Consider the following 52,519-nt stretch of genomic DNA (forward strand, 5'->3'; position numbering starts at 1 on the left):
TGGTATGTGCATCGATGCATAAAATGCATTCGATGTTCAATTTATTCATTGGTGCATCGATGTATAGATTGGTGCATCGGTGCATTGATTGGTGCATCGGTGCATCACTTTGAAAAATTGATTTTAAGCTTTATTTTGGTTCAAAATACTTTGTGAAAATTGTTTAAAAAAATAGTTTAAGTATAAAACACAATTTTACACATTTAGTAAGGTTTGAAATTGATCTTGAAAGACTTTGAGTAATATTTTGATATTCGAGTAATTAAATCGAATATACTTAGAAAATCATTTGTAAAATCTTAAAATTCATTTATACTTAATTTGTTATATCGAAAACATCAAAATGTTTTCAACAACTAACCATTATACAACCTTAGGTGTAACAACTTTTAAAGCTCTATGTGGGGTACTGTTGAACCTATTTTGATATAACAAATTTTAAAGGCAAAATATTTTGGACTAAATTAAATTTATACAAAGTTTTCAAAAATAATTCAAAGTCCATAAAACTTGAATTTTAACATAAAACAAATTTCTAAACTTGATGTATCGATATTGTTCTTTGCAGTATAAATACCACATGAACAATATCGATATTATTCTTATGGTATCGATATCCATGGTAAGGGAAGTATCAATACTCCCATGGCAATACTTATACTGCCTGTTGTTTTTCAATGTGATCAGATTCCAGAATGCAAATTTGGTATCAATACTATGTAAGTATTGATACCCTAAACACTAGAATCGATATTCCCTTTCCAAAGATCATAAACAGTTAGTTTTTATTAGAGCAATACCGATACTCCCAGCCTGAGTATCGATACTCCTGTGTCTGGACAGTTTTATTTTGCATTTTTTAAGTCCCCAATGGCTATAAACGTCTTCAAACTCATTCCAACATATAAAATGAAGTTAAAGACACTTAAAGAAGGTTACAACACCTATCCAAGCAATCCACATCAAGAGAAAAGCTCTTTCAATATTATTTTCCTTTTCTTTTGTAAATAGAGTGTTTTTGTGAGCTTAATTATGTAAACACCTTCCTTTGAGAGGTTTCTTGTTTACATTATCTTTATCCTTTTGTAAAAAAGGTTTGGTTCTTGTTTAGCCATTGAAAACTAGGGAGTTTTAAAAGGTTACTCTAAGCCTAAAAAAAGAAAGAACAAATTAGTGAATTTGTTAGAAAATCCTTAGTATGGAGCTAAGATAGTGGATGTAGACTTTATTCAGGAAGTCAAACCACTATAAATAGTTGTACATATTTCCTATCCTTACTCTCCATACTCCCAAAATTTTTATTTGGTCAATTCACCCCTCTTAACATATTTCGGTTGATCTTTTTAGTCTCATAATTCCCAACAAGTACAAATCCCCAATGACGACATGGACAAACGACACTATGGTACATTCGGTTCAATAAGTGATGGCAGAGAGAGAGAGCAATTGCAAAGGTAGCTAAAAGAAAATTTGATAAGAGCACAAAATCAGATAAAACGAATGCAGACAAAAGAAGAAGTGACAGAGAATTTAAAGAAGGGGAGGGGCGTACTTGAAAGTACAACCATACAAACAATCTTCATTTACCTTGAGAAAAAAACTTGAAATTTGCTTCTAGATATTATGGCCCTTATAAGTTGAAAAATTGGATTGGATTAGTGGCTTATGAATTGAAATTACCTACACATTCAAAAATTCATCCTATTTTTCATGTTAGCTTGTTGAAAGGAAAAGTGAGAAAGAAGTGATTACCTTGAGGGATCCACCGGAGATGAGTGAATACAAACAATATCCTGTCATTGTTCAAAATAAGAGAATGGTGAAACGACATAACAATGTCGTTACTCAATTGCTAATTCAATGGTCAAATTTGGGAAAGAAAAAAGCCATTTGGAAGATTTTTCTGTTCCAAAGTCACAGTTTCAGACTTTAATCCTTAGGGACAAGGATTAGGTGAAGAAGGGGGGGATGTTATGGCTCTCAATGGAAATGGGGAAATTAGGGATGGCATATGCCGATTTAGGGATTTCAAACGAAAAAGAGGGATGTGCTAATTTGATTTCAGTTAGAACCAAATTACAAGACACGCTTGGGCTGAAATTAGAGCAGACAGACCATGTAAAGAAAGAGAAAGAGGTTGAAGTTATCAGGAGAAAGGGAACTGGATGTAGGCTTGGGAAGGATTGATCTAGTTGGAGTAGTATTGCCAGCTGTAAAAAAATAATATTGTTAGAATTTTGTGCGAGCTGCATATATATGAAGGGGAATGTAATATGCATCCTATCTGGCATTTGAATGAATTTTCTTCTTCTTCATTCTACTTTCTCAACTTCTTAAATCCCTAATTTCTTTAATTTTTAAGTTTGTTCATAACACTCTTACCCTTAAAAAAGTCCCACAACCCATTCTAATTAACACCATTGCCCTTAAAAAAACTTCAAAAAAAATTCACGTCAAATATAAAAGCATAGAGGTGGTCATTATCCCCACTTTCCCTCGAACTAGAACCATGCATGCCACTTGTTCAAAAGTTTCAAGTTCTAGAATCGTCCATGTTCATTTCAATAGCAAGTAAAAAGAAAAGATTGTTCTCTAAGAAACACGAAAAATGAATAACACAACATTGAATACCTTCAAATGGTTTTCGTACTTTTCTTGAATTAACTGAATTTTCTTCTTCACCAACACATTTGAACTTAATGTCGAATCTATTTTCTCAAAAGTTATCTTGCTTGAACTGCTCGAAGACAACTTTATTAATAGTATCATCTTTCTCTTCTTCACCTTCTTTCCTTCTACTTGTCAATGGATTTTCTTTCATTTGGTGACAATAATGATAAAAAAGGTCTTGATTTCTCCTACCAAAATATGGTTATCGTAATAAATTTGATATAATCAATGAGATTTAAAAAATACATTTTCTGGGAAATCCAAATGGAGAAAAGAAAATGAGAGGGGATACATGAACAGTTTTGGGAACGCTAGAACATGTGGGCAGCTTTTGATTTAGAAAGTCTGATAATGACGATAGCTAGTTCGAAGTTTTGGGACTCAAATATTCTTTTGCTTCCTTAAAACTAATTTCATATTCAATTTTTCCCAAAACGAATAAGGGAAAAATTAATCTAAAACTGTCTATATATATATATATATATATATATATATATATATATATATATATATATATATATATATATAAGAGATAGGATTGGTTTTGAGTTTGCTTACGGGTGGGAAAAACGTGAGAGAATGATGAAGCAATAAAGTATTGTCCGAAAACCCTTGATGGAGATTGTTTTGATTTCATTTTTTTTTCAACCTTTTTTTCTTTGCTTCTTCTTCTTTCTTTCCCATATTTAATTGCTTGGTTTTTTTTTTAATTTGATCTCTCGTGGTTGTGGTTAGTAAATTATCTCATGTTCTTTTTCTGGAGGGATTATAATAAGAAAACCGGGAGGGATTGTAATAAAAAGAAGAATGGGATGAAACCATAGGAAGAAGAATAAACCAGAGCTAAAAAAATAAAGGTAGGGTTACGAGTTGAATCGAGAGGAATGGGATGAAACTAGAGTTCCTGAGTGTTGTTGAAGACAGTAAAAGAGTTGATGGAAGGAGAAATGGGGAAACAAGTGAGCAAAAAAAAATAAAGAAAGAAGAAGAAATGAACACGTGGAAGCAGTGATTTTTTTTTTTTATTTTTTAACTTCCATGTAATATTTCTGTTAATAGGTTAACAGATATTAAAGACTGAGGGATTTATACCGAACGAATCGATAACATTAGAGATCAAATGCATTTAATTAATAAACCAATGACCAAAGTCTATAAGACTGGAAATAAATGGGACTATTGGCATAGTTTACCCCCTAGTTTATTGAATGAAAATTATTTGTATTGGGCCAAGTGGTTTAGAAGCAATTTCATAGCAAATGAAATATCATCAAATACTATAATAGATAGGAGCAAGGACATTCATAGGATTTTATGTTAAAGATGCGAATTTAAGAAGTTATATTAAAAAAATGAGAAGACATGAAATAATAAAATTTTAACGGGTGTGAAACTAAAACATCAATAAAAATATAAAATTAAATTTTAGAATTTAGAAGGAAATTCTTTGCGAGCCAATTTTATTATACTACACTGAAATATCACCTGAAAATTGATTTTGTTTTTAGTCCTGAATACAAAAAGGAAGAAAAACACTTGATGAACAAGCAAGGATCCCAAATTAATTTAACGGAGCTGGAAAATACTATTTGAGGCAACCAACTATGTTATTAATCTAAAGGAGCAGTGTTGTGTTTTTTTCTTTTAAAGGCGATATAGCTTGTTAAGATATCGTGGTTCTTCTGAAAAGCGCATATCCCTCCGGTGCGCTTGAGGTAAGGGTTTGTTCTCAGTCCTCACTCATATCCTGGCTTGCGAATGCTAATTCTCTGAACTTCTTCATGTCGGCTTGGTATGAACTTTTGCTATAATCTGTTGTTCCTCCAAACGCATACACTGTGCTATGTCCTGGCTTTACTCCTTCGTTCAGGTCATCTAATGAAGAGTTCCCTTCCAGAGTACGCATTATCTGCTTTCCATAATACATTCGTTATAACAATTTTGATTCAAACTCGAAAATCCGACACCAGAGTATAAATTAAGAAGAGAAAGAAGGAAGTCTTGGGGATCATTGGGAAAACCTGACTCATTTTGGGGCGCTTCCGAGCTGAATGTCTGATGCTGGCGGCAGCGCAGGCCGCCATGCGTTTCATTTCTTCATGGTTGTAGTTATTATCCAAACGTGGATCCACCAGTGGACTGAGGTCGCCGTCCTCCAGTCCGCGAGTCAAATGAGGCCGAGCCTGATTCAGAGGAAAAACACTAACAGTAACGCATCATTTCTGTATGAATCTTGAGGTTTTGGCAACTGAACATCGAATTTACAAACCCAATCTACTAAGCTATCGTCCATTGCGTTTGTCGGATCCAAAGGTTGCTTTCCGGTTATGAGTTCTAATAGCATGACTCCAAATGAATAAACATCGGATTTCTCTGTCAGTTTGCCGCTCGATGCATATTCTGGAGCCAAGTACCTATACAAGGAAAAAAAACCATGTGTGATAAGCCGTTTGATCTAAAATTTCTCAAATATTTTACACTTATTTACTGTTACCCGAATGTTCTCATCACACGAGTTGAGACATGGGTGTGGTTATCTTCAGACAGCTTAGCCAATCCAAAATCAGCCACCTGCATAAAAATGTGCAAACGTTTGACTGTGAAGGAATGTGTATTAAAACAGTGGTTCTATTTTAAGAGAGAGTCTACCTTAGCTTCAAAGTTGTAGTCGAGCAGAATATTAGCTGATTTAATATCACGATGAATAATGCGAGGATGACCTGAAGAATTGAAAAGCCTTAGAGAAAGATTGAATGAAAAACGATAGAAGGGAAGAGGGAGACTTTAGATTCCTCACAGTCTTCATGAAGATAAGCAAGCCCTTTAGCAGAACCTAATGCAATTCGAAGTCTAGTCGGAAAATCCATAACCGGGCGATCATTTCCTGCGATTGTTGTGGGGAGGGTCAACTTCTAACGAAGATACTTAAGCTTTAAGGATAATCAATGAATAATCATGCGAAATTGATAATTTACCGTGGAGGTGGTATTCCAAGGTTTTATTTGGAAGAAACTCATACACCAACATGCGTTGTTGTCTTGCAATGCAGTATCCAACTAGGACACGAGGTACCGATGATGGACACGGCTAATTATTTCGACTTCGGCCTGGAATTCTCTTTCGCCTTGCCCGCTACCAGTTTTTAAACTCTTGACTGCAATCTCCTTGCCACTTGGTAACACACCTTTGTGCACGAACCCGAACCCACCTTGGCCGAGCAGATTGGCCTGAGAGAATCCGTCAGTAGCTGCTGAAAGCTCCTCATAAGTGAAAGTTCCAGTATTTATTCCAAGAGTCATACTTGGTGAAGGGGGTGCCAAATTACTATGCGGTGCCGTTGACAGCGAGCTTAGTTCACCGCTCACCATTTGTGGTTGGATTGGGGATGATGAACGCCATCCTCCACCACCACCAGCAGGAGCTGAACCCCATGCACAACTAGAAACAACACTGCCATGTTGTGGGGTTGTTTTGGCACCATATTCTCCCCATAAGCGTTGCATCGTGCCTTTATAATACGGATCATCGCCACCGGCTGCATAATAACTCATGACCCATGCAAACTTTATCAGTCACTTAAATCGTAAAATTGATATAAGGGTAAACTACATATTTAGTCATCCATCTATTCATGCAACTCCATTTTGTCACCCAATTATTTCTTTTAAAATCATACATAATGTTAGATTTTAGTTTCATTTTGATCATCAATATTTAAAAGTTAAATAGATTTGTTGATGTAGCTATTTTTCAATGATGATGTGACTATTAGCTTATTACTTTACGATGACATATTAATATTACCATCAAATTTTTAATATTAGGTGATTAAAACGTGATATTAAATATGATTTTAGAAAATACAATTAATATATTAAAATAAAATTGTGAATAAATAGAGAACTAAGTAGTTTATCATGGATAAATAAAAGAATAGTCCATATTTGTGTCATTTTAATCACCTTTAGGTTCATCATTGAACAGTAATCGGGGATTTCTTTTCCTCTTCTTTCTCTGCCAGCATACTACTAGAACGATGACAAAGATAAAGAGAAATACTCCTGCCGCTATAGCTACACCCACAACGAGATTTGTCTCCGAGTTCTCATTCGACCCACTCTCCGACGTTGAATCGTTAGACGTGGAACTACCACTGCCATTTTTGGTAGGAGTTGAGGAAGAGTTGTCGGTAACATTTTTCACAGGTGGAGGAGGAGGAGGAGGAGGATAAGGTAATGGAGGAGGCGGAGGAGCGTGGAATAGAGGAGTACTGTTAGTATGATTTTTACTAACAGATGTCGGTGGCTTGGGTGGTGGTTGTTTTGGTGGCAGTGGAGAGGATTTCGGTCGCGGTGGTGGCGATAGGATTCTGGGCGGCGGCGGAGGTGGCAATGAACTTTTGGGTGTTGGTGGTGGTGGTGAGCTATCTGGTGCTGGTGGTGATGATGATGGTGAGTTATCATCTGTGGAATTGGATGATGAAGGTGGGTTTGAGGCTGAGCTATCTTGTGTGGAATTGGATGAAGATGGGGAACTCTCAGGGGACGAAACCATTTTGCATTAACTTGGCAGGCACTTCCAACCAAGAACCACCGCCACCCCTCCCGTATTCACCCGGTTGAAAAAGAGAAAACCTGAAGAAAATCATCATATCAAAATCAATGAAATCTTCTACATAATTACAAGCCATTTAAGATCACCTAAACGGTGTCCAATGGCCATGCAAAATGCTTCAAAAAAAAAACACATACTCGTACCTGAACGAAGAAGAAAGAAGATTTATCAAAGGAACAAGAAAGAAATTGGGGAGGGGGGACCCTGTCGTTCCCCAGTGGCTTTTCGTACAGAACAGGTGTCTGTCTTGCTTTTCGTCTCTGCTGTGTATCTTCTCTTTCGATCTCCGTGGAAGCTTGATTTGCTTTCAGTTAATTCTTCCTTTTTAGCCTTTTTACTAGTATTTTTCTTGTATTGATCTGGCCCTATTTTTGGTTGGAAAAACCATGCAGTGTGGGGAAAATAGAATAGAAAATATCAGTTTTTCAACTCAGAAACTTGTTCCACTTCCCTCCTAAATGATCGTTTGTTTTCACACTTGGAACAAAGGATACCTCACACACAGAAAAGAAGAAAAAGTTGATGCACGATTACTGACCCATCATTAGTTACCAAACTCATGAAAACGGTAATGGGGTAACAAAAATATTAATTTAACATGTGGAAAATATTACAACAAAAGAGCAAGCTCGTGTCATGTAAAACATAATTATTTTTTTTTTGGATAAAGTGCACAAATGGTCTCACACTATATGATACTACATTATTAAGCCCCTTAACTATTAAAAGTTAAGGAATTACTTTGTCGAGTCTATCGACTATTAAAAGTTACAAAATGATCACTCGACTATTTATTATTTTTCAAATTAGCCCCTTTTCGTTAAAAAATTAATGATCTTTTGAGTTGGACTTCAACATGAGGTATGATACAAGTTTGAGATTATATATGAGATCAGATTTTATCATATCTCAATTAGTAAGTTAACATACAACTCAGACTATCATCAAATTTTTAACGGAAAAGAACGAGTTTAGAACATAATGAATAGTCAAGTGACAATTTTGTAACTTTTAATAGTCAAAGAACTAAACAAAACAACTCTTTATAATTAGAGGATCATTTTAAAACTTTTAATAGTCCATAGACTTAATAAAATAATATCATATAATCGGAGAAACCATTTGTACACTTTACCCTTATTTTTTATTGTTCACGATGTAACCTAAGCTCGTCATAAAAAGTTTGCCAACTCACCTGAACATCATTGTACGAATAAGATAAATCTCAGTTAATGCTGAATAAATTTCTCTATCGTCGTATTTCTTGTATACAATGTTATCAGGTGTATCACTAATTCATTAATAAGAAGAGAAAAAATGTTAATGATTATTGGATTTATAGTAAAATAAGTTTTGAATTGTTCATATTGAAAGAGCTAATATTCATTTTTAATTTTTTTAAAATTATTATATATTTTAAACATTTTATTATATTTTTTATTGATAATTTATTTTCAACTCCCCTTTAAGATTTTAAAATTTATCCTCTAACGTAAAATCTTACGTTTATCTCTAATATTCCCATGTTAGTATAATAACATCATACTTCCTTTAGATTACTAACTATATTATTGGATTTATAGTTAATTCAATAACAATACCTAAACTATACGGAAGTTGAAAATGAACATGAATAATTTTCTTGATTTTTTTTTGTCTACATCATTTAGGAGATTGTGAAATTTTTTATAATCACCCTATTATATAAAAAAACATTTTTATAAGATAATTTAATTTTCAGCGCTTCATATATATATATATAATGAATTAGCTAATATTTAAGAAGTGGATTTGGTTTTTCTCTACTTGGCTACGCCTTCGACTTTTCCCATCACTTTGTTAAATAGAGACTGCGTGTCGGGATATACAGTAGTTTTAATATAGATTAAGAAAAGATATTATCAAAAATATTATTATCTTTTTAATTGGTAAAACGTTATTTAAAATATTATTTTATTTATCGGAAATATTAATACTGAACGCTACTTAAAGTATTTAACATTTTCAGTAAAGCGCTGCCTAAAATATTATTTTTTTCTACCGAAAATATTAATATTGAGTTCTACCGAAAATTATTTAACGAAAAATAATATTTTCAGAAAAAAAATAATACATTAAATAGTGTTTTACTAAAAATATTAAAAAAATAATAATATTTTTGATAAGATATTTTTTTAATTATATATTAAAGTTGTCATACAGTAACTATATACATGTCGGAGCCAAGAAACGGCGGCTATATTCGTCAGTGATCACCACAACCTAAATTTTTAATCACCGTTGGATTCAAAGTACACCACATGTCACCTTATTTATTAGTAAGTGTGCAATTTGATCATCGTATTTTGAAACGTTATAATAAAGTCACTCAATTAGAAAATCATTTTTTGGATAAATTTACATTTTTTGATCATCGTATTTTGAAACGTTATAATAAAGTCACTCAATTAGAAAATCATTTTTTGGATAAATTTACATTTTGATCACCCACTATGAATAAATTTATATTTTAATCATTAAACTTTCAATTATGAGTAAAATGTTTTTATAAGTTAGTGTAAGATTAATTCCTCATTTTCTTATTTATGGACACAATTTATTTTTTATTTATAGATTCATGAAATATAAAATTATCGTAAAAATTTTGTCCAATAAAAACATAAAGACAATGAAGAATAGATCTTGCACCAATTTGCACACAACTCAAATTTGAGTGATCAAAATATAAGCTTACTCATAAATGAATATTCAAAATTTAAATAAACAATTAGTTTCCATTTGATATTGAATCACATAGTGATATGATTATTACGATTGGTTAATGTGACGACTCGATCGTAACTTTTTTAAATTCAGTGATATAATAGTAAACTTACTAATAATAAAGTGGCTTTCAGTATATTTTTCCCCATACTGTCAGTTGACCCACACAATAATAACCAAAGGCTCTCAGTCATCACAGGCGTCACAGGCGTGTGAGACAGCTCCCGTGACTCGATAAACTGTCTGAGGTAGAGAGAGAGCTTTAAAGCCATCGACTGTTCTTTTTCTTTCTTTCTTTTAATTTGCATACAGATTAAGTCCAAAATCAAACGTAAGAAACTTTCTTCTTTGCGAAGACTTCCATTATCATAGTCCAAGACAAGAGAAAAATGAAAAAGAACAGCTTCTTTATTGGCGAGTTTTGCTTTCCTGATATGAAAGATTTTATTCTTCTTCATCATCTCTTGCTTTTCAGGGTTTTTTGAGTGTTGGATTGTCAGCTAGAGCAAAAAAGTGGCTTCTTTTTTCTCATCGAGACGATCATGTCATCTTGGTCACCTTTAAAGCTTTTTCTGAACCATTGTTTCCTTTTCTCCTTGCTTCTCTATGGTATAGCTGCAAAACTACTATTTTGACCCCTTGAATTCTAACTTGGAGTTGAAGGAAAGAATTCAGTTTATATTACTTCTAAAAGTAAAAGTTGGCTTTTCTGACTGTTGTGCAAGTGAGAGTCACTGTTCTTCTGGTGGCTAAACCATATCTTCTCTGAAGCACTTACTTCTTTTAGACATAAGTATTTGGCTCCGGTTGTTCAAGTTGTGTCTATCAGGTGTTTGTCGTATAGCTTCTTCAAGAATACACATACAGAAAAAGAAGAAGGAACTTCTCTTTCATCATTGTTCTAGGTGAGTTTTCTCTTCCCCTTCCCTCTTAATCTGCTTCCCAGTTTTCATATCTTGTTTTCCTCTTCAAAATCAATATTTTCAAAGAAATTCTTTATGGAAGAAAATCCAAAAGCACACTTGATATTTATTCATCATGATTAAGCCTGCTGATACGTAATATGGACAACTTTTTCTTTTTGGAGGGTGGGTGGGGTACATACAAAAAGCTTGGTTAATAATTTTTTTTTGGTAGGTCTGTCTTATTTGACTGAAGTTTCACGGTAAAGCTACCCTTAGAAATGTTGGCACAACCAATATGGCAAACCCTTTTCATCTTTTTTTTCTTCTGAGAATTATACCATTATGCTAAGTACTTTTCTGTTTCTTTAACCAGGAAACTATCTTTTGTATGGAGACTGAATCTGCCGAAATAGTGGAAGTAGTCGAGACTTTGCCGAATCCTATCTCCTTTAAGGTACAATTCGTGTCTCCTGAGTGTCTGATATTCATCCAACATGAGTATGTTAACTACTGCAATGATCAGTAGGATTCGGATTAATCTAATCAGAGTTTTATGATCAAATCAAGTCGGATTAGATTTGAACATATCGATAATGATTCATACTTGATGGCTGAGCTACGCTAAAATGCTTTACAAAATATGAGAAATCTTCTGCATTTGTATTTGTTCAAGGAAGTAGCATGAATCCTTTATTGTTCTGTCTCAAACCTTGATGACTGTAGGTGCATGGCATGATGTGCACCGAGCTTAGGACGTTTGTTGATAGAATTGTAAAGATATTTCCGGAAATCGAAGAAGCTCGACCGAGATGCTCCGTGGTAATAAAGGCTCTATGCTCATTGAATGGTGTGATCGAGAGAGCAAAGTTACTTCTTCAGTACTGCAGTGAATCCAGCAAACTATACCTGGTATGTTTTTTGTGATTAATTACTTTCGTGATTGTAAAATATACCTTTTGGTTGATTTCTCTGCAATTACTTTCAGGCAATAACGACCGATGCCATAGTCTCGAGATGCCGAAAAATGAAGAATTTGTTTGAACAATGTTTATGCCAAATTCAGGGTATGGTTCCGGTTATGCTGGTTGATGAGGTTTGTCAGATTACATTTCTTATTAATCTTCTATTTGCCCTTCTTTCACCGACAATTTCTTGTATTTTCATTATTCTATTCTCTCAAACAAATAGCCAACATGATGAGTAGCCTTACTGTCAAAAAAATTATTTTAGTTTTTAGATGACTTCCTTTCATGATACCCCTGTTGTGTCTTCAAGCTGATATCGAAATGTTACTGCAGATCTCTCGAATTGTCGATGATCTAGGAGCTGCAAATTTTGTCCCTGATAAATTTGAGGAAGAGGCAGGGAAAGTTGTACGCGAATTACTCCAGCGAGGAGCTGCGGCATTGGATTCAATGGAGCATACCGAAATGAAAGCTCTTCAAACTGCAGCATCAAGACTTCATATTACATCTCCAAAGGCCATCTTGATAGAGAAAAGATCTATAAAGAAGTTGCTCGAAAAAGCCAGTGAAAGTGATCAACAAAAGAAAAAGATCTTGAAATATCTTCTATACCTGTTGAGGAAGTATGCTAACTTGATTATTGGATCGCAAACAGACAACTCTAGTGATCAGAATGAAGGAGCCTTTGCGGTGCATACTCACTCCGCTTATGCCGAATCTCATACCGAGTATGGGCAGTATGATCCTCAAGCGGAAACGTTAAATCGAGCTATAATACCCCCTGAGGAATTTAAGTGTCCCATATCTTCGAGATTGATGTATGATCCTGTTGTCATTGCTTCTGGACAAACATTTGAGAGGACTTGGATCCAGAAATGGTTTGATGATGGTAATGACACATGCCCTAAAACCGAGATGAAACTGGACCATCTTTTGTTGACCCCAAATGTTTCCATGAAGGATCTGATCACAAAATGGTGTAGGAAATATGGAATCACCATTCAGGACCCAAGCATGCAACCAGACGAGCTTTGTTCATTGGAAAATTTCTTCCACTTCCATAGCTAGTTTCGGCAGTTCTATGAATGATCTTCGCTTTCCATTAGACATTAGCAGTATGTCACTTGGATCTTTAGATACTAGTTATACTTCAGATGGATCTCGGAACAGGATTGAAGTTGGCTCGAGTTCAATGCCTGAGCAGACCAGAGAAGATCTTAGGCGATATCAATCTCTCAGAAAAACAAGTGTGAACAATTTGGAGTGTCTTTCTGGCCTTGCCGAGCTTGATCGAGAAACACAATACAAGATGGTTCAAGACATGACAAACCATTTCAAATGTGGTGATCTAGATTGTCTTTCTTTGTCGTCCAAGAATTTCACTGAACCTCTGATTAAGTTTTTGAGCAGTGCTAATGCTTTGCATGATATAAGAGCACAGAGAGCTGTTGCGGATCTAAGATATCTGCATCCGGTGCTCTTATTTCCATGTTAAACATTCTCGATTCGAACATCAAAGATTACCAGGAACAGATACTCAAAATTTTGCGTAATCTGTCCTCAAGCACCAATATTTGTTCCGATTTGGTGTCTTTAGAGTGTTTACCGAAACTTGCTCCATACTTACAAGACACCACACTTGCAAGGCAATGCATTGTCGTGTTAAGAAACTTGTGCAGTAACCAAGAAGCTAGGACTTGGATCGCTCGAACATCAGGCTGCATTGCTTCTATTGCCGCGGTACTCGAGATGGGCAGCCACGAGGACCAAGAGCATGCGGTGGCTATTCTCCTTATGTTGTGCTCACAGAGTATTGAATACTGTCGCTTGGTGATGGATGAGTGTTGTATATTTCCTCTCCTTTTCGATTTATCGGTTAACGGAAGTGAAAAAGGAAAGACAAGTGCAATGGAATTGCTTCGGCTCCTTCGGGATACCAAACATGACAATGGTGATGATGATGAACAACACAAATGCTCTAACTCCAACAACATCAAATCCAAAGATGATAAAGACTATTCCAGAGACAAGAAGTCTCGTAAAACATTGTTTGGAGTGAAATTACCTGCGTTCGCAAGATCCACTGCACCTAAAAAGCAGAAATGAAACTGGGATTTTACTATGTCAATATTATGGTTGGCAAATCTTTACCCGGTGAGATGTTTCTCTTCCAGGGAGAGATTTGCTTTCTGGGATTTGGCAACGCCATCAACATTCTGTATCTGAAAATATAGACAAATTGCTGTTAATTTAGTTTTGATTCTAATTAAGATTCCCAAACAAAATATGTCAGATTGCATGATGCACTGAAAAGCTAAGAATCAACCAGCAAAGTTCGTACAAGAAAAGCTTCCATCCGAATACAAACGCTAGTACCGAAATACAAGAAGCATTACAGGAGAAAGTTGTACATCTCTCACCTACAAGCTACCATTTTACAGGCTGTTTTTCTGATCTGCGATAGAGCTGATGATTCGAATCCGTGGCAACACCAATGATACGGATCTCCAATCATTCACAAGCTGGTTTGGTGTCAAAGCTGCTAAGACAGATTGCAAAGGCTTGGAAAGCGGATAGGGGGTATCGATAATCCATGGTGAAGATGTCCTTGCCAATTTTTCCAAACTGTAAGATTACCTTCTCTTGGTTTTCAGGTGATACATTAGGTGCAGGCTCAACAGCTGCAACAAGCTGGAAATTCTTAACAGAGGCCACCGTCACACGACCCCTGAAATTGTGGCACCAGCACTGTAACTGTTCATGCCATCTAGGAGCCTTGTTTTTAAGGGTTAACGGCTCTCCTGAGCCCTGGGAAAATAAAGGTGTGACTGCCAGGCTTGGGGAGCCAGTCTCTATCAGTTTTGAACTAGGTAAGGGAGAAAGATGGTCGTCGAAGGATTGCTGCAATGCCAAAGGTGTTGGGGCAGTGCCTCCTTCCTGAACAGCAGATGCAGGAATTGAATACAAAATGCAATGCATTCTCCTCGGTCCTCGGGTTCGCAGAACATTGAGCTCATAGGTAATGGTACCTATGCTATAGTTGCATGCAGGTAATCTCGGGGACACCTGCTTAGAGTGGAATCTCCAATGGGTAGTCGATGGGATCATTGAGTCGTACGGAGGTTGACTGTCATATATGGTGAACTTGGTACCCAAAAAGTTCGACCTGAAAGGGAACTCAATATGCCATCATCGGCATCAAGCTAGTGTAATCAAGGAAGCATAAGATATCAAATTGCAAGACTTACCTTAGTTTACCGACATACGAATAGCTGGCCCTAGCAAAATCATCGGCAGCCAAAGTTACAACGAAGTCTGTGCATGTTGCCCTTCTGACTTTTCTCGCTGACAAAAGCAATTTATGACTCTCTCCTTCGGCTGTAATCAAAGCAGCAACACAAGTTAACACATGCAAAAGAGAGAGCAAGCTTCATATCATTCGTACGTGAAGGGTCTTGAAAAGGGTAATATCATAGCCCCATACCCATGTCTGAATATATCTCGGATATTAATGCTTCAAGAAAAATGATAAATCAATAACTAGTTTACAAGAAATACAAAAGGACATATAAACGAGACTACTTACACGGTACCAGACCAAAGTACAAAAGATAAGTAGAAGTTGCCCTGTCCCTTCTAATATAGCATTGTATCGGAGACTCACGAGGACCAGGCTGTTCATAAGCACAAACAGAAGATATAAATATTTAAGAGGAGAAACAAGAAAACAGCCACTACCATTAATTATACAGACACGAGAGTTATTGTTGAATGCCGTTTTCATGACGGAAATGCCACGACAAGACATTGAATTACCAACAATCAGAAAGTTCTTGACAGACGCATGTTTTCGATGGTCTTGTAGGAAGAATGGTAAATGAACCTACAAGCAATAAAGGAATGCCAGCTCTTCATTGCTCTAATTCTCAAGTCTGCATATATTTGATAGAGCTCTTCATTGCTACTCTGGTATTTGCCGACTCAAACCAGAGCACACCAAGGAATATGTTATAGATTAAAAGAAAGAGTAGTCACGAGAGAGGAGAATTTAGAGAAGAGATAGTAGAAAGGAATTCATCATTCATTGCATAAAAGAGAAATGTTGATTACAAAACAATTTTTATTTAGTTACAAGCTGGTATAGAGAATCTACTAATGCCAGCTGGCATTCTATGCTAACAAACTGATTATATCATTCTTTGGCTGTTATAGGTATTGGGCCATTCTGCTTGGGCCACACCACATTGCCCTGGGATATCTTCGGCCCGCTTATTCCCTCATCAGGTAACTTTAATCCCTTTTCTCCTCGTGCTTCAATTCTTTCTTTCATTTCAATTCCCAAATTACTCTCCATAATCCCTAACCCTCGTTCCTCTCTTACCAATTCTTCCTCATTCCTTCATTCTTCCTCTTCTCTTCCGATTTCTTCCTCTTCTCCTCTGATTCTGACAATACCCACCCCACGAGATGAGCCTTGTCTCCAAGGATCAAAATCAGGAAACTGACCCCTGAGAACTGAATAGTCCTCCCATGTATCATTCAAGTCATCCATATTCGTCCATCGAACCAAAAGTTGAGTGACTGGTCGATTGTGTCGATTTATTATACGCCTTCCCATAATCTTCAAAGGTTTAATGCTTAACTGTCCTTCTTCATCAACTGCAGGAGGATCAGTGGTAGCAGTAGCATAATCCCCGATGAATTTCTTCAAAAGACTCACATGGAACACTGGGTGGAGCTTCGAAGAATTTGGTAAGTCCAGTTTATACGCCACCTCTTCTATTTTTTCCAAAATTGTATATGGACCATAATACTTAGCTACTAACTTGAGGTTTTTTCGCAGAGCAAGCGAGGTTTGTCTATAAGGCTGCAGTTTCAAGTAAACCCTATCTCCAACAATAAAAATCCTTTTAGACCTTTTCTTATCTGCATGTTGCTTCATCCGATTACTAGCCATTTCTAACTGCTGTTTCACTAATTGTCTGATTTGCTCTCTGCTTGTAGTAATATTTTGTACTGCTTGTAGTGTAGTATCAGTAGACCAAACCATAATAGGTGGTTTGTATCCATATAAAGCTTGAAAAGGAGTAAGCTTAATAGTAGTGTGATAAGTGGTATTGTACCACCACTCTGACTGAGATAGCCATGTAGCCCATTTCTTAGGTTGATAGAAACAAAAACCCCTTAAATACTGCTCCAAACATTGATTAACTCTTTCTGTTTGACCATCTGTCTCTGGATAGTAAGCAGTGCTGAAAACTGTCTGAGTACCCAACTGTTTCATCAACTCCTTCCAAAAAGAACTGGTAAAAGTCTTATCTCTATCTGAAATGGCCATCTTAGGATGGCCATGTAACTTGTAAACATTATCTAAATACAATTTAGCAACCTCTGCTGAATAGGGATAAGATAGGGCCAGAAAATGACTATACTTTGTAAATTTATCCACTATAACCAGAATGCAATTCTTCTTAAATGAGGTAGGTAGACCCTTTATGAAATCCATAGTAATGACCTCCCAAGCTTGACTAGGGACAGGCAAAGGTTGTAATAAACCCGGCTTAGAAATATGCTCCACCTTTGTTTGTTGACAAACTGTGCAACACCTTACATAAGCAGTAACCATAGGTTTAAGTTTAGGCCAATAAAAATTAGACCTAACCCTGTAATAAGTAGCCTGTACTCCTGAATGACCTCCCTGTGGAGAGTCATGTAAGGTTTGAATAATTTTCAACCTAAGACTTCCATGAGCCCCAATATAGATTCTGTCATTGTATCTAAGAACAGATTTAGAAAATTTCCATTTACTATCTTTAGTAGGATTTATAGCCAAAATTGAAATCCAATTCTGAGCTAAAGTATCACCTTGATAACTCTCCTCTACTTCCTGCACCCAAGTAGGAATCAAAACAGTCACTCCTAAAGCAAAACACTAGGCTTGGTCTTCCCATCTTCTAGATAAAGCATCAACAACAACATTCAGTTTCCCCTTTCTATAATGTATAGTATAGTCCAAACCCAAAAGCTTTGTTAATCCCTTCTTCTGAATAGTGGTAGTCAATTTTTGTTCTAGCAGAAACTTCAAAGGCTCATGATCAATTTTAATAACAAAGCGTCTACTCTCCAAATAATGTCTCCACTTAGAAACAGCCAAGAGAATAGCAAGATATTCTCTTTCATAAATATAAAGAGCTAAATGTATAGGGCTTAGAGCCTTACTCAAATAAGCAATAGGTCTACCTTCCTGTGAAATGACAACCCCAATACCTCCAGAACTTGCATATATTTCCAGATAAAAAGTTTTAGAAAAATCAGGCAATGCTAAAACTGAAGCAGAACACATAGCTCTTTTATGGGCTTCAAAAGCAATACAAGCATCATAATTCCACTGAAACCCATCCTTCTTTAAAAGCTTTGTTAAAGGTCTACTAATAATACCATAATTTCTGATAAACCTCCTGTAATACCCTGTTAATCCAAGAAATCCCCTCAAATATTTAATGGTTTTGGGTCTTGGCCAATTCTTCATTACTTCTACCTTGCTAGGGTCAGTAAACACCCCTGCAGCAGAAATAATGTGCCCTAAATACTCCACCTGCTGCTATCCAAAAAAACACTTGGACAATTTTGCAAATAATTGATTAACTTGTAAAACTTCTAAAACCAGTTGCAAATGCCTCATATGATCCTCCATACTTCTGCTGCAAACCAAAATGTCATCAAAGAAACCAAAACAAATTTCCTAAGGAAGGAATTAAATAAATCATTCATAAGAGCCTGAAATGTAGCAGGAGCATTAGTTAGGCCAAAAGGCATCACCTTAAATTCATAATGGCCTTGATGTGTTCTGAAAGCTGTCTTATAAATATCTTCTTGTCTGATTCTAATCTGTCAGTATCTAGACCTCAAATCAATCTTAGAAAAATAGACTGCCCCATGCAGCTCATCCAATAAATCCTACACTGTAGGAATAGGAAATTTATCTTTGATTGTCATACTATTTAAATGTCTATAATCCACACAAAATCTCCAAGTGCCATCCTTGTTTTTAATAAAAAGGCAGGGTGATGCAAAAGGACTTTTGCTAGGCTGAATAACAGAAGAAGAAAACATACTGGCATTCTGTTTTTCCACCTCAACTTTCTGATTACGAGGAAACCTGTAAGGTCTTAGATTAACAGGTGTAACATTAGGCTTTAGAGGAATAACATGGTCATGAGTCCTCTGAGGTGGTAATCCTTCTGGTTCAGCAAAAACACAGTTGTACTTGTCCAATAATTGTTGTATTTCAGTAGGAATAGGAGGAGAATTCCCTGACATGGTCAATAAAACAATGTGACCCAAAATACATGAATCCCAAGCAGTCATTTTAAGTAAGGTAGCCATAGAAATCTGCTGTAATTCTGATGAAGGTTGTTGTCCTTGAATACATATCTTTTCTCCTTGATGGTCAAAACTCAAGGTCATATTATTGAAATCCATCAATATAGGGCTAAATAATTTCATCCAATCAACTCCCAATACCATATCACTACCACCCAATTTAAGCAATCTGAAATCATGTACAAAAGTGTATCCCTGCATTTGCCATTCAACCTTGTTGCATCTAGCAGAACTAAATAATTGTTGGCCATTAGCCACAGTGATGGCCAAAGGATAATGGGTAGTAACTTGTATGCCATCATCAGCCCATTTTAGAGTCAAAAAACTATGTGTACTCCCACTATCAATTAAGATATTCAATGATCTGCTCTGAATAGATCCTTGAATTCTCAATGTACTATGTCCAATAGAGCCTGTAATCGCATTCATATAAATTTCTAGAGTTTCCTCTTCTGCTTGTAGAGACTATTTTGAATCAGTAGGAAAAAAATCCAATGATGGATTTTTAGAATCTTCAGTAATCATATTCAGCTGTCTGTTCTTACATTGATGACCTGGAATAAATTTATCACCACACTTAAACAAATATTATTCTGTCTCCTGTAACCCATAAGATTTTGCCTTGGGTTTTGTACTGCTGTAGGTTTTGAATTAACTGGCAGTGAAGCATGTTTAGAACTAATAATGGGGCTTGGGTAGGGTGGGGATTTAAAAATAGGCCTCAACCTTTTATTTTCAAACTCAATAGATAACTCATAAAGTTTTGCCTGTTTACATGCTTCAGACAAATTCTTAGGATCCAAAGCCTTGACCCTATGTTTGATATCATCTCTTAGCCCACTAATAAAAAGTGAGACAAAAAATTCCTCAGTTAAAGTGGGGTTTTGTAACAACATATAAGGTTGTAATTCCTCAAATCTTTCTTGATAATCCTCAACTGACCCCTTTTGAGTCAATTTAGTGAACTCTTCCACAATATCACAAAAAGATCTATCACTGAATCTGTGACATATATCAGCTTCAAATTCATGCCATGTTACATGGTGCTTTTGCATTATATATCCATCAAACCATATTTCTACTTTGCCTGTCAAATACATAGTAGCTACCTCTACTATTTGCTCAACAGGAACACTACAAATATAGAAATATTTCAAGCATTTTTGAATCCATCCTCTAGGATTAACCCCATAAAAAATTGGCACTTTTATCTTAGGTCTGTGCCACATAGTTCCTGAACTGGTAAATAAACCCCATGGCCCCCTTTTTTCAGTTTCCCGTCCAAACATATTAGGTCTAGAATCACTGTTTTCACCCTCTTGATTTTCAGGCATAAAACTATTCTTAAGAGCTAAACAAGCATCATGTTTAGTCTTTAATATCCCAGGTTCATCCAGTTTATAAGTAAATCTAGACTTGTCATTCACTACAGTCACCAAAAACAAGATTCTTTTCCTTATTTTTAGAAGTATCAGGAGATTGTACCTGTTCATCAATAGAATGCTCCTTCTCCTCTGTCCTGCCTGTCAAAATTCTAAGCAGTTTCTCAACATAACCTTGATTAGTAGCCATTCTGGACTCCAAAGCAGTGATTCTATTCTCCTGATTTTCCCACCATTTAGGTGGATCAGTTTCATCCTGGCTTTTCTTCACCAACGCAGCTAGATCTTCAATTTGTTTTTTGAATCCCAGACAAATCAATTTCTACCATAACTTGATTCTTCTTTGGCATACCCACTCAACTTTTGCCAGAATCGAGGTTCTGATTACCAATTGTTATAGATTAAAAGAAAGAGTAGTCATGAGAGAGAAGAATTTAGAGAAGAGATAGTAGAAAGGAATTCATCATTCATTGCATAAAAGAGAAATGTTGATTACACAACAGTTTTTATTTAGTTACAAGCTGGTATAGAGAATCTACTAATGCCAGATGGCATTCTATGCTAACAAACTGTCTAACAAACTTATTATATCATTCTTTGGTTGTTACAGGTACTGTGCCATTCTGCTTGGGCCACTCCACATTGCCCTGGGATATCTTCGGCCCGCTTATTCCTTCATCAGGTAACTTTAATCCATTTGCTCCTCGTGCTTCAATTCCTTCTTTCATTTCAATTCCCAAATTACTCTCCATAATCCCTAACCCTCGTTCATCTCTTCCTAATTCCTCCTAATTCCTTCGTTTTTCCTCTTCTCTTCCGATTTCTTCATCTTCTCCTCCGATTCTGACAGAATACCAGCTCTGGTTTACTCCAAACTTTATTCAACCTCTTGCAGTTTCATTTACCCTTTCATTGAAATAGACCGAAACACGTATACAATTACCTCCCCTTGATGTAAAATTAGCTAAAATCTGAATAGTTTGGGATCAAAATAGCAAATTTTCAATAAGAAAAGAGTAGAACCTGCTTCAATGAGATCGGAAATGTTAGCCTTCCGCATTGCTCAGGAGTCTTCACAATCTCCTTTGTAATTTCCCTCCAAGACCTACAAACTGCAGAACAATAAACAACAGCAGCTCGAGCAGACCAAGCTGTTTCCCTCTCTTCCACCCTATGGATGATATCTAAGAGCAACTCGGGCGGCAGATTCGCCCAAGGGCATTGCTTGACGCATTCGGATTCCGCCGGAGGCTGATCCGAAACTACATGGGATCGAGTTCGGCTACGCCAAAGCTTGCTCTCCCCACCTCTCTTTGATATGTTCCCAATACCATCTTTCATTTCCTTAAACTCTCGCATCATACTCTTAAGAGACATATTTTTATAAGCATACCAAATCCTCTCTAAATATTCAATTGCAAATATATAACATGAAAAACACCAAAAAGGCAAAAACAATAAACTTTTGTCAATTATTTACATCTCAACTCAATTAAAAGCAAATTCCTATGAAATTGAACTCCATAGATCAAATTCTTCACACTTTAATAACAAATTAACAATTAATACCCATAAACTAAAAGAGGGGAAACCCAAAGATTAAAATCTTCAAACTTTAATAACAATTAATACCCATAAACTAAAAGAGGGAAAACCCAAAGATCAAACAACCAATAATGACATAAGAACACACGAAAATGAATTCCTTTTCACCTAAACTAAAAGCTAGAGAATAAAGATATGTGGAAAAAACAGTTCTAAACCCACTGGTTCAAATCAACCGAAAACAGAACCAGCTCAGATGCATCCCCACACGACCCACAGTTTAATTAATACCACAAACTAATATGAAAAACCAGTTAACAGTGAAAGAAATTATTAAAAATGCCTTTCTGGTGAGGGAAAAAATACCAACTTTCTATTTTTATGAGCGGGAATCTTAGATGTCCACGTCAGTGCTAACCCCTACGCCACTGCCTCAACCACCGTCAGCGCCGCCATTCTAACAGCCAAGCACCCACACTGAGGATGATATTTGGGTCTTATCACCAGCACTAAGGATTTTTGTGAGTTAAAAAAAAGAGAATGATTGATGATTAAGAACGTGGCAATCAACTAACCAGTACTTCCGGGGATACATCTTTATTTACCCATCTGAATAATATTTGATGGGATTTTGGGACATCCTTTGAAATGCCTTTCAAATCAATTTCTCCTTTAATTTACAAAATTATAAAAGGGTTTTCTATCATGCCATTCCACTCAAAAATCACCAAACAATCAATAATTACTTGTCAAGTATGTTTTTTTCAAATATAACCGATCTAGCATCTATTCTGACAGAGTGATAATAAAGCGTGTTTCAGGATATGAGCTATGCAGACGTAGACATAAGGCGCAAATCATGAAGTGCGCATTTAATGATTCCCCTCAATTATTACCCATTTTATTATTACCGTAACTGTCTTAAATCTCAGACGATCCATTCCCGATAAATACCCCGAATTCAAATATCAAATCACACCAAAATTATATTCACAATTTTCATTTTATAAATTCCTTCTATCAAGTAGATTTTGTTATAGTTTTTAGAAGATAAAATTATTTTTTATTATATTATATTTATTTCATATTTAATTTATTTGACCAAATTTTATTGTACTAATTATTTTTATTATTTTTTGAGGTTGTAAAATAGAAGGAGAGATCATATCTCGAGATATTTTGCCGATACGGTAACAATATTAAATTGGGTTATTTAAATTATTGTGAATATTTTTTATTTTTTTAGTATTAGCTTATATTTTAATTCGTATATTATTTATTTAATTAGCAGAATGATCATATATTAGAAACAATTATTCGTTTTTGCAAATATAAAACTTTCAATCTTTCAAACTCTCAAAATAGGGTGTATTTTAGCTATTGTTTACTATGATGGAGAAATTCGGGAAGATGAAATTGGCGTTATCTTCACATCAAATTATTTTGTCACCTTATCCTTCAAGAGAAACATCACTCTTGAGAAGCTGATCACTAAAATTTCAAGGAAGGTTCATGTTGGAAGTACTAGAAGACTACAGTACAGATTTTCAACTGCATTATTTTCGTTAACTTATACAACGTTCGAACTTTCTAACGATGAAGATGTTGCTATGATGGTTTATGCTCAGAATCAAAATTCAAACGTTGTTACACAAATGTATGGGTTGGCTTAACAAGTTGATCAAGTTGACCGCCCAAATCAAGTATTGCATAATGATTTTAACTTGTTAATGGGAAATCCATGTTCTGATACCATCTCATCAAGTTCAATGGGGAGATATTCGTCAACAACTTGTTACGATCTCTACCGAGGTGGCTCTACGAATAATCTGTATGGAAACATCGCTTCCAGTTCAAGGGAATGCATTCATATGCCATTTTTTTACCTTAATATGAAGATGCCCTTGACACAACAATCTGTTTAGTACCCATTTGACACGATAACTTCAAGTTCTAGGAGGAGGCATTCAACTGCGAGATATTTCGACCTCAATATGGAGATGTATGCGACATATCACTCAGTTCAAAGTCTGTTTAACATGATACCTTCAAGTTGAAGGGGAAGACATTCAACTACCAGCTTGTTCGACCTAAATATCGGTATCACAGATGAACCCTCATCTCAACCATAATAACCTCTTCGTGAGTCAGGTGCTGAGATTAGACAATTTTTAGAGCTAGAATCACCACAGTTCAATATGGACTACGATGATGATGATGTATATGAAGTTTCCACGAATATGGTACACACCAAACCTCCAACACATATGTATGAAGCTAACTATGATGCAATGTACGTGCTAGAATTTATTGATATGCCTAATGTTGGTGACAACCGATTTAACTCATCAGTCAATGATGGTGAGTTATATACCGAAATAAAGTTTCCATCCAAAGAAGAATCCATGATTGCAATTAAGAATTACAACATTTGTAATTTTGGTCACTCCAAAGTCGACCGAATCCACCATCGAAAAGTATGTATGTCACTGTGTCTAACGTGATAACAGATGTAACTGGATGGTTTGTGTATCGAAGAGGAATAAGAAAAACACCATATGAAAACAACATTATACAACGGCCCTCATACATGTTGTGCTAGAGGGATCAACCAGAACTATCCCAACTTGGACTCCGATATTATCTACCAAGCTATCATGCCCATGGTCAAAGCAAGCTCTCATATAACTATTGTGGTGTTGATTCAGCTATATGGTCTCAATATGGGTACATTGTCTCCTATAGGAAAGCATGGAAGGAAAAGCATAATGTCATTAAAAAACTTCATGGCGAGTGGGATTCATCTTACAACGAACTACCAAATTGGTTTAGGATAGTGCACAGACTGAATCCTGGGATAATATTCGACTTCAAAACTTGCCATGCATACCACTATGATCGAGTACTTCTCGATCGATATCAACTTTACTAGCTTTTTTGGACTTACCCACAGTGCATTAATGTTGTGAAATACTGCAAGCCCGTGGTCCAAATTGATGGGACATTCTTGTATGGAAAATATAAGCAAATTTTACTATTGGTAGTTGACCAAGATGGTAATTGCAACATTCTTCCAGTTGCTTTTGCCCTTGTTGAAGGTGAATATACATATTCTTGTGTTTTTTTTCCTCAAAAACTTACGCTTACATGTTGTCACGAGAGAAAATTTGCATTATTTCAAACCGCGGAGCTGGGATCAAAGCAACAATGGACTCTTTGGGTTCAATGTGGCAATCACCCCGTGTCCAACATCGGTATTGTATCTGACATATTACCACGAACTATCATGAAAATTTTAAGAAGAATGATGAATGTCAATTACTTGTGTGCATGGGTATGCCACAATGCCTAAATTTATTTCTCAATCATTTTCAATTTTTTATGGGAACTTAATAATAAGTACTACATTTGACATGCATAATACAAACTATTACCTTAAAGGTTTGAGTCTATGCTTCAAGATTTGTGAGTAAAAATTGAGCAATGATACAATTACATTAGGTTAATCAACAAAAAAATATGGATAAATGCATACGATGGTGGATATTGATATGAACATATGACAACCAAATTGGCTAAGTCTATTAATTCGACCTTAAAGGGGGCACCATTTACCAGTAACAACTTTGGTTAAAATGATGTATTTTCGTTTGGGAGCACTTTTGCCAAGCTCTGGTGATAAGCTCAAACATTGATGAAAAACGGTCATGTTTATCACCCAAAATTAGTTGCAGGTCTAAAAAAAAGGATTACTGAATCAAATAGAATATCTGTAACAAGCTTCTCTTGAACCCAATAATTATTTCGTGTCACAGAAATACCACGACCTCTTCAAGGGATTGAAGGTAACTCGTTTAGAGTTAATCTACAAGACATGTGGTATGACTGTGGGTTTTTTTCAAGTTCTAAAGTATCCATGCTCTTATGTCATAACAGCTTGCTCTTATACCCGTCAAGAATATAACAATTTTGTGGATCCCGTATACCGACTTACAATCATATTTTAGGTATATGAATTTGAGTTCCCCCGATAGGTAATAAAAAATACCCAGATAAGGTTCAGAATTGACTTTCAATTGTACCAGATATGTCCTTATTTAGAGAGGCAAGTCGTCCAAAATCCACTCAAATTCATTGTGATATGGATATTTGAGATACATTAAAAGAAAACAAAAGATGTGGGCATTGTAGAAATCTAGGCCAAAATAGGAAAAATTGTCCATCTCTTTTATCATCACGTAACCGTTGAGCATCACAATGTAATTGTAGTTTCTGAAATATCAGCTTGTGTTATTTCATTTTCGTTTACTTTCAATTAATGTCATTTGAGCATCAACAAGTAATAGGCTATGCAAGTGAAAATTAAATAAAAACTTTACAAACTAAATAGTAAAAACAATTTAAACAATTAAATAAAAATATTAAATACAAACGTTACAATTTAAATAATTAAATAATAACAACATTAAGAAACAAAATAAATAAGAAGGTCGTAATTCAATACATTTGCTGATAAACAAAGAAAATTAGATAAAAACATTACAAACTAAACAAGTCTATCGATGTCTTCGTCTTGAATGTGTTCCACAGGGCGGCAATTGTCTATTTTGATGAGGGTTTCTTCGTATAACTTGCTCTTCCTCCTCACTCTCATCATCATCATCATCAGTAGTAGCAGTTACATTTTGTTGATGATGGACGGATGACGATGTAGCACCTCCATAGAATAAGGATCGTGGAGGTGTATGACTAATCATCCCACCGCTCATAGAAAACTGTAAAAACTGCAAAAAAAATCAACATCAATGATTGCGATCCATACTGAGCTGGAGCTATCTATGTCTATGGTGAATCACCACCCGCCAAATAAGCATCATAAGAAGCCCACGCTGGATCTATAAGCATACCAGTATAATATCCGCCAAGAAGTGTCATAAAACCTTGGGTGATGACATCTAAATCGACTGCGGTGGTATCTAAAACGGCTGTGGTGCCATCTGAAACGACTGCGGTGCCATCTAAAATGGTTTCAATGTCATCTAAACCGACAGTGTACCCATGTATAGTGGCGGTGTAACGTCCTAAAATTAGGTCTGGTAATTAGGGTCGATTTCGGGTCAATTTCGAGATTTTCGATAAAAAAAAAAAAGAAAATTTTCTAAAATTTATATTTTGGTTTTAAAAATATTTTGGAAAGGTTTTAAGTGATTTTAGATGATTATTTTTAATTATGAAAGTTTAATTGAATGATTTGGTGACGAATTGAAGGAATTGGAAATTATAATTTCGATTATCATTTTGTAAATTTTCACAATGTCCAAGGTCTATTAAGCAATTATACCAAGGCTTATGTTTAGAGTTTTCCCTCCTAAATTAAAATGTTTTAATTTTCCCTTTTTACCATTTTTCCAACTAGATTCATTTTAATCTAAATTATATTTCGTTATTTACTTGTTTTCATTCACGTGTTTTTCATTTCCTTCTTATTTTTCATTTTGGTAACTTTCCGTAACTTCCTCCATTTTCTCTTATTTTCTCCCAATGAAGCTTATCAATTATTTTTATTTTTCTTCTCTTGATTTTATTTATCATGTTACTATTCTATTCTTTTCTTGTTTTTAAAGCTTGATCATAATGGAGTTCTATTGATGATCTCAATTTTAATCTATTTTTCCAACAAGGTAAGGATCTTTTCCTTGGTTTTCTTTCAAGCTTTGAGGGCAAGTGACTAAGTGTTAATGATTCTATTGAATTGTTGATTGAATTGAAATGATTTCTAAGATTTTAATTGATTTTTGGAGCTAATTAATGTGCTAATTTCTTGAATTGATTTTGAGGTTTTCTTAATGAAATTGAGTTGTTTTTGAAGTGATTATAATCCTATTAAATCATTTTTTATCACAAACGATTTGGATGTTGATTTCTTGAAAACAATGTCGATTTTTGGTATTTTTAGGAATTCGAGAATTTAGGTTTGTAGATGTTGTTTTGTGTGGTTCTAGCTGAGTTAGATGTAATTCTAGTTGTTGTTTATCAGCTTTTAGTACGGAGATTCGTGTGTTTTGATTTAGAGCTTTCGGAGTGACATTTCAGTAAGGTTTTTGGTATTTTTGACGTTTGCGCTCTATTTTGGAATTAGATGATTCTGCTTTGTTTTACATTAGATTTTGATATGTTAATTTGTTTTGCAAGGTTCTTATTGTGTTTTCGGTTGAGGAAACTTGGTGCTTTGATTTTGGTGAACGTTGAGGTAGTGTTTGGAAGTGTTTTCGATTTTCAAACAGCAAGGTAAGTGGCTCTCATTCTTAGGAAATGAACATGGTTCAAGGTTGAGGTTGTTTAGTGTTGCATTTTAATTCTGATATATGTATATTGTGTTATTTGGTTAATTGTGATGATGAAAAATGAATTATGTAGATTTACATATGATTCCATTTACGTTGGAAATGAGAATGTAATGTGTTGCAAATGATGCATAGGATTTTGGAAACAATTTTGTGAAAATCTATATATATTATGAATGTGAATTGGATGAGCTAAACTTTATCACTGTCCAAATATGTGGGTTGATCATCACAACCAAATCCTTAAGTGTGTTTCAAATTGTATTTGAATTGATATGTGAAAACTATGCATCATTGACAACCGCTCTTGGTGAATTATATTAATTGGCTATTGTTCTTAATAGGACCTTTGGATATGAATGTCATGCCAAGGAAAGAGTAATCCATGTGTTTTGTGTTAGTGTGTGATTCGGGATTATACGAGGTTTGGATGGTACGTTGAGCTTTGCTTCTAGAAGATACGGGGTAAGTTGGGCGTTGAGTTTACTTTGTAATTTGAGGTTTTAGATCTATGTGAGTCCGTAAGTAAAATGGGAGTTGTATGAAGTTCGTTTATCCAATGAGTGAGTTGTGTTTCAAACAAAAGCCATTGATCTTAAAATGGAAAAATGTTTGTGATTGCGTGACTTGTCAAGTAAGTTAATTGTGCATGTGTGCTTGTGATTGCTTTTGAACTATATGGTCCTTTAATGTTTGTTTAATATGGAAATCAAGTGATTTGGAAAATATTAACTGATGATTCAAGTTTGCGATGTTGAATTATATGTGTAGAGTAAGGAACAAGTTACATACGAACATATATTATTGATTTTATCTTGGTTATGTGCATTGCTTTAAATGTTAGTCATTCACTGGGCTTTATAAGCTCACACTCGTTGTTAACATTTTTCCAGAGGATTAGAGTCGACTGTGGCGGTAAGGAGCATGACATCGGTGTGATCAAGCAACGCTAAGGCATAAAGCTTTACATATATGTTTTCGGAAACTTTATGTGGTAATTTGGGGACTGTTGGGACTTATACCTATTATTCACTTTGTTGGACTTATAATGTTGGATTTTGGTTTGTAATAAGTGAATCTACGTTTGGGATTTGATGTTGTGTTAATTTGTTGACATTGGATTTATAAGTATGAGCTTGTTGCTTGAAGCGTTAGATTACTCAAATGTTGATTTAGACCCTAAAGAAGTGTTTAAAGTGTTCAGTTAAGTGTAACTTGGTAAACTAAACGTGTTAGACTCTTAGGTTGCATGAAACGACCTTAAATGCTAAAAATGAGTAGGTGAAATGAGCTTTTATGCAATTGTTGCCTTTTGGTGCCAAATCCTTATTTAATGTGTTGACTTGTGTTATAGAGCATGCTACACCTTTGTTTTGACATGTATGAAGTGGTTGAATAGTGTCCAAACAAGTTCCTAGTCCATGATTACTTTTATGTGGGTGATTAGTTGACCAAATATGCATGCTCATAGCAAATCTGCAGTTTTCCAGAAAAATGATTAATCCCAAACTTTCAGTTTTGCAAATAATAGATCTCTTTTCAAAAGGATTGATCCCCTGTGAAAAATGATCAATCATTTTCAAGGAAGGATCGATCACTTAACTGTTTTGCTCGATAGAAAAAGGTGAAATTGCATTCATTAAAGGTCTGAAGTATTCTTAAATTCTAATTTAACCCCTGAATGATTATGTGAGTTCAATTTAACCCAGGAATTGATTTGCTTAATTACTTGAACTCTTAAATTGGAATTTGATGAGATTTGAGTGATCACTTCTTTAACATACTTAATTACATAATGTAACACTCATTTGCATGTTACTGTTTGGTACACAAGTTTTTTATATTTACGTTCAGGTCCTTAATCTTGTATGATCAATTGAGTGATTGTTTGATGTCCGATTGGTATGAAATTTTGCGTGTTGTTTCCTTATGACATTTTAAACATGTACTAACCTTAATTGGGTCATTTGACCTATTGATTTATTATGTGATGTGAAATAACCAAAATATCCCTAAACGTTTAAATGTAATGTTTGCATGTTTAATTAAGATTCAATTTCTCCAACACGCTCAAGTATCCAGCTCAGATTCCTGGATCGGGTATTAGGGGTTACAAGCATGTTGGGAATGTAAACTAATGTAGACGGTGGTTGCAATGATGGTTCCGATGCTACAGTTGAGGGCGAGCCGGAAGCATCTATTCTCCATCCACGAGTCAGATGCTGATGATTCTGTGACAGTGGACGTTTTTATCGCGTTGATGAATGCTCCCGCCTCATGTTTCTTCAATGGTTTCCCATTCATGTTGACCTACTCATAATAATCACTCGCAACAGAGTAAAAATCCACATAAATCAGCTCCCGAGGGGAATGCGTCCACGTCGATCCTCCTAGATCATTATTCACTCGCTATGCTTCAATAACCAGTTGACATCCTTTTTGCCCAGTGTATCGATGTTATGCATATTGTCGAGATTCTTAGGTGCTTCAGGAATGTGTTGTACAAAACCAAATTGGTGGAGCACACGATCAATAGGATGCCACTCAACAATAACATAACATATTAGAGGGACCACCGCCATCCATACATCTAATGAGTCACTCAAGTGAGGTAGGATGCAAAGCCTCGCTTCTTGAGTAGAATAAGGAGCCCATTCAAAGTAAAACAAATATATATAATTCTTATTAAAATAATATTTTAATTATATAACGATAATTAAAGGTAAAGAATAAAATTTAAATACATACCTATGTATCAGCCTTCTAATCAATGAGTAGTTGAATTTCTTCTAGTCCATCTAGTATATCATGATGATTTTTCCTTGTCAGTCACCTATTCAATGTAAAAAATTATTTCATTATATACTCAAAAAATTATTTATATACGAACTCAGTAATGAAATTACTCAACAATAATGGGAACACTAACGTGTTATTCACGACAAGACATAAAAAAGGCATGTGATACTATGCCTATGATTGGAGAAGAAATAGACATATGTTGATAGTATTTTTTAGATAATCAGTTGTCCGACAAATTTCTCTATACAGAGATGCCAAAACTGTGGAGCCCCAACTGAGTCCACCGACAACGTGAAAATCTTCAAGATGACACAACCACATACAATGAACTTGGTTGCGAGATTTATCGGGCATCAAGATCACTCCTATGAGTTATAATATGCAAGGCCAGACAAATATTTTAGCTTGTTTCTCGGAATAATCTTCACTTAAATATTAAAAAGTTGTAGCCAACCATGATAACGTTATTCGACCACCGTTGAAATTAGGCAGAATACCTCCAAGATACTCCTCACATAACGAATGCCAATTACCATCCGCTACACCAGAAATAACATCCCCATCTACCAGAAGCCCCAAATATATGAAAAAAATCCTCCAGTGTAATAGTGTACTCCCCACACGAAAGATGGAATGCGCGTGTCTCTAGTCTTCTCATCTCGATCAATGCAAAAATAAGGTTGGATTCAAGGTTACAGTGGCCTTCATATTTCACTATGTAACCGAATCCAGCCTCAGCTAAGTACGACCAAACACTCGGTATCTCTAACTTAGCGTTACAAATAAATGGATCTAATATATGGTCATTCCCCTAATTAAATAAATAATATAGAAATTAAAATATAAACTAATACTAAAGAAATAAACAAATAAAACATTCAAAATAATTAAAATAACACAATTTAAAATGGTCATCAATTGGTGAAATGACTCGACAGATAATTCTCATTTAAACGCAACAACTCGCTTTCCATTTTATAGCTACAAAAAGTAATAAGAAAATTAGTAAATTAAATAATAATAAAATAATAAACTATTAAATGATTATAATATAATAAAAAATTTATAGCTTCTAAAAACTATAACAAAACTTACTTAAATTTTGCTACAAGAATTGATAAGGAAGATAATAAAATTTTTTGTTGTGATTTGAGTGTTGTATTTGAGGATATTTATAGGAGGGAGGGGGAGGGAGACGGGCGATTATGTTGTATTAAAGGGGGTTGGTGGTAATTTAATGGGAGGTGCAGATCATGATTCGTGACTTCCGCCATGTGTCAAATTCCCCTACGCTTTTCCACCGTGACGTCAGCTCGGACATAACCCCAAGAAGGTCGGTTCATGATCCGAGCCTTCCGTCCACGTCTATAAGGCGTGTATCTTAAAATGCGCTTTATTATCATTCTGTCAAAAAGAGTATTTGATCGATAATATTTGAAGAAACAATATCTGACATGTAATTATTGATTGTTTGAGTGATTTTTGAGTAAAAACACCCTACATTCAAGGTCATTTAATTATGACTAAACAAACAAGTCATTTTTAAGAAAAAAATTTATAAACGTATCAGTCGATAAAAAATATTATTATAGATATGCTATTTTTTCGTTAAATTAAAGCTAACATTTAATGTTTTTAGATATAATAATATTTTTAATCTCTTAAATTTATATATTCTATCTATTATCTTCTAATTTAAAATAATTTAATTTAAACTTCATATTTAATTTTTTTATCAATTTAATTTTTTATTATGATAGTGACAATTTAAAAGAGTTCATCGATCCAAAGAAGCAGTTGGATAATTGTGTTCTTCCATAAAACAACAACAAATTAATGTTAAAATGTTACTATACCAAAAAAATAACATAGAAGTAATATAAAATTAGTGAGAGAATAACAATCAATTCAGGACTAGAATAAAGATTAAATAATAATAATAATTTTAAATATAAATATAAATAATAAATTTTATTAAATTATTATTATTTGATTAATCTAGTGTTCTTACAAGTGGTAATGTATGTTCTAAAGATTCTCAACTATTTGATAATGAACGTTCAAATACCCTACAATTTTGTGGTGCTTGAACATGAGAACTCTAGGTATAACAACTATTCCTTTAACCGCTAAGATAATTTGGTTTGTGTAATTTATTAAATTATTTTAGATTAAGATCAAAATAATAAGTTATATAAATTTTAAAAATTAAAATGTTATTATATCATTAAATACTAAGAATGGACATGTTACTAGAACCCAATAGGTTCTGAACTGATTCGATCTAATTGGGTTGGGTTTAAAAAAACCTTCGAGTTCAAATTTCAGTCAGGTCAATTTTTCAGAGGATAAGTTTAGGTTAGGTTAGTTTTGGGTGAAAAATATTTGACAAGAAAAATAATATAACTATACTTTATATATTTAAGGATAATTGTAATAATACTTATATATATATATATATTCAATTAGATCTTTATTTTATTAAATAAATTTAATATTTTTTATAAATATATTTGCATAGAGTGAAATCAGATTCGAGTTTTATTTTGAAAAATGGATCAAGAAATCAAACTCAACACTATAACCCTCTCATTATTTCATCTATAAATACTTATCACAAGATATAAAATAAAATTTTGAATTAGACATATATAGATACAAACAATGTAGAAAAGAATGAAAAAAGGGGGTTAAAATCCCAAATAATTTTTGACCTTGTCGTAAAATAATCTTAAAAGAATCGAAAATGTGTGGCGGATTTATTAGGCAATTCCAAGAGATTGTCTCAGGAAATGCGGACTAATATACGGCGTTACCAGATACATTATAATATATTTAACAAATTCAATTTAGCGCTACCGGAAATGTTGAGTAATAATAATGTAGTAGGTCTAAATCATGAAGAAATATTAAAAAATTTGGCAACTGAAAAAATTAGCTTGTCGGTTTGTGTCGATACAAATGAAAAATGTATTGCTCCACAGCAATATTACAGGTAAAAATATGACAAAACCGGTAAAACGCTACTGGATATGTTGAAAGTGTCGATAATTTAATATAAGTATTGACAATTTATGAATTTAAAAGAGAAGAAGTTATAGCGCCTAAAAAGTGTCGGCATTTTATGAAAATGTATCAATCCATAACAATATAACAACTAAAAATATGACAAAACCGGTCTCAAAATGACAAAACATGTAAATAACTATAAGATATGTTGAAAGTGTTAATACTTTAATATAAGTATCGACATTTTTGGAATTTAAAAGAGAAGAAGTTATAGATCCTATAAAGTGTCGATACTTTTAAAAAATGTATCGATTCATAACAATATAACAGGTAAAAATATGATAAAATAGGTCTAAAAATGACAAAACCGGTAAAAAGATATCAGATATGTTGAAAGTGTCGATAATTTAATATAAATATCGACACTTTTGGAATTTAAAAGAAAAGAAGTTATAGAGCCTAAAAAGTGTCGACACTTTATGAAAATGTATCGATACATAACAATATAACAGCTAAAAATATGAAAAAACCGGTCTCAAAATGACAAAAACGGTAAAACGCTACCGGATATGTTGAAAGTATCGATTCTTTAATATAAGTATCGACACTTTTGGAATTTAAAAGAGAAGAAGTTATAGCGCCTATAAAGTGTCAATACTTTTAAAAAATGTATCGATCCGTAATAATATAACAGGTAAAAATATGACAAAACAAGTCTCAAAAATGACAAAATCGGTAAAAAATTACCGGATATGTTGAAAGTGTGGATAATTTAATATAAGTATAGACACTTTTGGAATTTAAAAGAGAAGAAGTTATAGCGCTTATAAAGTGTCGATACTTTTAAAAATGTATCGATCCATAACAATATAACAGGTAAAAATATGATAAAACCGGTCTCAAAATGACAAAACCGGTAAAGCGCTACGGGATATGTTGAAAGTGTCGATACTTTAATAAGTACGTGTAATAAATTATCGATACTTTCAAAGAAATAGGTAAATATCCTATCGAAAGTATCGACACTTGACATAAAAGTATCGACACTTAGGTATTTGTATCGATTAAATATAAATAACATATCCGGTATAAATATAAAAGCATAGCTAAATTTCCTCTGAAAATATATAGAGTTTTTGAAATCGAAGCGTAATTGTTGTTGCATTTCAGAAGGCGTTTCTACGGCGAAGTTTTGTTTGTTTGTTGCTGCAGTCGAATCGAAAGGTACATTGTTGAAACCGTAGTTTTTTATATTATTATAGTAATCGAAAATAGGGTTTTTATGTGTTGTTGTTTGGGGTTTTCGAAGTAAAGAAGTATTTGGAACCGATTACATGTAGAAAGTGATATTCTAGGTAGATGATAAATATAAATATCGATACTTTTATTTAATATTATAGGTAAAAAATGATATTATAGGTAAAAAAATGATATTATAGGTAGAAAATGATATTTTAGGTTGTATAAATGTGCCGACACTTGTTGTAGTGGCCATTCAAATTCTTTTGAAGACCAACCGTTTTACCACAAAGAGTGGTTATTGATTTTTGTATATTGAATAAAGTGTATGTAAGCAGTATTTGATTTGATTTGCGCAAACTGATATATGAACGAAAAATTAAGTTAATGGGTGGAAAGCAACCAAAGGGTGGATATATATATTTCTAGTAAGTATCAATGTCTTTTTGTGTTATTATTGTTGAAATGATAATTGGATTAAAGTATTTAAGAACTTTAAATTGATTACAAATTTTAAATGTTGACAGTATGGCCGAATGCAAAAGGATGAAGGAAGATGGCACACACAGTGGTTCGGTATGTAAAATGAAATTGACATTGAGTATTATTTAGCGTTAATGTATTGATTAAGAAACGTTTATGCTTAATATTAGGTGACAGAAGATGTGAGGTTGAAATGGAATTTGATGAGTGATGCTAAAAAGGAACCTTACATCACACAGTCAAGGAATGATAGTAAAGAATACAAATAACGGATGAAAGAACATGAAAAGAAGGTATTCATTAAACTTGTAAATACGTTTATACAAGATATATAAGAACAATAACATTATATATTGTTAAAAAATGTAAGAAGTGTCGACAAGGTACAACATAAAAAGGGTGATTCATTAATTGAATACCTTAAAGAGAATGATCAGTTGAATATGCTGAGGAAAATGGGGTTTGGATTGTTGATAGGAGTAAGGGATCGACCAATTTGGAGGGAATTGTGTCGATCCTTGATGGAGCAATTTGATGTCAAATAATGTATTGCTAAATATGGTGATTATTCATTCCCTCTGGGGGGTATCGACTGCTGCAGCCGTCTTGGGGGTACAAATCAAAGACAAAAGTGTTGTAGGAGTAAGAACTGGAAAACACTTGCCTCCAAATATGGTTTGAATCAGAAGGTGACATATGCTGAAGTTGAAGAGGATATCAAAAGTGGATCTTACAATGGGATGACCTGAAGGCTCGAGTTCTATTGTACCTTGTCGGGATATTTCTTTGTCCAACGGGTGATATATCAACGAACAAGGAAAATATGAAGCTCATTTGCGATGAAGGCTTGAAGGGTGAATTCAATTGGGCTGAATATGTCCATTCGAGATTGATTGAATCAATAATCACCTTTCAAAAGGGCAGCCAGAGATACCTCAAAGGGTGCATAGCAATCTTAGAGGTAACTGAGTTGAAGAATGTTTTTGTTTTTTTATATAAAATAATAGTATAGTTATTATATAAAATGATAACTTTTATTATAAATGCAGGTTGCACTGTTCGATTTTTGGTCAGGCTGTGATAGTTTGTCGGCTTATGAAAGAAACGGAGTGGGACACATCCGTGCATGGGGGAAGGAAGAGGTGGTTAGAGTGATGGCGAAGTTGAAGTTGGATAGACCGAGGAAGCTAGAAATGGTAATAAATGTAATTAAATAATATTAAGAATATAATCAATGTCTTAATAAAAATTTAATTTTGAAGGTTATTGTCAAGGAGGTATAGGAGGCAGAGGAGGTAGAGGAAGCAGAGGAGGCAGTGGAGGTAGTGGAAAAGGAAGAAGAGATGGTTATAGGGGTGGATGACGGTCGGGGGGATTACAGTGAGGGAAAACAGAGTAAATTCGACATTTTGATGTCTGAATTGGCTGATATTAAAAAAATCCTTTTTGATATTCATCAAAGACAATCAAGAGTCAAAGAGACACTTGAGAGGCATAAGGGGGAAGTGGAAGAAAAGATAGATGTAGTGGTGAATAAAGTTGAGGTGTTGAGGGAACTTAATCTGTTGACGGGTGGAAAAATTGATGTAGTTGTTAAGGAGGTTGTGGAATTGAGGAGTGAACTTACGGGGGTGAAAGAGGTGGTTGAGAAAAACTTGGATGAAGGGGAGAAAATGAAGGGTAAAATAAAAGAGATGAAGAGCTATGTAGAGCAAAAATATGATGAACTGAAAAAATTTGAAGAAGAGAAGATGGAAGAAGAAGAAAAGATGGAGGAAATGAGGAGAAAGGATGTCACTAACATCTATACACAGGAGAGTGTTATAGATGCAGATTTAGATTCGGAATGTCTTGCACCCCAGAAGAAGAAGCAGAAGGTAAGTTGAATAAAAGAAAACTTATTTTGATTTTTATCATGTTGTTGTGACAAAAATTTGTATGCAAAACTGTAGGTTGAAAAAGCGGTTATTCCAAGAGGAATTGAACCGGTCGAAGCTGCAATTTGTGATTATTTATGGAATAGTGGATTAGAATCGGGGTAAGTTAAATATATTGCTTTGTGAGTGATATTTAAATATTTCATGACAATATATTAATCCTAATGATTCATACAGATGTTCTGTAATCTAAATGGGAAATCAATACGCTAGTGTATCTGACGTTGCAACGTTGAAGCCTAGTGAATGGGTTAGCGGTGTGGTAAGTAAACGATTCTAAAAAGTTAGGTTGGACGATTGGCTATATTCCATACCACTTAGTGGCGAGTTAAATTAATAAATGTTGAAAAGTAATGTTATAGACGGTAAATTAATAATGATTGTCACATAATTGCAACAACATGCGTTGGACAATGTCTGTAATTTTGAGGGTATTGTGAGTTTTTGGGGTCCTATGTTGCATAACTATGTGAAATTCACCAACTGTGAGAAGGTAAGACACCAAACGAATAAGCATAAATGATGTTTTTGGATATATAATGTTGAATTTTGTCAAATTGGGTGTGAAATTTGTTACAAATCATGATCACAATAAACCACAATAATTCACATTAGTATCTGTTAGTATTGAATATGGTAGAACGTGTTGCAACTGTATATGACAGTCTGTTTACATATGAAGCAGTTAAATAGAGAGTGAATGATGCTAAGAGATTGGTATGTATGAAAGGAAATTATGTAAATTATAATGCATAATTTTTTTGGATCATAACTTTATATTTTTTAATGCAGATAAAAATATTAGATAGTTATAATAAGAAACGTATTTGGGTAGAAGCATGTGGATCTCTAGGAAATTTCCCCTTGCAAAGATTCAAATTCACGGAGCATAAGATGAACGAGCAATAGAATGGACATGATTGCGGCATTTATGTGATGATGTGATGGAATCGATTGGTTCTAGAGGGGCTAATGGTGATTTTGTAAGTAGAAGTAAAAATTAGTTTGCGGTTAAATTGTTAAAAGTTGTAGATTGAATGATGTGATCTACAATACTTAACGTACTGACAATTTGAATATAGGTTGTTTTAGAATGGGATCGTATGCGAATATTAAACGATCTCGTAAGCCACAATCAAAATCAACTAAGAGTGAAGATGACAAAAGCTGCCATGCTACACAAGAATAACAAAAAGAATGGATGTTGTAAATGTAGGGTTAATTTTGTATAAGATTTTTAATTTTGTATACGATTTATAATTTTTTATGTGAATGTAATTATGTATGAGATAGGAAAAGTTATCCAAATGTTTTTTGTACATGTTTCTTATACACAGTAGGAGTCATGTTAATAGTTACGATACATGGAGATCGTTGTCTGCATTATTCCAAATGTCACTAAAATAATTGTCATCATGTGTGGGATTGAATGGTCATTCCATAATTAGGTATGTTCAATAACTACAAAATGCAATAACTTTAAAGTAATAGGTAAATTTACACTATATGTGGTAAAAATAGAATATAATAATGAAAAAATTAATAAACACAAATATTTGATTCCAACATTTTGTCCAAGTATGGTTCCCAAACTTAATAGGTAAAATATATCGGTTTAATGAGAGAATAAGTAAACTTATGTGTCGATACATTTATAACAAGTATCGCTCCCAAAAACATCGAAACTCATAATTATAATGTAATAGGTAAATTAACAATGTAACCGGTCTAAATATACTAATTTTTGAGAAAACAGGTGTACAAAAAATATCGACACAAATAAAACAAGTGTCGATACTTTTGGTCCAGAATGTATTTTCAAAACCAAGTGCACTAAAAAGTGTCGATACATTTATAACAAGTGTCGATCCCAAAAACATCGAAACCCATAATTATAATGTAATAGGTAAATTAACAATGTAACCAATCTAAATATATCGGTTTTTGAGAAAACAGGTGTACAAAAATTATCGACACAAATAAAACAAGTGTTGATACTTTTGGTCCAAAATGTATTTCAAAACCAAGTGCACTAAAAAGTGTCGATACATTTATAACAAGTGTCGATCCCAAAAACATTGAAACTCATAATTATAATGTAATATGTAAATTAACAATGTGACCGGTCTAAATATACCGGTTTTTGAGAAAATATGTGTACAAAAAGTATCGACACAAATTAAACAAGTGTCGATACTTATGGTCCAGAATGTCTTTCTAAACCAAGTGCACAAAAAATGTCGATACATTTATAACAAGTATAAATCCCAAAAACATCGAAACTCATAATTATAATGTAATAGGTAAATTAGCAATGTAACCGGTCTAAATATACCATTTTTTGAGAAAACAAGTGTACAAAAAGTATCGACACAAATAAAACAAGTGTTGATACTTTTGGTCCAGAATATACTTCAAAACCAAGTGCACAAAAAAATGTCGATACATTTATAACAAGTATCGATCCCAAAAACATCAAAACCCATAATTATAATGTAATAGGTAAATTAACAATGTAACCGGTCTAAATATACCGGTTTTTGAGAAAACAGGTGTACAAAAAGTATCGACACAAATAAAACAAGTGTCGATACTTTTGGTCCAGAATGTATTTCTAAACCAAGTGCACTGAAAAGTGTCGATACATTTATAACAAGTGTCGATCCCAAAAATATCGAAACCCATAATTATAATGTAAGAGGTAAATTAACAATGTAACCGGTCTAAATATATCGGTTTATGAGAAAACATGTATACATAAAGTATCGACACAAATCCAACAAGTGTCGATACTTTTTGTCCAGAGTGTATTTTAAAAACCAAGTGCAGGAAAAAAGTGTCGATACATTTATAACAAGTGTCGATCCTAAGAATATCAAAACCCAAAATTTTAATGTAATAGGTCATTTTGTAATGTAACCGATATAAATATACCAGTTTAATTTGAAAACAGGTCACCATAATGTATCGACACATTATTAACTTGTGTCGATACCTTTTTAAATTACTCGTTTTTTTTCATTCATTATTTATATGATACAAACTCTAAATCAAAAAACCCTAAACCTAAAGGCAGAAGTGAACTCATCGACTCCGACGAATACCAGTGTTCATAATTGTTACGATCAGATATTCAGGTAGATTTGTCGATATTTTGCCATAAATTAGGGTTTGTTTGATTTGCAGAGTGGTCTTTTTTTCCCTTAATGTGTTTTTGATCCAATATAATAGCATCCACACCCAAAATGGCTCCAAAATGTCAACGTCAGAAGCGGGGTCTTTCTCAAATCTCTTCTTAACCCACCTCTTCCCAACCCATCTCTTCTCAACCACAACCTCATTCTCAAACAATCGCCCCTTCTGAGGAAATCATGTCGTTCGAAACTGACAACTTTAGATCCGATGCGGAGAAAGAAATATGGCAAAGGAGTTTTAAAGTAAGGAAGATTCGTCTCGAACGTCTCATTGACTTGGGTTTCTTGTTCGATGATAAATATGATTTTAGTTTTAAATCTACGTTTATATCTTGGGGTTGGCTTGAATTCCTTGGTGTATAACCAAAATATTACACCAACCTAGTTAGAGTCTTCTACAACAATGCTTCCTTCGAGTATGAGCCTAATAAGAGTAATATAATAGGAATTAATACCCATGTCATGGGGAAGAATATATATATATCTTCGGAAACTATTGCGAAGGGTTTAGGTGTAGCGAATAAAGGGGATTCATATGAAAATGATGTAAATTGGTCTACAATTAAACGGGTTGCTAGAAATAGCCCAATTCACCTAGATCTAGAGTCGAGAGTGTTTCACAAAATGCTGACTTGGTTTATTCAGCCTAGTGGGGGAAAACATTCAATGATTCGAGATAACGATTATTGGTGGATAGCAAAGTATAAATCCAAACCCAAAACGGCTCCAAACATTACTAAATTGATTTTTAATACAACTGTATATATAGTCACAAAGGGAACATCAAATTCAACTTCACTACCATATGGATGTGTCATAACCCATCTGTTGAATAAAAAAAAGTTGATTTTTTGTTTGACTCCCATGTTCTATTAACCCGCAAGATTGACATGTTATTTATTAAAAAAGCGGGATATGATTTTGTTGAAAAAGCCGGTTGGAAGCGTGTCAAGGATGTCGGATTAGATATGGAGAGGGAGGACAATGAAGACGACCAACCAATGGGAGACGCAATGATGGAAGAAGCTGCAGAAGCTCCAGAAGCTCAAGTTGGACAGGATGTCACAATTACGACAGTGATGAAATACATGGTCAATTTTCGGGAGCATATTGATTCCCTTGTGAGCGGAATGCGAGCCGATATTTCATCATTACGCGATGAAGTCTCCATGTTGCGTAATGAATTACGGCAATGACATCAAACGAGTTAGGTAATTAATTATTTATGTTTCTAAACATTTACACATTCTGAAATGTATTTTTTAACAGATGTAGACAACCAAGCGGTCAATGAAGATGACAATGAGAATGAAGATGATGATGATGACCCAAACAAGTATATCGTGTCTGCAAAGCCGCCTGCAAGAAAACTAGTAATTTTTTATGTCAATAGTGTCCTTGCCTATATCCCAAAACATCCAGAAGGTTTTAATTCTGTTATTTTGTATCCATTATTTTAACATATAAGCGTACAACTTTAATCTTATTTTCTTCATGTTGCAGATGTTATCCTCAGAAATGGATTATATGAATGTATGCAATTTTGTTTACAGAATTTTGTTGTTGCCATTTGGTCATCCAAGATGAGGTTAGAACTATTGAGCAATTCAAATTACTATAGCCAAAATCGTTAATATACAATTAAATGTTAACATTCAAACTTGATTACAATCTCAGGCATAACATGGACCGTGTACTTGATAAACTACGTTTGTTCTCCGACCACTTTCTATTCATTTGGGTAAGATGATTGTCATTACACTTTGCTAACTTTAATTTGTCTAAGATTCCTACATATTTATGTTCGACTATTTGTAAACAGGATCAAAGTAAGTGCAAAACAGAAGATAAGTTTACCTACTGTAAAGATCTCAATGATGTTTGGAATGAGTTTACTGATTTTAAAGTCCTAAATACACTGTTGGTCGATGATTCACCGTGAAAAATGATTCATACTCCGGTAAGTTACATTCATGCCATATTTTTATAGTTAAATAGTTGTTCATAGATTGATTGATTAATAATTTATATTTTTTATTAGATAAACAATTATATATGTCCACATTCTTTCGACGCTGCTTCCCATTTGGACGACGATGCTCTAAGTATAACACAAATTTATTCCTGATTATGCTCATTTAGTTTCTTGTTAGAAAAATTGCACCTGATTAGTTTGATAATTGAAATTATTTATTTATTTCCTCAGAAAAAGGTGGTAAAATAAGCGAGTATTTAGAAAATTTGTTGAAGGTGCCTAATGTTCTGGACTTCGTTAGCGGTAACCCTTTTCCATCAGATTAATTTCTTTGTAGGTACATTATTTGAACATTGTTATCTATAAATTTGTTGTGTATGTATGTTTTGGTTTGATTATATTGTGTGTATATTTTCATTCCATTCAAAAAAACTAAATCATATAACACAGTAAATGTGTCTTTTAATATAAATATTACATTATAACATGTGACTTATACAGTAAATATTCCATTCGAATGGGTCTATCTATTTCTTCCATGTGACAAGTGTGACAACTCCATCAACTCACAACTCAGCTTTGTACTGAATCAATATTGTCTTTTACCGGCTTTATGGTTCATAACGCATGTTAATTGAACAATATGAATCAATTATGCAATTTCCATGTTCAATTTAACATGACATTTCATTTTCATTTCATTTATAATTAGAGTTTGAATTTAAATTTCAATTTGAGTTTGAATTTAAATGTAAATTTCGGCTCCACTATAAATATTAGCTCTAAACTGAAATTCCATCTATCCAAAAAACAACTTACTCAATGGATGCATCGGGAGAAAACATCAAATTCCATTTCTAAGGTAACAACTTACCTTTTTCAAATATCAACACTAGTGATAATGTGCATAATGAATTTGTTTTATTCATTCGTGTCGATACATGTTGTCCATAATGTATTTCCAAACCAAGTGCACGAAAAAAAGTGTCGATACATTTATAACAAGTGTCAATACTAAAAACATCGAAACACATAGATATAATGTAATAGGTAAAATAACAATGTAACCGGCCTAAATATATCGGTTTTTGAGAAAACATGTATACATAAAGTATCGACACAAACCCAACAAGTGTCGATACTTTTTGTCCATAATGTATTTTCCAAACCAAGTGCACGAAAAAGTGTCGATACATTTATAACAAGTTTCGATAATAAAAACATCGAAACACATAGATATAATGTAATAGGTAAAATAACAATGGAACCGGCCTAAATATACCAGTTTTTGAGAAAACATGTATACATAAAGTATCGACACAAATCCAACAAGTGTCAATACTTTTTGTCCAGAGTGTCTTTTAAAAACCAAGTGCACAACAAAGTGTCGATACATTTATAACAAGTGTCGATCCCAAAAACATCGAAACCCATAATTATAATATAATAGGTAAAATAACAATGTAACCGGTCTAAATATAATGGTTTATGAGAAAATAGGTATACATAAAATATCGACACAAATCCAACAAGTGTCGATACTTTTTGTCCAGAGTGTATTTTAAAAACCAAGTGCACAACAAAGTGTCGATACATTTATAACAAGTGTCGATCCCAAAAACATCGAAACCCATAATTATAATGTAATAGGTAAAATAACAATGTAAGCGGTCTAAATATACCAGTTTATGAGAAAACAAGTATACTTAAAGTATCGACACAAATCCAATAAGTGTCGATACTTTTTGTCCATATTGTATTTTCCAAATCTAGTGCACAAAAAAGTGTCGATACATTTATAACATGTGTCGATCCCAAATACATCGAAACCTACAATTATAATGTAATAGGTCACTTTACAATGTAACCGGTTTAAATTTACCGGTTTTATGAGAAAATAGGTCTAAGTAATGTATCGACACTTTATTTATTTGTGTCGATACTTTTTATCCATGATGAATTCCCAAACTATGTGCACGCTTAAAGTGTTGATATATTTATTAAAATTAATGACCCCAAATACATCGAGACCAAAAATTATAATGTAATAGGTCACTTTACAATGTAACCGGTTTAAATTTACCGGTTTTATGAGCAAATAGGTCTACATAATATATCGATACTTTGTACATTTATGTTGATACTTTATGTCCGTAATGAATGCCAACCGATGTCCACGCAAAAGTTTCAATACATTTATAAAAAGTATCGACCCCAAATACATCGAGACCTAAAATTATAATGTAATAGGTCAATTTACAATGTAACAGGTTGAAATTTACCGGTGTAAATAGAAAATAGGTCAACATAATGTGTCAACACTTTTTAAATTCGTGTCGACACTTTTTAAAATTATGCGTGTTTTTTCCCTTCATTATTTATATACAAAACTCAAATCAAAAAACCCTAAAGGCATGGAACTCTTCCACTCCGACGGTGATGACCTTCAAATGGAGCCCCAGTGTATCAACATTGAAGAAAATCGAAAGTGACCAGTAAGTATCAATGTATTCATGTAATTGTTCTTGAAATGGTAATAGGATTCAAGTTTTTAAGAACTTTTAATTGATTACAAATTTCAAATCTCTACAGTCTGAATGAATGCAAAATGATGAAGGAAGCTCATAATCATGTTGACTGCATAGCCAATAAAACACCCTTTCAGGGTCCAAATGGTAAGATAGGAATTGGTAAGACAAGCTTCCTTTGAGGGTTTAGGGACTCAATCCCTACAAAGTAAGGAGTACATGACCAAACATTACATTAAATAGTTGTATTCAGTTGTGGAAGAATTAATTTTAATTTTATACGAATATAGTTGTAATCTTCAAACATGAACTCCTTACGTTGGAGGGATTCAGTCCCTAAACCCCAAAAGGAAGTTTGCCTTACCAATTCCTAGCTGACCATTTGGACCCCCAGGTTTTATTGGCTATGCAGTCAACATGATTAACCTGGATAATCTGAAGTTGATGGCGGATGAAAACGATCGGTTCTAGAGGGGAAACTGGTGATTTTATAAGTGGAATTAAAAATAAGTTTGCGGTTAAATTGTTAAAAGTCGTAGATTGAATGCTATGGTTTACAATACTTAACGTACTGACAATTTGAATGTGAATGTAATTATATATGAGATGAGAAAAGTTAGCAATAACAATAGGTTGTTGTACATGTTTCTTATACACAGTAGGAGTCATGTTGATACTTATGATATATGGAGATCGTTCTCTGCATTATTCCAAATATCTCTAACATCATATGCTGGACTGAATAACCATTTCATTCTATCTTAAAAAAAATCAGTTGAAGTAGACTGCGTGCTTGTATTCAAACCCAACTTGACTTGAGGACATGTTAGTTTGTTATGTCCCTCACCGTTGCAGAACCCACATAGCCTAATTTTCTTCTCGACCTTGTTCTTTGTTATTTCTTTTCGTTTGCGTTATTTTTGTTGAGGGTCACGAACGTTGTTTAATACACTGGTCTGATTGACCGAATCATTCAAACCAAACGAGTTCTCAAATTCTTCTGTTAGTCTTTTCATCTCATCTCTTGTGGTTTTGAAAGATGCGTCTGTCTTTGATGCAGCGTAGCATAACATACTTGATGTTGCACGTAGAGAAGCAAACCTTGTCATTTGCATTATGCATTATTTCTGGAGGCACATTCAAATCAAAAAAACTGGTTGCAGAAGCCTTCATATCCTTAGTCCACCTACTTTGAATCAAAGACCCAGGCAAATATGTGAAATCCAAGTGCTTCAAAACGTGAAGTTGATGGCGACATAGAAGTCCAACGGTCTCGAATTTTTTATATGAGTAATTTAGGGTTTCCGTACGAGAATCAAAACTAATTTCAAATGTCCTATTTTTTGTACTTTTTCAAATAAAAATATTGACATTCATCTGATAAGGACTGAATCTCTTCTTGAATCCGGTACAATGTCTCCAGTTGAAGTTCTTCTTGGAACGCATGAAAATATTCGCGCGTAAAAGTCTCAGAAGCATGACTTTCAAATTCAACCAGTTTTGTGATCTAGAAGGGCTTCGTCTTGGAACTTAAATAATCCACTTTCAACTCGTTCAGACGTATTCTACTAATTCCATCTTCAATTGCACGAACAACATCTAAATAAGTCTTCTTATGTTTCAGTGCAATTGTGAGTGAAGCATTCATAGACTCGCACCTTTATATTGAGCGAATATTAGCAAAGAAATGATCAGTTAGATATGCTTGTGCTCATAAGTGCCGAGTATTTCCCTTCTGAATCACCCAGGGATGTTTTTCGACGTTGAATTCTGAAACAACTGAACGCCATTGAATATCAAATTCGTCGGTTGTCCACCAGGAAACCATGCATTTTGAGAATGCTGCTGTAAATTTTGGGTCACCAATGTTAGCTTGTGCATTACGAGAAATATGCCAAGAACATAATCTGTTCTTAGTATTAGGGATAACAGATTTGATAGCCCTCTGCATTGCCTTATCCCCATCGGTGACAATTGAAATAGGTGATTTGTTCATCATGGCTTCTAAAAAATTATGTAGAACCCACTTGAAAGATTGGGACGTCTCGTCAGCGATTATGGCAATAGCAAACACAATTGTGTTATGGTGATGATTGACACCGACAATAGGCATAATTGGTCGACCATACAAATTATCTTTGTACGTTGTGTCGAACGCAATTACATCACCGAAGCATATATAATCTGATCTCGATGTAGAATTCGACCAAATAAGATTATGCAACGCCCCTGATTCGTCTACCGAGTTTGTCACAAAAAACCTGGGATCATCATGTTTCTTATAATCAAAGTAAGCAATAAGCGCATTCACATCCCCATCGATGATTTCCTTTGCTTTACCTCTTTGAAGTGCATTGTAGAGGTCTATATGTGTAAATCCAATATTATGATAGCCCCTGCCTGCTACGTTAATTAGTTCATTACTTGTGTGACGTACCAACACCGACCTCTTTCAATGATGTTGCCTCATCGATATCAGTCTTACTTATAGCTCTATTAGAACGCATAAATGGTGTCATAGCAGGTGTGCACAATGCATGATTATGTTTCTGATAAGACTTACTTATAACCCACTGATCATTTGTATTTGTTGTTGTAACTATGACTCTAGCCTTGCATCATGTTCTTGTAATTGGTGTATGAGCACGTTGACGATCAACGGTATTGACTTTTGATTCTCGAAACCCTTCTTTCGAATAACAAAATTCTTGTGTCTTCACATTCCCTTCCATGTCAAGCCGTGTTGTTCCCCGACGTGCACTAAACCCATGTTCCCGTGCGAATCCCTTGTAAAAGTACCAAGCTTGATCACGTAAAGAGAAGATCTTACTAACCAATATGTCAAATTCATCAACATTATGTACTTCATGGCATTCATCGGTTGGCTTAACATTGTCTGCATCAGTATGATCCATGGAAAAATTTTGTTGTGCAATTTTTGTGGTCCCAACAGGAGTTGATGGAGATGTAAGTAAAGGTTCATTGAACAACATGTTTTAGTGGTGCTTTCAATAGGATGTGGTATTGGTAGTGGTAGTTGAAGGGTGGGTACAACATTAAATTTGCAGGACATATTTAGGTATGTACAATAACTACAACATTCAATAACTTTAAAGTAATAGGTAAAATTACAATATAGGTGGTAAAAATATACTTTTTTAATGACAAAATTAGTAAACACAAAGATTTGTTTCGATACATATGTAAACATATGTGTCGATACATTTTCCAAAAGTATCGACCCCAAAAACATTGAAATAAATAATTATAATGTAATAGGTAAATTAAACAATGTAACCAGTATATATATACCAGTTAATTATAAAACATGTCAACATAACGTATCGACACTATTATAATTTGTGTCGATGCTTATTGTCTAGAATGAATGGCCAAACGACAGGCACACATAAACTGTCGATACATTCACAATGTAACCGGTAGAAATATACCGGGTTAATGAGAGAATAGGTCAACATAAAGTATCGACACTTTTTAAATTTGTGTCGATACATTTGTCCAGACGATGTGTACACATAAAATGTCGATACATTTATAAAAAGTATCGATCCCAATACATTGAAACCGATAATTATTAACAGGTAACAATGTAACCGGTAAAAATATACCCGTTAATAAGCAAATATGTCTACATTATGTATCGACACTCTTTAAATATGTGTCAATACTTTTTTCCAAAATGAAAGCACAAACAGATGCATGCATAAAGTGTCGATACATTTAAAATTATATCGATCCCAAAAACATCGAAACCGATAATTATAATGTAATAGGTCAATTTACAATGTAACCGGTTGAAATTTACCGATTTTATGAGAAAATAGGTCAATATAAGCGCTACATATTACATTATATAAGCGCTACCTAATATGTTATTGTACTTGATAATATTTCCGGTTAAATGCATATTTTATTATATAAGCGCTACCTATTACATTATATAAGTGTTACCTAATATGTTATTGTGCTTGATAATATTTCCGGTTAAATGATATAACATAACCGGTCACACCGTTTTTTAGCCATTTTTTAGGCGCCGCACAACAGAAGTTCCCCAATTCCAAGCATAGCCCCGTAGATAGCAGACAATGGTCTGGTCTTGTCTGGCCCCGCCCGCCAGAGCCAGCCTTGCGGGTGAACCGCCATAATCACTGGTGGTGGACTTCCATTTTCATTGATTTTGGTGGACCACATCTTATGATAGTTATATTGTACGGTCAATTTAATTTAAAGTTAAGAAACGAGAAAAAAAGAATGACAAAAAATATTATAAAAATTATAGTATTTTAGGTTGGATTTAACTTAAGATGTTAACTTTTTAATATTTCTGTTGAACCGAAAATATTATAAAGAAAGTTTTCAACTGAAAAATATTAAGAAAAAATTAACATTTTAAGTTGCGCAGAACCTAAAATGTTATGATTTTTCTAATATTTTTTTATGCACATTTCTTTAGTCTTAAATTAGGTTATATCTCCTTAGAACTAAATAAGCTTAAATACGCTAGTAAAGAAAATACTAGAAAAAAAGGCTTTCTACATATTGCATCATCCCAAAAACGATTTTTTCAGCTGTAACAAAAAAAAGAAACTTCATAGAAGTCGAAATATGAAGAAACATATGCCTTGATACTTTATTGAGAAAATAACCTCAGTGACCGAAAATGCCTTATAATATACGATTTTAACCAACTTTTTTTGGATTTGCCAAAATGACCAACAAATTCGCAACGCGAACTCCAATTTCGCAACCCAGTTTCCAATTTCGCAACGTGAATATGTAAATCGCAACATAGAAGTCAAATTTGCAACGCGATAGTCAAATTCGCAACACAAAAGTCAAATTCGTAACACGATAGTCAAATTCGCAACACAGAAGTCAAATTCGCAACGCGATAGTCAAATTCGCAAAACAAAAGTCAAATTCACAACGCGATAGTCAAATTCGCAACGCGAAAGTCAAATTCGCAACGCGAAATACAATATTAATTTCGCAACACAAATGTAAACAGTATTATCGCAAATCATAACCTAAAACCCTAAATCACAACTCAGTCCCATCTTCATCTCTCACTATCTACGGCGACATCCGTCCCCATCTCCGACGAAATCCATCCCCATCTCCGGGGAAATTCATCTATCTCCATCTCTCAGAGCAACCCTCACAACCATTCACAGTCAGAAATGGAAAATCAACCACCGAGGGTTAGTTTTTTAATCTCTTATTTTCATTTTGAATTTTTTGTATTATTACTAGATTTTTCTTATATTGATGATAATTTTACTAGTAATTTAAATATATATAAAGATTAACCATTTCACTGAGATTGCTTAGTAAATTCATTCGGTTGATGCCAATACTGCTAAACTGTTTAGTCTTTAACCCTGTGAAGTTAGTCTTTGTTTTGTCTTTTTGTTGAAGAAATGCAATTCATTCAAGTTTCAATTTACAGAAGAATAGTTTTGAATACTAAACCTATATGTTTCCTTTTAAATGTTTATATAAGTTCTTACTTCTGGAATGTCATTTGATGCATTTTGTGAACTATGATGGAAAAATGACAGCATATGAATACCGTGCTAGTTTGAAACATATTTGGCTTTGTTTTCACTATTTAATATCTTGTCTGTTTATAGTGTATAATTTGTAGTTTTTGGTATATCTAACTTGGTGTGTTTATTGTTTTTGTAGAAATTTTTTTGGCTGCATTGACCTTAAGGAATAAATTAAGCATAGCCTCTAAAATTGTGTTGACGCTTACACCTCTACAAAGAAAATTGTTTGAGAATACTTGCTTCGGGCCATGGCTGAAAGTACAATATACGGGTAGAGATGTTATGTTGACACATTTGTTTCTTCAGACCATGACTAACGATCTACCCGAGAGGATACAACATGGTGATGAAGAGATATGGTTTCATTTTCCTCTGGCACCGGCGTATACTTGTTTTGGGCGAGAGGAGTTTTGCTTAATCATTGTCTACGCTTCGGACACGATGAAGTAACCCGATACACTAGTCATATCTCCCGCCCATCATGGTTATCTCAGGTTTTTCCTGAGCTGGCAAAGTCGAAGCCGAGTTTACACGTCGACGACTTGAAGAGATTATTTGTTAAAGATGGTTTTACTCACATGGATGACCTTGATGTTGTTCGAGTATGCCATTTATTACTTTTGCATGTCGGCTTTTTAGGTAACTAGGGCAGACAACCTATCTCTGAGGACCTAATATTATTGGTAGAGGACCTAAATGCATGGAATCTGTTTCTGTGGGGTTCATATCTATGGAAAGCTACCTAGAAGAAGTTGTCGTCTACCTTTGAGGACCGAAAAAGTTTGCGGGGCGATGGTTCTAAATACACTTTGACAAGCTTTACTTGGGCCTTTAAGGTAAGAATTTCTATATAATGTTTCCAAAATTATAATTAATTATTTAACAATTTCTAATGTTTGTGTATTATATTGTTTTGTAGATTTGGATATTTGAGGCTTTCCCCAGCATGCGGACATATGCGATAAAAAGATCAAATGATATTCCTATGGCTATTACCTGGAAGAGGATCCACATGTTGGATTGGGAAGAGTTACTCCCATATATGACGATGAATGATGTAAGTTAACACACAAATAATACCATATATAAATAAGTTATTACTAGTACAAGTTTAACTTTGTTTGAGCTTTTATATTGTTAGGAGGCCAACTATCCATTATAGAGGCTGAGCTTGCCACTGATTGGTGGCAAGCTAGTAAGCGGTT

General features: G+C 34.1%; 2 protein-coding genes and 1 pseudogene across 2 annotated transcripts; 1 reads left to right on the top strand and 2 right to left on the bottom strand.

The window, feature by feature from the left end:
• Positions 1 to 4,399: 4,399 nt before the first annotated feature.
• LOC120185731 (proline-rich receptor-like protein kinase PERK4) lies at positions 4,400 to 6,221 on the bottom strand. Its single transcript, XM_039189874.1, is given in 8 exon segments — positions 4,400 to 4,579; positions 4,692 to 4,853; positions 4,940 to 5,084; positions 5,165 to 5,241; positions 5,320 to 5,390; positions 5,468 to 5,554; positions 5,646 to 5,732; positions 5,735 to 6,221. Coding segments are annotated over 8 exon segments (1,296 nt in total).
• Positions 6,222 to 10,703: 4,482 nt separating this feature from the next.
• Positions 10,704 to 14,049, top strand: LOC120185819 (annotated as a pseudogene).
• A 342-nt stretch (positions 14,050 to 14,391) lies between these two features.
• LOC120185820 (tubby-like F-box protein 2) lies at positions 14,392 to 22,059 on the bottom strand. The gene is made up of 4 exons (XM_039189927.1): positions 21,706 to 22,059; positions 15,504 to 15,591; positions 15,166 to 15,295; positions 14,392 to 15,083 (listed from the first exon to the last, which is right to left on the bottom strand). The coding sequence occupies exons 1-4, from the start codon at positions 22,057 to 22,059 to the stop codon at positions 14,429 to 14,431; spliced, it is 1,227 nt and encodes a 408-aa protein (XP_039045858.1). The 3' UTR covers positions 14,392 to 14,428.
• Positions 22,060 to 52,519: the final 30,460 nt, after the last annotated feature.

The sequence above is a fragment of the Hibiscus syriacus genome, unplaced genomic scaffold (genome assembly GCF_006381635.1).
Source record: "Hibiscus syriacus cultivar Baekdansim isolate YM2019G1 unplaced genomic scaffold, ASM638163v2 tig00113124_pilon, whole genome shotgun sequence".
Classification (NCBI taxonomy): Eukaryota; Viridiplantae; Streptophyta; class Magnoliopsida; order Malvales; family Malvaceae; genus Hibiscus; species Hibiscus syriacus.

Excerpts from the sequence above, each read along its gene's own strand:
- LOC120185820 (XM_039189927.1), bottom strand. The coding sequence starts at position 22,059 with ATGTCTCTTAAGAGTATGATGCGAGAGTTTAAGGAAATGAAAGATGGT. Across the intron at positions 15,592-21,705 it reads TTCCGATCTCATTGAAGCAG|CCTGGTCCTCGTGAGTCTCC; the intron begins GTTCTACTCTTT and ends GCTTATGAACAG. Across the intron at positions 15,084-15,165 it reads TCGTATGTCGGTAAACTAAG|GTCGAACTTTTTGGGTACCA; the intron begins GTAAGTCTTGCA and ends GTTCCCTTTCAG.